The sequence below is a fragment of the Mesoplodon bidens genome, assembly GCF_964165515.1.
Source record: "Mesoplodon bidens genome assembly, chromosome: 2".
NCBI classification, from domain to species: Eukaryota; Metazoa; Chordata; class Mammalia; order Artiodactyla; family Ziphiidae; genus Mesoplodon; species Mesoplodon bidens.
Window position 1 is genome coordinate 81,151,113 of NC_138177.1, and position 72,089 is coordinate 81,223,201.

Consider the following 72,089-nt stretch of genomic DNA (forward strand, 5'->3'; position numbering starts at 1 on the left):
GCAGAGTTTCTGCTGAAAGATCACCTGTTAACCTTATGGGGATTCCCTTGTATCTCATTTGTTGTTTTTCCCTTGCTGCTTTTAATATTTTTTCTTTGTATTTAATTTTTTTTTTTCTGTGACGTGGACCTCTCACTGTTGTGGCCTTTCCTGTTGTGGAGTCCAGGCTCCAGACACGCAGCATCATGGGCCCAGCCGCTCTGCGGCATGTGGGATCTTCCCCGACCGGGGCATGAACCCGTGTCCCCTGCATCAGCAGGTGGACTCTCAACCACTGTGCCACCAGGGAAGCCCCGTATTTAATTTTTGATGATTTGATTAATATGTGTCTTGGCATGTTTCTCCTTGGATTTATCCTGTATGGGACTCTCTATTCTTCCTGGAGTTGATTAACTATTTCCTTTCCCATATTAGGGAAGTTTTCAACTATAATCTCTTCAAATATTTTCTCATTCCCTTTCTTTTTATCTTCTTCTTCTGGGACCCCTATAATTCGAATGTTGGTGCATTTAATATTGTCACAGAGGTCTCTGAGACTGTCCTCATTTCTTTTCATTCTTTTTTGTTTATTCTGCTCTGCAGTAATTATTTCCAGTATTTTATCTTCCAGGTCACTTATGCGTTCTTCTGCCTCAGTTATTCTGCTATTGGTCCCTTCTAGAGAATTTTTAATTTCATTTATTGTGGTGTTCATGATTGTTTGTTTGCTCTTTAGTTCTTCTAGGTCCTTGTTAAAAGTTTCTTGTTTCTCCATTGTATTTCCAAGATTTTGGATCATCTTTAATATCATTATTCTGAATTCTTTTTCATGTAGACTGCCTTTTTCCTCTTTATTTTTTCTGGTGGGTTTTCACCTTGCTCCTTCATCTGCTGTGTGTTTCTTTGTCTTCTCATTTTGCTTAACTTACTGTGTTTGGGGTCTCCTTTTCACAGGCTGCAGTTTTGTAGTTCCTGTTGTTTTTGGTGTCTGCCCCCAGTGGCTAAGGTTTGTTCAGTGCATTGTGCAGGCTTCCTTGTGGAGGGGACTGGTGCCTGTGTTCTGGTTGATGAAGCTGGATGTTGTCTTTCTGGTCAGCAGGACCACGTCTGCTGGTGTGTTTTGGGGTGTCTGTGACCTTATTATGATTTTAGGCAGCTTCTCTGCTAATGGGTGGGTTTGTGTTCCTGTCTTGTTAGTTGTTTGGCATAGGGTGTCCAGCACTATAGCTTGCTGGTCGTTGAGTGGAGCTGGGTCTTGGCATTGAGAGGGTGATCTCTGGGAGATTTTCACCATTTGATACTGCATGGAGCTGAGAGGTCTCTTGTGGACCAGTGTCCTGAAGTTAGTTCTCCCACCTCTGAGACACAGCCCTGATGTGTGGCTGGAGCACCAAGAACCTGTCTTCTACATGGCTCAGAATAAAAGGGAGAAAAAAAAAGAAAGAAAGGAGGAAAGAAAAAGATATTTTTAAAAAGTTATTAAAATAAAAAACAAAAAGTAATTATTAAATTTTTTTAAGTAATTAAAAAAAAACAGAAAGAAAGAAAGAACAACAAACCAAAAAAGAAATTCAGCAATTATAACAAGCACTGAAAACTATAGTAAAAAACAAAGAAACAAAAAAACACGGACAGACAGAACCCTGGGACAAATGGTAAAAGCAAAGCTATACAGGCAAAATCACACATAGAAGCATATGCATACATGCTCACAAAAGGAGAAAAAGGGGGAAATATATATATATATATGTATATATCGTTGCTCCCAAAGTCCACCTCCTCAATTTGGGATGATTCATTGTCTATTGAGGTATTCCAGAGATGCAGGTTACATCAAGTTGACTGTGGAGATTTAATCCACTGCTTCTGAGGCTTCTGGGAGAGATTTCCCTTTCTTTTCTTCGTTTGCACAGCTCCCGGGGTTCAGCTTTGGATTTGGCCCTGCCTCTGCATATAGGTCGCCTGAGGGCGTCTGTTCTTCGTTAAGACAGGATGGGGTTAAAGGAGCCGCTGATTCGGGGGCTCTGTCTCACTCAGGCCGCGGGGAGGGAGGGGTACGGATGAGGGGCAAGCCTGTGGCAGCAGTGGCCGGCGTGACGTTGCACCAGCCTGAGGTGCACCGTGTGTTCTCCTGGGGAAGTTGTCCCTGGATCATGGGACCCTGGCAGTGGCGGGCTGCACCGGCTCCCAGGAGGGGAGGTGTGGATAGTGACCTGTGCTTGCACACAGGCTTCTTGGTGGCTGCAGCAGCATCCTTAGCGTCTCACGCCCGTCTCTGGGGTCTGAGCTGATAGCTGCAGCTCGCGCCCATCTTTGGAGCTCGTTTAAGCAACACCCTTAATCCCCTCTCCTCGTGCACCAGGAAACAAAGAGGCAAGAAAAAGTCTCTTGCCTCTTTGGCAGCTCCAGACTTTTTTCCCGGACTCCCTCCCGGCTAGCCGTGGTGCGCTAACCCCTTCAGGCTGTGTTCACGCAGCCAAACCCAGTCCTCTCCCTGGGATCCGACTGAAGCCAGTGCCTCAGCTCCCAGCCCCCGCCCGCCCCGGCAGGTGAGCAGACAAGCCTCTCGGGCTGGTGAGTGCCGGTCGGCAACGATCCTCTGTGCAGGAATCTCTCTGCTTTGCCCTCCACACCCTTGTTGCTGTGCTCTCCTCCGCTACTCCAAAGCTTCCCCCTCTGCCACCTGCAGTCTCCGCCCACGAAGGGGCTTCTAGAGTGTGGAAACCTTTCCTCCTTCACAGCTCCCTCCCACTGGTGCAGGTACCGTCCCATCCCTATTCTTTTGTCTCTGTTTTTTCTTTTTTCTTTTGCCCTACCCAGGTACGTGGGGAGTTTCTTGCCTTTTGGGAGGTCTGAGGTCTTCTGCCAGCGTTCAGTAGGTGTTCTGTAGAGGTTGTTCCACATGTAGATGTATTTCTGATGTATTTGTGGGGAGGAAGGTGAGCTCCATGTCTTATTCTTCCGCCATCTTGAAGCTCCTCCTTTTTCTGTTTATTCTTCCTGCAAAGCCTAGTGTACATGCCACATGACCTTTTCAGGCCACCCCATTTCATACTGCTCTCACCCTTCTCTGAATCACTGGGGCAGTTTTCAGTTTCACTCATTTTGCTCTTAACCATGCCCTGACAAGCATTGTTTCTTGGTTCTTGCATGGATCGGCCTTCTGTCCCCAACTGGAATACAAGGTCTTGATGATCAGGAATAGAATCTGCAGCCCCTTTTCCTTGCTTCTCCCTCACTTCTAAATAACCACTCCTAAAACGTGTGCTTCTTTGCTATTAAAAGCATAGTTATCCTGCTACTGATCTAGGGTTGAAGTGGTTTGTATTTGTGGATGGGCTATGAAGACTGAATGTGATACAAAGTGAATGTGAATGCGAATGTTCTTTGGAAAGTATTACATGTTATTTACATACAAAAGATCATATTGCTATTGTAACTAGGAAGAAAAACAACCATCCTTATTTTTTTGCTTTCCAGGAAATATGCTGCAGAGAATTATAGAAAAAAGGGAGATCTCAATTTCCTTTCTAGTTAAATTCAAATCTGCTTCTATAAAAAAGGGACACGTTTCATTATTGTCAGGGGATTTACATATCTCATTTAGCCCCCACAGTAGTTTTTCAGGGATTATTTTCATTTTATAGCCAAAAAAATAAAATTATTTAAGACCCTATTTGTAAACGGTATAATTTGAACTCAGGTTAGTCCTCCTCTAAAACCCATACCACTGTTTTCATACTCACATGTGTCTTAGAGTACATAAAAGTTATAACTCTGTGGCTAGGGTTTCTTATAACAATTTGTATAAAATCGATGTGATATAAAACAGTAAGTTTTCATGGAATAGTCTGAAAGGGATTCCCTGCAAAGTAAATGTGACTGGAACTAAAAGATGGACTGGTTCTTGGTGAGGAATTATTTTCTGAAACAGGTTCACCATCCCTGTACAAATTGGTTCCGGGGCTTGCTCCATCTGCTTTCTCCCACACTTTGTGTGTTACTTGTTGCATCAGGTATTGAATACCAGATCTTCAGAGGGGATAAGCAAAGCATAGAAAAAGATAACTCTGGTCTGTTGTTATGATACATCCATTTGCTTTAAGTCTAGAGATTCTGGCCAGTCTTTGAACAAGAAGTATGATACAGAGACTTAAGGGACTCCAAGATGGCCTCCTTATCCAAAACTATTTCTCCAAGAACCTTAGACTTTGAAAACTAGAGACATATTTACAGTTCTTGAAATATTTTGAGGGATCCAAAGAGTGCCTAATATAAATAAAATACATGGCTTTAAAAGGGCTGGCAACTCAAGCCGATGGTGATAGGAACCAGGATTAGGGGCAGAAAAAGCAGAAAACGAAATCTTAAGAGTGGAGGAAGAAAATGACTGGGACAAAGGACCCACTACTCCTCCATCCTCACCCCCATCAACCTTGTTGCATCCTCCAGTAAGGCTCGCTGAGGGCCTCCTGAAATGAACAGCTCACTCCAGACATACCTTGCACAAGCCGCTCTTGAACAACCAACACTCCCTCTGAGGCCAGACTCAAACAATCCTTCTCAGCCCCGACTCCTGAGACAATCCTTCCCAGCAGGGTAATGAATGGAGGCTTCTGGCAAGCACCTGAAGGCCAACTCCTGTCTTTCAGGCTTAGATTTCAGGAAACAGTTTGGGAGGATGCTCTCCAGGCACCGCAATGCCTGGGACTTGTCTTGGGATCTGTGGGAGAGGGGAGGCTAAGAGGGATTAAAGCTGCCCTGAAACCTTGTAGCCTGAGGGGGATTTGAGAGTGGAAGAGGAGGGGGGTGGATCAGCTCAGCTGCTACACCTTCCCAGATAATCCATCACTGCCACTGTAGCGGCAGGAAAGCAGTCCCGTAAACTGTCTGCCTGGAAGGATAACCTGCCGCTGGCTTTTATTTTCAGTTGAATTATAACACTTACCTTCTCATCTGGCCTTTCATCAAGAGGCTTAAGTGTTTTTCTTTCTGTGGGCCTTACTGGCCACGTTTCCCCATTCATTATCAGCATAGGAGCCTGCCATGCTGAACCCATGTGCGTCCCCACACCCCCAACTCCCCATCCTCTGGGGGCTCCTTAGCAGCAACAATTTTATAATTCAGAACAGACTCTCCTCTGAGCAATTGATCTTACAAATACATTACAACTGGTTTTAACAGGAGTTACCAAAGGCAGGGATTTCAGAAACAAGATGTGAACTCCCCAAAAGATGGGGCACCATAAATACCTCTAACATCTTTGACTTTACCTGTAGTGCTTGACTATGCATTTTGGAAATTTTCTGTATGTCTGGGGCTAAGAGGTATGGTGGGCTGAGAGCTTGGGGTCATTTAAAGATTATCATTAATAGGCTTGTTACCTTTAGGAGAGAATTATGGGTTGTTTAGGGCCAGTAGGGTAAAAGCTCTGAAGTCAGAGTGCCTGTATTCTAATCCTGGCTTGTATAACCATGAGCAAGTGATTTAAACTCTCTGAACCTCACGTTCTATCTGAAAAATGGATATAACAGTAATACCAACGTCATAAGATTGCTGTAAGGGTTAAATGTCCTGATCCATGTAAAAGTTCTTAGCACAGAGACTGACACTGTATGTGCTCAGTGTTAGGCATCATCATTTATTCATTTATTCATTCATTCTTTCATTTATTCACAACATGGTTACAATCATCTATATGCTGTTGCCTCTGCCTCCAAAATATACCTCAAATGCAACCACTCTTCTCCATCTCTACTGTCAGTATCCTTCAGCACATCACAATCATTCTCTAGCTAAACTTTTCCAGTAGCTACTTACACTTCTACTCTTCCCCTCCCAAATTCATTCTTCCCACAGCAGAGAGATCTTTTAAAAAGGTAAAATTGATGATGTAACTTTCGTGCTTAAAACTTCTCAGTGGATTTCCATTGCTCTTTGATTAAGATTAGAACTTCTCAAAGTCCTAAAAAGCCTTGCCTGATTTTGCTTTTGATTAAATCTCAGTATCAAATTATTCTATTTGTTTTCCTCCTTCCCTCCCTCTCCCTCCCTCTCCTTTTCCTTCTTCTCCTCCTCCTTCTTCTCCTCTCCTGCCCCCTCACCAATTAACCTCTAGCCACAGTGTCTTCCTGTGTTAGAAAATGGCTAGTTCCTGAGCAAACCATTACTCTGAACTCTCAATTAGAATGAGAGCCAAAGATGATGTTTCTTATCACTATTTGCTTTTAGGTGTGGCCATTGACTGAGTCCTGACAGTGAAATGGGAGCAGAGTTAAAAGGTTACCACTTTAAGCCTGGACCATAAAGGACCCCCAGACACAGTCTTTTCTTTCTTTCTTCATCTGTTAGCTGGATGTTGCTGTGAATGAAAACCTCAGCCATCAAATGGAAAATAGCTGTTTACTACATTAAGCCACTGAGATTTTGGAGTTATTATAACAGCTAGCATTACCTTAACTAATACACTCTTTCTCTGTTTCTCAGTCATTTCACTTGCTATTCTCTCTGCCTGAAATATTTATTCCCCAGGTCTAATTCCAGCTATATATATGGCTGGGTCATGGCTTCTTCACATCTCAGCTCAAATATTAACTTCTCAGGCAAGGTTCCCATAATGCCCCTGCCTAAAAGTTTCACATTATCTACCTGTTTAGTATGGAAACCTCAGGGACTGGAATATTGCCTGAAAACAAATAAATGAATTGAATGAACAAGTGAAAAAATAAAATATTTAATAGACACTGAGTACCTTGGGGCTGAAGGAAGTTTTGATGTATTTGGTGATAAGAAAATTAAATTCTTTATGACAAGTGTATTAGGGTTCTTCAGAGAAACAGAACCAATATTCAGTGCAATTCATATATATATGATATAATATATAGAACCAATAAGATATTGAATGTATCATATATATGTATATATGTGTATATAAATTGATTATGGAATCTGAGAAGTTTCACACTCTGTTGTCTTCAAGCTGGAAACCCAGGAAAACCAGTGGTCTAATTCTAGTCCAAGTCTAAAGACTTGAGGACTAGGGAAGCCAATGGTGTAAATCCAAGTCAGAGCAGGAAAAGACCAATGTCTCAGCTAAACAGGCAGGCTGAAAGGAGACAAATCCTCCCTTTCTATGCATTTTAGTCTATTCAGGCCCTCATGGATTGGATGATAACTGCTCATATTGGGGAGGGCAATCTACTTCACTGAGTCCACTGATTCAAATGCTAATCTCATTCAGAAACACCCTCACAGACATACTGAGAAATGACATGTAATCTGGGCACCCCTTGGCCCAGTCAGGTTGGCACATAAAATTAACCATCACAGATTCCTAAGAGTGTACACATTTATAGAAGAATTTATAAGAAATGTGGAATAAAATGAGATGGTATACATTTAAAAGAAGAGTTGAAAGAATAAAGAAAACCTCTCAAGAATCTGTAAGGTAGTCAATTATTATTACCTCCATTTTACAGATGAGGAAATAGGGCTTAGAGAGTTTTCCTTACTTTGCCAAAAATTACACATCTAGTAAATGTTTGAGTTAGGGCTACAAGCCAGTCCTTTGACTCCAAATTCTATGTTCCTAGTACCAAGGAACAACTTTATTTTCTACTCAAATCCTGCCCATCACTCAATATCCAGTTTAAATATTATTTCTTCCCATTAGATTTTCTTTGGTATATAATACATACTTCCATTAATGAAGTACTGAATGTACTGCTGCCTTGTGCAGTAATGGTACATTTAAATCTACCCTCACTAGACTTGTTCCCCATTTGTTTTTCATTTATTTATTCATTCTTTCTTATATTCACTTATTCATTCATCAAATGCTGCTTAGAACCAATATATGCTAGGTGCCGCGGCTAAAAATGGAAATAAGAAACTATCCTTTCCCTTGAGAAAATTACAAACTAATAAGGGTAATACATAAGCAAGCCTCTTTGATCATGGAGAGAGAAGACATGAGCTAAAGATACAGGAGCTCAGGCCTCAAGTGAAACCATGCTTATGAGCTTGAACTTCCCATTTCTAGACATTTTACAGAAAAGAGAAATTAACTTGTATATTATTTAAGCCACTTTATATTAGTCTGTTTTTCTAGTAACAAAATACCATTTCTAATTGATGCTTGGACCTAATATAAAATAACAGCAAGAAAATTGTACTCATTTAATCACAGTTTTTTTTCAATCTGTCTGCAGACATATGTAAATGGAATAATTATAGAATTAGAGAGGGGAACTGACTACATATGTGTTTCAACCCAACTGAATTGCATAAACTGAATAGCTACTGTTCCTATCAAGAATATCGAGTTCCTATGTCTTATTCTTTAATGGTAGGTCGTGTTCCAATAGTGTGCGAAATTGCGTGAGAGATTTTTACATCAGCATATCCCTTTCACTTGGGACACCCTAGAGGGCTCCAGAGATAGAACTAATATGACTGGGTGCCCACCCTGTGAAGTTGTAACATAAATGAGATACACTCTCCAGTTCATCCAGTTCAGCTCTGCTCTGGGGAAGGGGCAGATTTCTTGCTAGTTCATTTGTATCTTAATTGAAATTGGCATTGATTAGGGGAAAAGGCAGAATCTTGGATGTCCCTTGATACAGAACATATCCCCTATTTTAAAAGATGAAGACTTATAAGGTCTGGAGTATGAAAGGGGAGAGTGAGTGCAATGCCATTTTCCCTTTCAATTAGGATACAGTTGGTAGGGAAAATAGAGTTGGGTAAGATGACGCCTGTTTGTGCTAGATAGTTGTATATCAGTCTTTTGTGGAGACTTTTGGCTTTGTTCCCCTCTAAGTATACTCAGCAAAAAGTTCTTCTCCTACCCTCACTTCTTAATTTCTAAGCCCTTGTTTACTTTAAAGTACTTGGGGGACATAGGAAGGTAGAACATTTATATTTAATGTATAATTTATGTGTTAAATATGTTATAAGAACTATTGGAATATTATTTGTAGCCTTATTTTCTCAGATACAGGGAATCCCATTTTGTCTGTAGTGAATAAGATACCCCGACATCCAGTTGGCTTTGAACCCATAGCACACTTGAACAGTTACTTGGAAATTGGGTATTGTAACTGGACCCAGTTTGGAACTGGGTCCTCAGAAATAGGTTTTGATTCAGGCTTCTAGATTCAGTAGGTGTTTCTCATTTGTTTGAAGAAAAAAAATAGTATCTTGATTCCCAAGTTTGCTTTTATGGGAAACTTCAAATGAGGCCAGTGACCAAGCTAAATCACTGATTTGAAAACATGGTAGTTTGAACTTCTTGGAACTAAGGATGTTGTTGGAAAGTTAGAGCTCCCTTAAAAGTTTGTATGAACCACAAAAAGTTTTAGAATCTTAATTTACCAGTCTGGCTCAGAAATCTATGAAAAAAATTGAAATAATTTTTAAAAAGACAATGCAGTTTAAACCCCCATTTGGAATAAATATTCCTTTTGCTTTATTAAATTCAGGAAAGACTCTTCTTCAGCTGAAATGCTCTTCTTTACTTATGGAAGTGTTAACATCAGAAGGGACCTAGCTTGGGGTGTAATCTGGGCTGGTAGCCGTATCATGACACTCTCCTTTTGCCTGGGCAACACCCTTTCTGATGAAGAGAAAGAGCATGGAGTTGGGGAGGGCCTGGTGGGGCAGAGGCAGTAATTCTTCCTCCAAGCCTAGAGCAGAGAAGCTATTCCAGGATCGGAAAAGGAAAGTGAATGCCTCATCCCTAGGAAGTGAATGCATCATCCTTTCCTAAAATCCATTTGATTCCTAAAGGCAAGGAACTGAATGACTGGCAATGAAAATCTAAGGGAGTAATTGTTTCCATGTTTGATATGTAGTAGCTCTGAAGTAGTATCCTCCGATGTCTGGACACAGAGGAACTTTTCCATATGGATCCTGTGGCAGATTGTGTTTTCTAATTATGGAGATATATATGTGTGTGTGTGTGTGTGTGTGTATTCCCCCCCCCCGCATTTCACATGGTCTTCCCATAATGAGACATTGACCACTGACACTTCTCCACTGAGAAGTAAGGTCTGTGTTCCCTCCCCTTAAACCAGAGTGGACCTTTGTAACTGACTTGTTCAACAGTATGTGGCAGCAATGTCATTGCATGACTTCTGATGCTCAGTCACAATGGGCAATATTGCATCTGTCTGGCTTTCTCTTTCTTTGGATGCTCAACTTTCAAACAAGCCAATGTGCTCTGAAGAAGTCCAAACTAGCTCATACCAAGAGATCACATGGAGAAGCCCATGTGGAAAGGAACTGAGGCTCCTAGCCAACAGTCAGAATCAACCACCAGACTTGTGAGTGAGTGAGCCATGATGTGCTTCCAGCCTCCACCCTAAGGGCCTGTGCAGCTGACACCAAGTGGAGCAAAGGTTAACTGTCTCTACTGAGCCCTGCCCAAATTGCAGATTTTAGAGCCAAATAAATGAGGTAATTATTTTAAGCCAACAAGTTTGGGGTGGTTACACAGCCATAAGATAGCAGGAAAAGGGATTGTTAAATGTAAATCTACAGAGTACTTCTAATATGCTCAAATATTTCTACCAACTGGTTTTCTTTCCATAGGTCTTCAATTTAAGCTCAAGAAAATCTAGTCTTAACATTATACATTTTCAGTGACCTCAAATGGTGTGTGTGTGTGTTTGCCTGAATGTGAGTCTCATTTATTCTCATGTCCATAAAAGGCAGGGAGAAAGCAAATGTAATTATCCTTGGTGTGAGTTGTAAAAGGACCTGCTTGAAATGGGCCACCAGGTACAGTAAGAGAAAATAAAGAACCCTTTGGTAACTGTGTTTACACTTCCAGTAGCTACGAAAAAGCTGTTAGAGTAGCTGCTCTAATATTTCAGTCATAGCCCAAATTTATCTTTGCAGCAAAACAACCTGGCCCGTTTTTGCCTAAAGCCAAGTCAATAAAATTAAAAAAGAAAGAGAGAAAGAAAAAAAACCTTCCCCTCACCCCCACTAACTCCAACTTTACCACATGCTTTTTACACAGTGAAAAAATTTTACTACTAAATTAATAAAATCTACAGGTTACCAAAGAAATCCAGTTACTAAAACTAACCCCATAAAGAAAATCTGAAAAACAATACTTAAAAACTAATTAACATGTGGGGTATGGTGATAATATGAATGAGAGAAATGCACAAGAGAGTAGGTAAGAAAAATCATAGGACAGTGGCTTGGACATGGCATAAGATCAATGAGTGAGCATCTGTGGTGAGGGTGAACCATGATGATGGTGAAGATGATACCCAGATAATTTTTAAATTCTTGTATTTTTCTGACATTATTTCTATTAAGCTTCACCATGCACTTAGAGCCACGAGCTTTATATATCTGTTCCTTTAAAAGATCCAGCCAGGGTCCATTCCCTCCTTACTCTCCTGAACCAGCTACCATGTTTCCAGCAGAAACAAGCGTTTGCCACTTCGTTCTCCTTCGTGGATTATGTATATATCTTGAGCTGATATTTCATTTTTGCAACCTGCTTTCCACCCTCTCCCCGATCTTCTCAGTTCCTAACAACTACGTACATTTTCTTACACAGTTCATTCTAAGACTTTAGACTTGGGAACTAGTACTTCTCCTTTTGCTGTGATTCATGGCTTCCCTCTAGAGCTATACTTTGACCTCACAGACTTTATAATAGTGTTTTCAGTGCTCTGGGTTCGGTCCAGGGCTGTCCCTACTGTCCTACTCTTGGCATAGCTCCATGTGCCAGCATTCCTGGCTCTGCAAATGGGACCTAGTCAGGGACTAATTTAAGAATCATCTAGCAGACTCTTATTTCACAAATACAAACCCAGGCCCCCAAAGTTGAGAGCCCTTGTTACGGAGTAACATACCCAGTATTGAAAGGATCAGGGCTATCCCCCTTTTCTCTTGAATCCACTCATTTTCTAGTTTTCTCTTAGCATATCACTGTTTCCTTCCTTACGCTTGAAAATTAGTGTGTCTGACTGCAGTCAATGATCAATTCTTTGCAGGAAAATCCAACGACAGTCGATATAAGATCCCTAGACTTATACCTTTAAATACTTTCTCATAGGTAAGTTCATGGTTAGACTTGATGAGCTGTCTGCATGGCCTGTAGGTTACTCCAGAGTTTGATATGACTTTAGCACTAAATTTCCCCAAAGCCAAGCTGATCTTCTTGGCTTTTCTTTCTCGGTTTTCCATATGTTAAAACAGTTAAAGAACAAAACCCCATTGTTTACTGCAACCAAGCAGAACATTTGATTCTAACAGAAAGTTAGCATAGACGATAACTTCACCATGGTGGAAGGTCACACCCACCAAAATTAAGGACTGTCTGTAATTGTTCTGACCACTGTATTTCAGTCCAGAGAGACTGAGAGGAAGAGCTAGACCTGCAGGACCCTTCCCAAAGGCATACTGGTAATGCATGTTTTCCTGGAGCTCTAGGATTTAACAGATTTGTTTGGCTGCAAGATGGAGATTATATACTTAAAGCCTATCAGTTGAACATGACAAAGCCTGAAAATGCATTCCAATTGGTATAAAATACCTTGATACAAGGAAATAACTATTCCAAAGAGAGACAAGCAGAAGAGGATCATCAAGTGACATAAAAGCCAGGTGAGATGTAAGGGGTTTAGAGGTCTTCACTCCATCCTAACAACAAATAAAAAGCTAGAACAAACTGAAAAATCAACAACTCTTCCTAGATCCATCAGGGAAGTGAGGTCACAGGGCAAACTGCTATCCCCCAGATTGGAGAGACAGACAGTCAGGTAGAGACTCACAGCTTACTAGAGCAGAAACCCATGATCAGAAGCCTCTGTGGGAACCAGTGCCAGGTCTGGAATTGCTGGAAGCTCAGTGTGGGCAAGTATGAGAGTTAAAACCTCTAGAATGAGTCATGAAGGGCCTACACTTTGTGAGGTCTACCTTCAGGAGCTCTACCAGGTCCACACATGAATACTGAAAAATCTCATGCTCTGGCAGGGGGAGAGGAAAAGGAACCATTTTGAAATACATCAGAGAGCACTGTTCTTCTTAACCAGGCCTTCCCTCAGGGGAATCTATTCTACCAGATCCTAACTTACAAGGAGGAAGGGAAATAACCAACTCCAGCCCCCTCTAGCTATCCTGTTCCACCTAAGAGGGTGTGTGTGTGTGGAGTAGCACTGGTAAAGTTCTCAATCCAGGGGCACAGGCTCACCAAAATACTGAGACCTAATCATAGGACTATAGAACGCTTCCCCACCCCTACACCTTATGACTATACTACTAAAGGTTTGTTTCCACAGCTCCTTTTACCCAGTCCACCAATCAACAAAAATTACAAGGCATACTAAAAGGCAAAAAACAAACAGACACACCAACATAGTTTGGACAGACTGAACAAGCACCAGAACCAGAGTCAGATATGGCAGGAATATTGAAATTATTAAACTAGAAATTTTCTAGAGCTAAGATTAATAAGCTAAGGGCTTAATGGAAAAATAGGCAACATGCAAGAATAGACAGACAGTGTAAGCAGAGAGATGAAATTTCTAAGCAAGAATCAAAAAGAAATGCTAAAGATGAAAAACACTGTAACAGAAATGAAGAATGCCTTTGATGGGCTTATTAGTAGACTGGACATTGTTGAGGAAAGAACCTCTGAGCTTGAGCATATAACAGTAGAAACTTACAAAACTGAAAAGCAAAGAGAAAAAAGACTGAATAAAACAAAATGGAATATCCAAGAACTTTGGGACAATTACAGAAGGTGTAATATATGCATAATGGAGATATCAGAAGAAGAAAGAGAGAAAGAAATAGAAGCAATATTTGAAACAATAAAGACTAACAATCTCCCCCAAATTAATGTCAGATACCAAACCACAGATCCAAGAAGTTCAGAGAACACCAATCAGGATGCATGTAAAAATAACCACTATACCTGCGCATATCATATTCAAACTTCAGAAAATCAATGGTAAAGCAAAAATCTTCAAAGAAGCCAGAGGAAAATATTTGTAAAAGACATATCTGATAAAAGACTGTTATCCAAAATATACAAAGAACTCTTACAACACAATAATAAGAAATCAAATAACCCAATTAAAAAATGGGCAAAAAACTTAACAGACAACTCACCAAAGAAATTATCCTGATGGTAAGTAAGCATATGAAAACATACTCCACATCATACATATGCTATCAGGAAAATGCAAATTGAAACAACAATGAGATACCATTAAACACATATTAGAATGGCCAAAATCCAGAACACTGACAACACCAAATGATGATGGGGATGTGGAGCAAGCGGAACTCTCGTTCACTGCCAGTGGAAATGCAAGATGGTACAGCCACTTTGGAAGATAGTTTGGCAGGTTTTTTTTTTTTTTAATAAAATACTAAACATACTCTTACCATATGATCCAGCAGTCATGTTCCTTGGTATTTATCTAAATGAAGTGAAAACTTAGGTCCATACAAAAACCTGAACACAGATGTTTACAGAGGCTTTATTCATAATTGCCAAAATTTGGAAGCAACCAGTCCTTCAGTAGGTGAATGGATAAATAAACTGTGGTTCATCCAGACAATGGAATATTGTTCAGTGCTAAAAAGAAATGAGTTATCAAGCCATGAAGACACAAAGGAAACTTAAAATTCATATTACTAAGTGAAAGAAGCCAACCTGAAAAGGCTACTTACTGTATGATTCCAAGTATATGACATTCTGGAAAAGACAAATTTATGGAGGCATTAAAAAGTTTAGTGGTTGCCAGGAGTTAGGGGTGAAGAGATGGAACACACGGGATTTTTAGGGCATGAAACTAACCTATTTTATATAATACTATGGTGGTAGATACATGTCATTATACATTTGTCAAAACCCATAGAATTTATAATACCAAAACTGAACCTAATGTAAACTATGGATTTTAGTGAAAATGATATGTCAATATAGGTTCATCAGTTGGAACAAATGTACCACTGAAGTGGGGGATGTTGATGGGGAGGGTGAGTGTGTGTGTGGAATAGGGGGTAAATGGGAATTCTCTCTCTGCCTTCTTCTCAGTTTTGTTGTGAACCTAAAACTACTCTAAAAACTAAAGTGCATTAGTTTAAAAAAAAAGCCAGGTGACAAAAAGAAAAAGCCCAGACAGAACCACGGCTGTCATTTCCGTCTGCTATTCTTGGCTGAAGGGTTCTTCCATGCCCAAGTGAGGTGGGCTATTCATGGCAAATACTCACAGTAAACTACTTATTAATGTTTTCAATTACAATAGATAAATACATCATCTGGCCTGGTATTGTCTCCAGTCCCTGCATGTGTATATATATCATCAATATCAATACTGATATCTGTATGTATGTGATTTATATATTGCAGTGCATGGGTGTGTGTATTTCCATAAGCATACTTTTTTAGTGAAATGTATATACAGTCATCCCTCAATATCTATGGGTATTAGTTCCAGGACCCCTCTCAGATACCAAAATTCTCAGATGCTCAAGTCCCTGTATAAAAAGGCATATATTTGCATATAACTCAAGCACATCCTCCTGTATACTTTAAATCATCTCTAGATTACTTATAATACCTAATACAATGTAAATACAATGTAAATGCTGGCAAATTCAAGTTTTGCTTTTTGGAACTTTCTGAAATTAATTTTACAAATATTTTTGATCCGAGGTTGGTTGAAACTGCCTTTGCAGGACCCATGGATACGGAAGGCCAACTATAGTTTTTGTTCAAATGTGAATTTATTCATTTGCAATCAGCAATTTTCCTTTGTGTGTACCTTCATGATATTTCCTCTCTCACAGATGTCTGGCTTGCCCCTTCTGCAGTACCTATTACAAACTGATGGTAGTTCCTAAAATACTTACTACAGTCCCTATTTCTGCCCCTTTCCACATCCTGTTCTCTGTCTGAATTTCCCTACCCTCTTTATTTTAAATTTCATTAATTTGAATTCCATGAGGTAAAAGGTCCTTTCCAGAAGATTTTACTGACTTTGTATACAACAAAATGCAGAGACTCTGAGCAATTCAACAAGTTTTGGCAAATGTGTACACGCAGCATATACAGAAATGTAAATCACCACCTCAGTAAAGATGTGGAATACCTTCCTCATCGCAGGAAGTTTTATCATGCCATTTTGCAGTCAGTACACCCCATTCTTATGGTAGGTACTGATCTAGTCTTCATCATCACGGTTTAGTTTTCCCTATTCTAGAACTTCATATAAATTCATTTGTACACTATGAACTCTTTGGTGTTTGGCCTCTTGTGTTCAGCCTAGTATTTCCTAGGTTGATTCGTGTTGTAGCTTGTATCAGTAGTTTATTTCTTATTGCTGCATCATATTACATGTTTATTCATTCATCAGTTGATGGACATTTGGGTTGTTTCTAGTTTTGGGCTATTATGATAAAACTGTTATGAGTATACTTTATATGACCTATTATGGACTTAGTTTCTCATTTCTCTTGGAAGAAGCTATCTAGTCGGAGTTTCTGGACTACACAGTAGGGGTATATTTACCTTTTAAAGAAATTGTCTATTTTCTGAATTGATTGTGCTGTTATACATTCTCAAAAAAACTGTATGAGAGTTCTAGTTACTCCACATTCTCATTAATGCTTGGTATTGTCTATCTTTTTAATTTTATTCACTGTGATTTTAATTTGTGTTTCCCTGGTGACCTATAATGTTGACCATCTTTACCTGTGCTTACTAATCATTTATATGTCTTTTTGGATAAGTGTTGGTTCATGAGTTTTACTCATTTTTATTGAGCTTTCTGTCATTTTAGTGATGTTTTATAGGAGTTTTCCATTTATTCTAGGTGAAAGTCTTTTATCAGCTACATGCATTGCAGATATTTTCTCTCACTATATGGCTTTTCTTTTCATTTCTTCAATGTCAGTTTTCAAATGAAGTTTTTATTTTGATGAACTCTAATTTATAATTTTTTTATGGTAGTGTATTCTATCTAAGAAGTCTTTGCCTATTCCATAATGACAAAAACTCTTTTATATTTCTTTAAAATTTTTAGCATTAAAATTCACATCTGTAACCCATCTACAGTTAATTTTTGTGCATGAAGTGAGATAAAGATTATAGTTTCTTTTATGGATGTCCATTTATTTCAGTGACAATTTTTGAAAACAGTGTCATTTCCCCCATTGAATTAGCTTGGTTCCCCGTTACAAATCAGTTGTCTGATATATACATTACCAACTGTAAACTAGATAGCTAGTGGGAAGCAGCCACATAGCACAGGGAGATCAGCTCAGTGCTTTGTGACCACCTAGAGGGGTGGGATAGGGAGGGTGGGAGTGAGATGCAAGAGGGAGTAGATTTGGGGATATATGTATATGTATAGCTGATTCACTTTGTTATAAAGCAGAAACTAACACACCATTGTAAAGTAATTATACTCCAATAAAGATGTTAAAAAATGCATTATCCCTAATCATATATTTTTAAAGAATATACAGACATATGAAAAAAAATGATGGATATAATGCTAGGCCGAATTCCTGAGCAACCAGGCACCCAGGGTGTAAAACAGAATACTGACCTTAGGTGTGATGCTAGGCACAATCTCTTGCCATCTGTTTGCTTTTAAAAAGATGCTTCAAGGCTTATTTCCAAGTTTACTCGTTTATAAAATGGGGATTTTACCCTCTTCACAGGGTTTCAAGGTTCTAATGAAATGACATCTGTGGAAGTACTTTGTAAACCATAAAGTGCTAACCAAATGTAAAATCATTATACTATTATGAACTACTGTATAATAAAACATAATACTTAAAAAAATCAGTTATCCGTGTGTGTGTGTGTGTGTGCATGTGTGTGTAACTGAACTCCATTCTACTCTATTGATCTGTATGTCTATCCTTTGCCCAGTGCCCCACTGTGTTGATTAGTGTAGCTATATAGAAAGCTGAAATCAGGTAGTTCCCAAGGTTTGTTCTCTACAAATTTAGAATCAGCTTTAATTTGAGGAGAATTTTATCTTAAAAGTAATGAGTCTTTTACTTCGTAAACTGGCAAATACTTTAGATAATATTTACTTTCTCTCAGCAATGTTTTGAAGTTTTCTGTGTATAGGATTTCCATATCTTTTGTTATGTTATTCCTATTTCATGTTTTTGGATGCTATCATGGTAATAGTTATTTATTTTTGGCTGTGTTGGGTCTTCGTTGCTGCGCACAGACTTTCTCTAGTTGTGGTGAGTGGGGGCTTCTCTTCATTGTGGTGCATTGCGGTGGCTTCTCTTGTTGTAGAGCACGGGCTCTAGGCGTGCAGGCTTCAGTAGTTGCAGCACGTGGGCTCAGTAGTTGTGGCTCACGGACTCTAGAGCACAGGCTCAGTAGTTGTGGCGCACGGGCTTAGTTGCTCCGTGGCATGTGGGATTTTCCTGGATGAAGACTCGAACCCGTGTCCCCTGCATTGGCAGGCGGATTCTCAACCACTCTGCCACCTGGGAAACCCCCATAGTAATATTAAAATTCCTCTTACGAATTGTTTGCTTCTAGCTATATAAGAATATAGTTGAAGTTTTGTGTATTAACCATTCATCCTGCAAGCTTGCTTAATTCACTTAATTCTCATAGTTGCTTTGTAGAGTCAATAATTTCTGTGAAAAAAAAATGACAGTTTAAATTTTTCCTCTCCAAAGCCTATGTCTTTTATTTTTCTTTCTTGTCTTATTGCCCTGGCTAGGAATTCCTGCATAAAATTAATGAAATAGTAAAGGTGCGTCTTTTACCTTATCCCTGATCTTTAGGAGAAAGCATATATAACTTTCCCCATGAATTATAAGTCATGGTTTCTGAAATCCCCTTACATTCTCAGTTTTTTGAGGGTTTTTGTCATGAATGTACACTGAATTTTGTCAAATAGCTTTTTATAAACTACTGAGATATGAGATACATTGAGATATCATATGCTTTTTTATTTTTAGTTTGCTAATATGATGACTACATAGACGGGCTTTTGAATGATAGGTTAACCTTGCATTCTGAAATAAATCCCACATGGCATGATATATTATCTTTTTAATAGGTTGCTGAATTTGATTTGGTAATTTAAAAATTTTTTGTTGAAGTATAGTTGACTTACAATACTATATTGGTTTCAGATGGACAGTATAGTGATTCGATATTTTTATAGATTATACTCCACATGAAGTTATTTTAAAATATTGGCTATATTACACATACTGTACACTATATCTTTATATCTTATTTATTTTATGCCTAGTAGTTTGTAACTCTTAGTCCTCTTGTCCCTCCCCTCACACTTCTTCCCACGGTAACAACTAGTTTGTTGTCTGTATCTGTGAGTCTCTTTCTGTTTTGTTATATTCATTTGTTTTATTTTTCAGATTCCACATATAAGTGAAATGTACAGTATTTGTCTTTCTCTGATTTATTTCACTACGCATAATACCCTCCAGGTCACACCATGTTGTTGCAACTGGCAAAATTTTATTCTTTTTTACGGCAAGTACCACATTTTCTTTATCTATTCATCTGTTGATGGACACTTAGGTTGCTTCCATACCTTGGGTATTGTAAATAATGCTGCTGTGAACATTGGGGTACATGTATCTTTTCAAATTAGTGTTTTTGTTTTCTTCAGATAGATACCCAGGAGTGGAATTGCTGGATCATATGGTAGTCCTATTTTTAATTTTTAGAGGAGCCTTCATAATGTTTTCCATATTGGTGACTGTACCAATATACATTATCACCAACAGTGTACTAGGGTTCCTTTTTCTCCACATCCTTGCCAATATTTGTCATTTCTTGTCTTTTTGATAATAGCCATTTGACAGGTATGGGGTATTTCATTGTGGTTTTGATTTACATATCCTTGATGATTAGTGATGTTGAGCATCTTTTTATGTGCCTGTTGGCAATCTGTATGTCTTCTTTGGAAAATGCCTATTCACATCCTCTGCCCTTTTTTTTTTTTTTCAGTATGCAGGCGTCTCACTGTTGTGGACTCTCCCGTTGTGGAGCACAGGCTCCAGACACGCAGGCTCAGCGGCCATGGCTCACGGGCCCAGCCGCTCCGCGACATGTGGGATCTTCCCGGACCGGGGCACGAACCCGTGTCCCCTGCATCGGCAGGCAGACTCTTAACCACTGTGCCATCAGGGAATCCCTGCCCATTTTTTAATTGGGTTGTTTGCTTTTTTTTTTTTTTGGCTGCGCTGGGTCTTTGTTGCAGTCTGTGAGCTTCTCTAATTGTGGAACAGAGGCTCCAGAGTGTGTGGGTTCAGTAGTTGTGGTGCGGGTGCTGTAGTTGTGGTGCGTGGGCTCCAGAGTGCATGGGCTCAATAGGTGCAGCATGAGGGCTCTCTAGTTATGGCAGGTGGGCTCTAGAGCATGCAGGATTAGTTGCCCCATGGCATGGTTCCCCGACCAGGTATTGAACCCATATTTCCTGCATCGGAAGGCAGATTCTTAACCACTGGACCACCAGGGAAGTCCCAGCTTGTTTGCTTTTTTGGTATTGAGTTGTATAAGTTCTTTATATATTTTGGATATTATCCCCTTATCAGACATATCATCTGCAAATATCTTCTTCCACTTGGTAGACTGCCTTTTCATTTTGTAGATGGTTTCCTTGGCTGTGAAAAAGCTTTTAAGGTTAATTAGGTCCCATTTGTTTATTTTTCTTTTGTTTCTGTGGCATGAGGAGACAGATCCTCAAAAAATATTGCTGAGATCTATGTCAAAGAGTGTACTGCCTATGTTTTCCTTTAGGAGTTTTATGGTTTCTGGTCTTATGCTTAGGTCTTTAATCTATTTTGAGTTCGTTCTTGTATATGGTGTGAAAAAAATGTTCTAATTTTATTCTCTTACATGTAGCTGTCCAGTTTTCCTAACACCACTTATTGAAGAGCCTATCTTATTCTCATTGTATATTCTTGCCTCCTTTGTTGTAGATTAATTGACCATATATATGTGTGTGAATATTTCTGGGTACTCTGTTCGGATCCATTGATCTATGTGTCCATTTTTGTGCCAGTACCATACTGTTTTGATTATGGTAGCTTTGCAGTGTAGTATGAAGTCAGGGAGCAGGATTACCTCCAGTTTGGTTGTTTCTTCTCAAGATTGCTTTGGCTATTCAGGGTCTTTTGTGGTTCCATACAAATTTTAGGATTATTTGCTCTAGTTCTATGAGAAGAGTCATGGGTATTTTGATAGGGATTGCATTAAATCTGTAGATTGCTTTGGAGAAAATGGACATTTTAATAATATTAATTCTTCTAATCCTTGAACACTATATATTTATAACATTTTCAGCTTTGTTCATCCATTTCTCCTAGTTTTCAGAGTCTGGGTCTTTCACTGCCTTGATTAAGTTTATTCCTGGCTATTTTATTCTTTTTGATTCGATTGTGAATGGGATCCATATATATACATATATATGTATATATATTTGCTTTCTCTTTCTAATATTTCATCATTAGTGTATAGAGAAGCAGCAAATTTCTATATATTAATCCTGCAACTTTACTGAATTCATTTATTAGTTCTAATAGTTTTTTGGTGGAATTATTAGGGTTTTCCAAATATAGTTTCATGTCATCTGCAAATAGTGACAGTTTTACTTCATCCCTTCCAATTTGGATGCCTTTTATTTCTTTTTCTTTTCTGATTGCCATGGCTAAAACTTCCAATACTGTGTTAAATAAAAATGGTGACAGTGGGAATCCATGTCTTTTTCCTGATCTACGAAAAATAGCTTTCACCTTTTCACCATTGAGTTAGCTGTGGGCTTGTCATATACGGCCTTTGTTATGTCGAGATATGTTTCCTCTATACCAACTTTGATGAGAGTTTTTATCATGAATGGTTGCTGAATTTTTTCAGTTGCTTTTCCTGCAACTAATGAGATGGTCATGTGATTTTTATCCTTTGTTTTTATTACTGTGGTATATCACATTGATAGATTTGTGGATATTAAACCATTTTTGCCTCCTTGGAATAAATCTCACTTGATCATTGTATATGAGCCTTTTTATGTATTGTTGAATTCAGTTTGCTAATATTTTATTGAGTATTTTTGCATCTCTGGTCATCAGAGATATTGGCCTGTAAGTTTCTTTTTTTGTAGTGTCTTTGGTTTTGGTATTAGGCTAATTGTGGCTTCTTAGAATGAATTTGGGAGTGTTCCCTCCTCTTCAATGTTTTGGAATAATTTGAGAAGGATAGGTACTAACTTTTCTCCAAATGTTTGGTACAGTTCCCCTGTGAAGCCAATCTAATCATGGACTTTCATTTGTCAGGAGTTTTTGATTTACTGATTCAGTGTCAATACTAGTAATTGGTCTCTTTGGATTATCTATTTCTTCTTGATTCAGTCTTTGATGAATGTATGTTTCTAGGGATTTATCCACTTCTTCTAGGTTGGCCAATTTGTTAGCATATAACTGTTCATAGTATTCTCTTATGGTTATTCATATTTCTGTGATATCGGTTGTAAATTTTTCTCTTTCATTTTCAATTTTATTTGGGTATTTTTTCTTCTTAATGGGTCAGGATAAAGGTTATCATTTTGTTTATCTTTCAATCTTGGTTTCATGTATCATTTTTCTTTAGGTCTCTATTTTACTTCTGCTTTGATATTTATTATTTTCTTCCTTTTGCTGACTTTGGGCTTTGTTTGTTCTTCTTTTTCTAATTCCTTTAGGTGGTATGTTAGGCTGTTTATTTGAGACATTTGTTTGTTTCTTGAGATAGGCTTGTATCACTATTAACTTCCCTCTTAAAACTGCTTTTGCTACATCCCATAGATTTTGAAAGTTGTGTTTTTATATTCATTAGTCTCAAGGTAATTTTAAGTTTCCTCTTTGATTTCTTCATTGACACACTGTATTTTTTAGTAGCATGATGTTTAGTCTCTATGTGTTTATTTTTTTCCATTTTTCTTTCTGTAATTGATTTTTACTTTCATACCATTGTAGTCAGAAAAGAGGTTTGATATAATTTCTGATGTCTTATATTATTGAAACTTATTTTGTACCCTAGAATGTGATGTAGCCCAGAGAACATTTCATGTGCACTTGAAAAGAATATGTATTCTTCTATTTTTGGATGGAATGTCCTGTAGATTTTTACTAAGTCCATCTGGTCTAATGTGTCATTAAAGGCCACTGTTTCCTTATTGATTTTCTGTCTGGATGATCTATCCATTGATGTAAGTGTAGTGTTAGAGACCGCTACTATTATTGTATTACTGTCAATTTCTTCCCTTATGTCTGTTAATATTTGCTTTATATATTTAGGTGCTCCTATATTAGGTGCATATATGTTTATGAATATTCTATCCTCTTCTTGTATTGACTCTCTCATTGTTATACAATATAATGCCCTTTATTGTCATTTACAATAGAATTTTTTTTTTAAGTCTCCTTTGTCTGAGTATTGCTACCCCAGCTTTCTTTACATTTTTATTTACAGGGAATATCTTTTTCCATTTTCTCACTTTCAGTCTGTGTGTGTCATTAGTTTTGAAGTGAATCTCTTGTAGGTGGCATGTAGATGGATCTTGGGTTTTTTGTTTCTTTGTTTTTTAATCCAACCAGCCACCCTATGTCTTTTTTAAAAAATAAATAAATATTTATTTATTTTTGGCTGTGTTGGGTCTTTGTTGCTGTGCATGGGCTTTCTCTAGTTGTGGCGAGTGGGGGATACTCTTCCTTGCGGTGCATGGGCTTCTCAGTGCAGTGGCTTCTCTTGTTGTGGAGCATGGGCTCTAGGTGTGTGGGCTTCAGTAGTTGCAGCACGTGGGCTCAGTAGTTGTGGCACACGGGCCCTAGAGTGCATGGGCTTCAGTAGTTGTGGTGCACGGGCTCTAGGGCCCATGGGCTTCAGTAGTTGTGGCTCATGGGTTCAGTAGTTGTGGCTCACAGGCTCTAGAGCGCAGGCTCAGTAACTGTGGCAAACAGGCTTAGTTGCTCCATGGCATGTGGGATCTTCCCAGACCAGGGCTCAAACCCATGTCCCCTGCATTGGCAGGCAGATTCTTAACCACTGTGCCACCAGGGAAGTCTCACCATATGTCTTTTGATTGGAGCATTTAGTCCATTGACATTTAAAGTGATTATTGATAGGTATGTACTTATTGCCATTTTGTTATTTGTTTTCTGGTTGTTTTTGTAGTTTTTCTTTGTTCTTTTTCTCTTATTTTAGTCTCTTCCTTGTGGTTTGATGATTTTCTTTTGTGTTACACTTGGGTTTCTTCATTTTTAGTTTTTGTGTGTCTATTGTAGGATTTTGATTTGTGGTTACTATGGAGTTCATATATATCAACCTAAACCATACTTGCTTTAAACTAATAGTTATTTAAGTTCAAACACTTTCTAAAAGATCAGCATTTTTAGCCTCCCATCATTTTGTTTTTGATGTTACATTTTACATCTTCACGCCTATACCTTAACAGTTTATTGTAGTTATAGCTGATTTTACAATTTGTCTTTTAATCTCTGTAATAGTTTATTTAAGTGGTTGATCCACTGCCTTTACTATATATTTGCCTTTACCAGTGGGATTTTTCTTTTCCTGTAAATTCTTACTTCTTGTTGTAGCCTTTTCTTTTTCACTTAAAAAGACCCTTTAACACTTCTATTAGGGTCAGTTTAGTAGTGATGAACTCTTTTAGCTTTTGCTTGTATGAAAAGCTCTTTACTCTCTTCAATACTGAATGATAACCTTGCTGGGTAGAGCATCCTTAGGTTGTAGATTTTTTCCTTTCAGCACTTTAGATATATCATTCCATTCCCTTTCTGGACTTCAAAGCTTCTGCTGAAAAATCAGCTGGTAGCCTTGTGGGGCCTCTCGTATGTGACTCTTTGTTTTTCTCTACCACCTTTAAATTCTTTAACTTTTGCCATTTTACTTATGATATCTTTGGTGTGGGTCTCTTTGGGTGTATATTGTTTGGAACTCTCTATGGTTCCTGTTCCTGGATATCTGTTTCCTTCTTCAGGTTCAGGAAGTTTTCAGCCATAATTTCATCAGATATATTTTTGACCTTTTTCTCTCCTCCTTCTGGGACCACTATAATGGGAATGTTAGTGCAGCTGACGTTGTTTCAGAGATCCTGTAAATTGTCTGCATTTTAAAAATTTGTTTTCCTTTTTGCTGTTCTGATTGGGTGATTTCCATTATTCTATCTCCAAATCACTTATGCATTCTTCCTTATCACCTGGTCTGCTTTTCATTCCTTCTAGTATTTTTCATTTCAGTTATTGTGTTCTTCAGCTCTGATTGGTTCTTTTATTTTCTAGCTCCTAATTAAAATTCTCACTGCATTTGTCTATTCTTTTTCAAGTTCAGATAGCATTTTTTTAAAGCTTCATTAAAAAATAATAAATTTATTTATTTTGGCTTCTCTGGGTCTTAGTTGTGGCACGTGGGATCTTCATTGTGGCATGTAGGATCTTTAGTTGTGGCACACGAGCTCTTTTAGTTGCTGCATGTGAACTCCTTAGTTGTGGCATGCGAACTCTTAGTTGTGGCATGCGAACTCTTAGTTGTGGCATGCATGTGAGATCTAGTTCCCCAACCAGGGATCAAACCCCAGCCCCCTGCATTGGGAGCACAGAGTCTTACCCACTGGATCACTAGGGAACTCCCTCAGTATTCTTATTACTAATGTTTTACACTCTTTATCTGATAAATTGTTTGTTTCATTAGTGGTTTTCTTCAGGGTGTTTTTCTTGTTCTTTTGTTTGAAACAAATTCCTCTGTCTTTTCATGTTGTTTAACTTTCTCTGTCTCTATGAAATTAGGTTAAACAGTTACCTATCCTGGTCTTGAAGTCATGTCCTTGTGTGGGAGCATCACTATGCAGTCTGTGTGTGTCCAGTGGCTCTGGTAGGAGAGCTGGATCTGAAGTGAACATGGGTCACATCTCCCAGTGTGTGCTGACAGCTATCACCTTGGTGGGAGGTGAGGCTGGAGGTGGAGGGGCTAGAGCCAGAACCAGGCATGAGTGAAGGCTTCTCCTATGCTTGGTGGTTGTCACTGCCCTATCAGGGGCAGGGTTGGGTCCCAATGTGCTAGAGTAGAAGCTGTGAGGGTTGGGTCTGAGGTGGTTCCATTCTCTCTAAGTGTGTGCTCTCTCCCCTCCCAGTAATGACACCTTTGCTTCAGAGGGGAACAGTGCTTGAAAAGGGCTGGAGCGGGCACCCAGTGTGGGCTGGGGCACTTGCTGGGACAATTCCACCATGCCATTCAGGGCCAAGATAGGTCCCAATCCACTGACTCTATGAGTACCAGTGATGACCATCCTCACCCTATTCAGATGCAGTGCATTGTCCAAGCTTGCCCCGTTTCCCCAAGTGTGCACTTTCCTCAGCAACAGCAACCTTCACCTTAGTGGGGATCTGTTCTGGAGTTGGGGCTGTGGTGGGTATTTGGCAGGGGCCAGGGAGCATGCTGGGAAGTTCCAGGAAACTGGCCAGAGCCCCAGGTAGTTTCAATCTGTTTCCTGTGTTTTTTTTGCTGGGAGTAAGCAAGCATGTGTGTGCTCATCACTAGTAGAGTCTAAGTTTCTTACAGCCTTCCTCTAAGCCCCAATGGTTTTCTTCCTGGTATTAGGCCTTGGGTGCCCAATATGTGGTTAGAACCACTCACACCCCAGGGAGGATCTCCAAACTTGTGATACCCCTCTCCTCTTCTGTGTCCCCTCTTACAGGCATGGGTCCTGACCTGATAGTTTTTTCTCCCTTCCTACCTGACTCTATATGGATCTTTCTTTACAGACTTGGTTGTAGGAGAGTCTTTCTGCCAGTCTTTAGTTTCAGTGAGAATTGCTCCACATGTAGACATATTTTTGATGTGTTCATGGGAGGAGGTGAGCTCAGTGTCCTACTCTGCCATCTTGATCTCCTGAACTTGTCTTATATGTTTTCTTAATGTAGTGGCAAGATCTCTTAATTAGGAGACCCAACCCCTGGGTTCTATTCTACTTCTGACATTAACCTGCTATAGAGTCTGGCAAGTTTCTCTATCATCTATCTTCTGGGCCAGGTCTTCTTGGAGATGAAGTGAAGCAGTTGGCTTAGATATTTAAGTTTAGAGTCTAAACTTAAGACTCAAAAGAGTTTTCAGTTCTAAAACCTTGTGTGCTTATATTAGCAAGATATAAAACTTACCCCAACTCCTACCTCCAAACATTTGCTTATGTAAGGTTCAATGGTGAGGGAATAAAATCTAGGAGTTTTTCTCATCTGATTACAAAATATTTTGCAGTCATTCTTGATCATTTCTTTCTTGTCCTTTTCTATACCACCCCTATTTTTTAAGCTAAAATATCAAAGTTTATTTGAGTCATCCTTAATCTAAGTAGGGAATGGTTTTCCTTGTAAGCCATATTTTCTCATTATATAAGCCATTATACTCAAGCCGACTTGAGTAACTTAGGCTCTTTGGAACTTACTTCCAGTTCGGTGGGAAATAGTTAGAAAATTACAAGAAATCCAACTGTGTGTTCCTAAAAGCATCTACACACTATGTTTCAGCAGAATCTGTTTGTTTGTAATGCATACTGAATTAGGACTCATTCCCAGCCCACTTCCTCCCATTCATGGCCTACTTTTCTGTCTGCTTTGTTTGAGGTAGAGAAGAATGTAGAGTGGTAGTTTCCTGGGAAAGGCAGGCCATACAAGCAGGAACTACTTTGGAGTCAATCAAACCTGGGCTTGAATGCTGGCTGTACTTGCTGCCTGACCTTGGACACATTATTTACCTTCTCTAAGCTTCTGCTTTCTCTTCTGTAAAGTGGGATTATTGACTTTTATCTCAAACAATAGCAATAAGGAAAATGTATCCAATGTCTATTATGACATGTGAGACATATAAAACAACCAATAAATTTTGGTTTCTTTCTTTTCTTTCTCCTGATTCTTTCTGTTATGGTCTTTAATAATGTGGCTCCAATGCAGAATGCCATTCTTTTGACATTTATTGAATATCTATTATGTAATAAACATTGCTTCAGATTCTGAGGTTACAGAAATAAGTAAGGCAGGAACACTGTTCACAAACAAAGTCTAGTAGGGGAGTCAATATATAAACAAGATCTGTGTCCCAGTGTGGTAAGTTCATGGTGCCAAGATATAGAGGCTGTATAAAGGAGAGAGGATTAACTCAACTTCCTTTATCTTTTGCTCTTTTCCCCTCTTCCCACCTAAACCCTTACTTTCCTTCAGCCCTTCTTTTCCCTGCAGCCCAAAGTGACAGTTGGGCAGGGCCATTAGGAGTAGGAAAGTCTTTCAGTTCCTTTTTTCCCCATCTCAAGCCCAGTGTATAGGAACATTACACAGGGAGCTATAAAAAAGTTCTTTCTTATAGCACGTTTCAGGGTTTTTTTCCAGTGACATCATGGGCCATCTGGATTTGAAGACAGCAGCTTCATCCAGAACACACACAAACACTCTCCCCTGCCAGGCCCCGCAGGCCTGCCCTCTAGGATCAGGAACGCTATAAACGTCCTGTAAAGCTGTCTTTTTAATAGCCTCCTCAGAAGCAGTCTAAGGAAGACAGCCTTTTTTTCCCTACACTTCCACGTATGGGAGAAAAAGTGGATTCTCAGCACAGAGGCCTTGGGAGGAGAAGGTGAAAAGTGAGGTTCTGAGGTTTCTACAGAAATATCACACTGCCTCCTGCTGAGAAGAAGAAAGCCATTTTCCAACAGGAAACTTGAATTTAACCCCTACAACAGAAAAGATTCAGGTTAGATATAAGCACACACATTTAACACTGGAGTGTTTTAGGAATTGTATCTGGAATGATTTCAGAGGATTTTACAGAGAGGGCAAACAACTATGTCCAACAGTCACAGAGCTGGAGCTTGACCCCCACCTTTGCCCAAGTAGAGAAGATAATTCAGAAATGGAAGAGATGAGGCTTGTTTTTGCTCTGTCCCCGAACAATCTCAGATCCTATGCATGACTGGAAAAATCATGTTCATTGAAATGGTCCTCTTTTGTGAACTAGAAACATGAATCCCTCTTCTCAGGTGTCCCCAATCCATAGAATTGGTGGCTCCATCTCCAAAGTATCATTTGACTCACCCACTGTTCTCCATCTCTGGGGCCACTTTCCTGATCCAGCTCCTCTCATTTTCCACTTGAACAATGGACGTATCTTCCTAACTTGTGTCCAGTTTTCCACTTTTGCTCCCTTCATTCAATTCATCTTCCATGCAGAAACAAGAAGCATCTTTTTTTTAAAAAAAAATTTATATTGGACTATATTATTTTCATGCCTAAACACCTATATTACCGTTCATTGCACTTAATGTAAGGTTCAAAGCCACAAGTAGTCTACAAAGGCCTGTATGACCCTTGCCCCCATGCATAGCTTCAGCTCCTCTTACCCTTATTAACTCACCTTTGATATCCTTCTTGCTCCTACTTCTGCTATTCTAATCCCATGTTTACTGTCCTTCAGTATTTATGCTATCACTTCTACCTGACAGGCCTTTTTACTGTTACCTTCACCTCTCAGCTTAAACAGCACTTCCTCTATGGCCTTTTCTCAAAATCTTCATTTATTATCCTCACAGTAATACCATTTGTATATTCAGGTGTGTATTTATTTGTTGATCATCTAGGTTTCTCACTAGACTTCACAAAGGCAAGAACCATGTCTGTTTTATTGGCCATTGTGTACCCAGTGCCCTGTACAGTGTAGGTATACAGTAAGTGAAATGAATGTGGGAATTGGGTAGAAGTAGAGTCAAGGAAGGCATCAGGCTTGGAGCTCACTTTGTCTGTGTCCAAGGACACTTTGAAATGTGTTTTGGATGGGTCTCACCCACACTACACATCCTCCTCTTTGCAAGGAATGCATGGTGCCAGGATAGGTATCTATAGAATTGTAGTTTTTTTTTTTTTTTTAAATTTATTTATTTGTGTGTGTGTGTGTGTGGTACGCGGGCTTCTCACTGCTGTGGCCTCTCCCGTTGCGGAGCACAGGCTCCGGACGTGCAGGCTCAGTGGCCATGGCGCACGGACCCAGCCGCTCTGCAGCATGTGGGATCCTCCCAAACCGGGGCACGAACCCGTGTCCCCTGCATCGGCAGGCGGACTCTCAACCACTGCGCCACCAGGGAAGCCCTAGAATTGTAGTTTTAACTTGCTTTTCCCTGATGACTAATGAGATTGAAAACTTTCTTGTGTATTTATTGGCATTGCATCATTTTTTGGTAAGGTGCCTGTTCAAATGTTTTGCCCATTTTTTTTAGTTGTTTCTTGTATTTCTTATTAAAATATTTTCTCTCATTCTGTGGGCTGCCTTTCATTATACTAATAGTCTCTAAATGAGTAGAAGTTCTAATAGTAATTTAGCCTAAATTATTTTTTTTTCTTTTATGGCTAAGTGCATTTTGTAACATGTTTAAGAAATCTTTGCCTACTCTAAATTATGAAGATATTCTATTGTTTTAAAGCTTTATTGTTTTGTATTTCCCACTCAGACCTGCAATCCATTTGGAACTGATTTGGGAACATGATCTGAGATAGGGGTTAAGATTCTTTTTTTTTTTTCCCTCAATATGTATATCCAGTAGACCAATGCAAGTTACTGAAAAGATATGCTTTTTCCTTTCTCTATGGTGTGATGAGGGACTGGGATTAAGGCACTGGGGTTGTAGTTTTGTTTTTTTTTTACATCTTTATTGGAGTATAATTGCTTTACAATGGTGTGTTAGCTTCTGCTTTATAACAAAGTGAATCAGTTATACATATACATATGTTCCCATATCTCTTCCTTCTTGTGTCTCCCTCCCTCCCACCCTCCCTATCCCACCCCTCTAGGTGGTCACAAAGCACCGAGCTGATCTCCCTGTGCTATGTGGCTGCTTCCCACTAGCTATCTATTTTACGTTTGGTAGTGTATATATGTCCATGCCACTCTCTCACTTTGTCACAGCTTACCCTTCCCCCTCCCCATATCCTCAAGTCCATTCTCTAGTAGGTCTGTGTCTTTATTCCTGTCTTACCCCTAGGTTCTTCATGGCCCTCAGAATGGGAGAAAATATTTGCAAATGAAGCAACTGACAAAGGATTAATCTCCAAAATTTACAAGCAGCTCATGCAGCTCAATAACAAAAAAACAAACAACCCAATCCAAAAATGGGCAGAAGACCTAAATAGACATTTCTCCAAAGAAGATATACAGACTGCCAACAAACACATGAAAGGATGCTCAACATCTTTACTCATTAGAGAAATGCAAATCAAAACTACAATGAGATATCATCTCACACCAGTCAGAATGGCCATCATCAAAAAATCTAGAAACAATAAATGCTGGAGAGGGTGTGGAGAAAAGGGAACACTCTTGCACTGCTGGTGGGAATGTGAATTGGTACAGCCACTATGAGAACAGTATGGAGGTTCCTTAAAAAACTACAAATAGAACTACCATATGACCCAGCAATCCCACTACTGGGCATGTACCCTGAGAAAACCATAATTCAAAAAGAGTCATGTACCAAAATGTTCATTGCAGCTCTATTTACAATAACCAGGAGATGGAAACAACCTAAGTGTCCATCATCGGATGAATGGATAAAGAAGATGTGGCACATATATACAATGGAATATTACTCAGCCATAAAAAGAAACGAAATTGAGCTATTTGTAATGAGGTGGATGGACCTAGAGTCTGTCATACAGAGTGAAGTAAGTCAGAAAGAGAAAGACAAATACCATATGCTAACACATATATATGGAATTTAAGAAAAAAAATGCCATGAAGAACCATCAAACTCTTAGAGGAAAACATAGGCAGAACACTCGATGACATAAATCACAGCAAGATCCTTTTTGACCCACCTCCTAGAGAAATGGAAATAAAAACAAAAATAAACAAATGGGACCTAATGAAACTTCAAAGCTTTTGCACAGCAAAGGAAACCATAAACAAGACCAAAAGACAACCCTCAGAATGGTGTTGTAGCTTTTATGACTTAAAAACTGGAACTTGATCACTCCCTCAACATTCTGTCAGAATTAACTACCTTAAGCATTTGACTGTATGGAAATGGTTTCCACTGAATTTTTCAGGGAGCCAGGCTGTGGGGGAATAAGTCTCAGATAAGTTAACTTTAACTCTGTGAATAAATCTTCACGTTCACCCATTCACCCTGTGTAGGGGATTCAATTATTACCTTCAGGAGGAAATAGAGTCTCAGGGAAATTAAGTAGCTTGTTCATGGTCCCACAGTAGTGGAGAAAGAATTCAACCCAAGAACATTCTGACTCCAGAGCACTAGTTTTAAGTCTCTTCAGGGGTTCCAATTTCTCCACATCCTCAGCAAGAGTTGTTGTCCTTTTTTTTTTTTTTCATAATAGCCATTGAAACAGGTGTGAGATGATGATGATATCTTCATTGTGGTTTTAGCTTTCATTTCCCTAATGATTATTGATGTCTAGCATCTTTTCATAAGTCTGTTATCCATGTGTGTGTCTTCTTTGATGAAACATCTATTCAAGTCCTTAGGCTAATTTTTAACTGGGTAGATTTTTTTTAAATTATTAAACTGTAGGAGTTCCTTATATATTTTGGAAATTAACCCCTTATCAGATATATGGTTTGCAATCATTTTTTCCCATTCCACAGCCTGCTTTTTACTCTATTGATGGTTTCCTTTGCTTTGCAGAAGGTTTTGCAACTGAGGTAGTCCCACTTGTCATTTTTGCTTTTGTTGACTGTACTTTGATGTCATACAAATCATTGCTAAGACCAATGTCATGAAGTTTTTCTCTTGTATTTTCTTCTAGGAGTTTTATAATTTGAGGATATGTCTAAGTCTTCAAACCATTTTGAGCTCAATTTTTTGATATGGTGTAAATTTCCAATTTAATTTTTCACATGTGGATATACAGTTTTCCTAACACCATTTGTTGAAGAGACTGTCCTTTCCTTACTCTATATTCTTGGCACCCTTGTGGAGGCCCAGTTGACCATATATGTGTGGATTTATTTCCAGGCTTTTATTCTGTTCCATTTGGTCTATATGCCTCTGTTTATGGCAGTACCACACACAAAAAGTTAAGTGTTGCTGAGTTTACGGAGAAATTGGAACACTTGTACACTGTTAGCTGGAATGCAAAATAGTGCAGCCACTATGGAAAACAGTATAGAGGTTCTTTAAAAAAATTAAAAATAGAGCAACCATATGATCCAGCAATACTGCCTCTGGGTAGAGGAGATCCAAAAGAATTGAAATCAGGATCTCAAAGAGATATTAGCACTCCCATGTTCATTGCAGCATTATTCACAATAACCAAGATATGGACACAACCTAAATGTCCTAACTGGATTAAAATTTTTGGTATAAACATACAATAGAATATTATTCAGCCTTATGAAAGAAGAAAATACTGAGATATGCAGCTACATAGATGAAATTTGAGGACATTTGCTAAGTGAAATAAGCCAGTCACAGGAGAACAATTACTGCATGATTCCACTTATATGAGGTATCTAAATAGTCAAACTCATAGAAGCAAATAATAAAATGGTGGTTGCCAGGGGCTGAGGGCAAGGGGGAATAGGGAGGTACTCATCAATGGGTTTAAAATTTCAGTTATGCAAGATGAATAATTTCTAGAGATGCTATACAGCACTGTGACTATAGGTAATAATACTATATTGTACAGTTAAACATCTGTAAGAGGGTAGATAATGTCATGTGTTCTTACCACAATAAAAGAAAAAGAAAAAAAAGTCTCTATGCACAGTCTCTCATAGAGCCAAAGCGGATCAGAGTTAGACCCTAGAGATTAACTACCTTTGTGATTTTCACACTTATGTTGAGAAATTAAATGGAGTTCAACCTCCTTTTCTATAGAATTACATAGGAAATCTGAAATGTCAAATAGATAAATAAAGTGATGAATCAATGAACCAATAAGTGAAATCTTTGTTGTTTGGTGGAAAACACCTTTTCTTTTGCTGAAATTCTAAAGCATCTCTGTAGAAGGTGATTTATAGTTTGAGAAGTATCACTTGGCAACCAGCACTGTATTTCAAGAGCACCATCTTACAAATGAGAAAGGAGCCGTAGAGTCAAGTAGTGAGCTGTCTCAGTCTACACGGGTAGCTGGTTGCATAGTCTCAGTTTGACTTCTGATTTCTAGTCTTTATTTCACACTATATGAGGTCTCTCTAGAGCCACTGCACTCCAGGCAGCACTTTTCCTTATTTTCAGAATTGTTGTGTTACAAATTTGTCACTCTGAATACAATGACTAGCTGGAACATAGGTGTCTTCTCAAACTCATTGTCAAGCCTGTCCCTTGACCTGGATATTATGAAGTCATGGCCCTGCATAACTGAAGTAATGCCACTAGGGGTCATTAGGGCAAAAGGAGGATGCCTTTTCAGCACCGTAATAACTGCATATCCAGGAGAGTGGGCTGCATACATTAGCTATCATGAGTTGCTCATCTGAACATCCCTTTGAAAAAAAACTTTCCAGCACATGTCCATGTCAAATGAGTTATTGTATCCCTAACTATTCTCAATTCCTAAAGTGGACACACCCCAAAGTGATACCCAGTGAGTTATGCTCCTGTAGGTGGAACCCTTGAATGTAGGTGGAACCTATGATTTGCTTTTACCCAATAGAATATGGCAAAGATGATGGGAAAGTCATTCCCCTGATTACACACATTATATAAGACTCCACCTTAGCAGACTAAAGAGCGATTGAGAGATTCTTCTGCTGACCTTGAATAAGTAAGATGCCATGTTCTCTGAGAGTCTGTGGCAGGGCCACATGGCAAGGAACTGAAGGTGACCTCAAGGAGCTGAAAACAACCCCTGGCTGACAGCCAGTAAGAAAACAGAGACCTCAGTCCTACAACCCTAGCAACTGTATTCTGCCAACAACCTCATGAATTTGAAAGAGGACTCTAAGGTACAGAAAGGAGGTGACACTTTATTGCAGGCTATGAAACCCTGATGGGAGGACCTGGATAACCAATGCCTGGACTCCTGACCCCAAAACTGTGAGATAATAAATGTATGTTGTTTCAAGCTGCTACATCTGCAGTAATTTATGTAACAGAAGAAAACAAATGCACTTCTCTCTGGGCTCTGTGTAATCCCTTCACTAGTTCTTTTCACTCCCTCTTCTCCTGTTCTATCTAGAACCTTGTTTCATTTATTATCCTGTCATTTTCCTTTACATTCTATCTTTCTTTCTAAATTGGTGCAATTCTCCCTCAACATAAATATTCTCACCTCTCACCAATTGAATAAATCTTTTCTACTTAGGTATGTAATTAAAAAACAAACAAAAAGCTTTCCTTGAACTCCTTATTTCCATCTCTTGAGAAGAAGCTGTCACAGTATTTCTCCTCTTCCTTGAAAGTCACACTATTTGAAAGAGGAGTCTCCCTATCTTCAACTTTTCCACCTCTCATCATTCCTCGATCCACTGAAATCTAGCTTCTGCTCTCACTGCCCTTCTTGGGGAAATGAACTGCAGACCCACGTATCGCACTGCCTACTGCCTAACTCTTAGATGGTCGTTATGTGCCTCAAACTAAAATCTCAAAGTGAACTCATTATCTTCATACTCTGTATTAGCTATTTATTGCATAATATTTTCAAACATATTAATTACCCCAAGATGTAGTGGCTTAAAACAACAAACATTTCTTATCTCACAGTTTCCGTGGGTCAGGAATATGGGCAAAGTTTAACTAGGTGACTCAGAGTTTCTCACAAGGTTGAAATCAAGGTGTCGGCCAGGATCCACTTGCAAGCTCATTACCTTGGTAGGCCGCAGAAGATCTACTTCAAATCTCACTCGTGTGAATTGAGAGCCTTAGGTCCTCACTGGTTGTTGTCTAGAGACATCAGTTTCTTGCCATGTGGGCCTCTGCAATGGGCTACTCCCAACATGTAGCTGGCTTTGCTCAAAGTGAGGGAGTTGAAAGAAAGAGAGAGAGAGAGCGTGAGAGACAGAGAGCAAGTAAAAAAGGAGAAGCAAGACAGGAGTCACAATATTTTCTGTAACCTAATCTCGGAAGTGACATCCCAACACTTTTGCCATTGAAAGATCTGGCCCTTACTCCCTCAGTCATGGGAGGGGATGAATACCAGGAGGCGAGGAGATCTGAGAGCCATTATAGAGGCTGCCTACCACATACCCATACTGTCTCTCCTTCCACAGCCCTTATCTCTGTGTATGGAACCACCTTTCTCTTGACCCATCCAGAACCTAGAGAATAATCTTTTTGTCCTTCCCCTTCCCTCCCCTCAATACTATTTGATCTCCTAGCCCAAATAAATTCTATCTTCATACCCTCTCTTTAAATTATTTGTTCCTCTCAATTCACATGTCTCTGTTAATAATCATATCAGCTATATTTGTGTGTGTGTTTGTGCAAATTTACTATATGCTACTAGGGTGTAGGTATCATGAGGTCAGAGGCTTAAGTGTCCTATTTACTGATCTGTCCCCAGTTCCTAGCGCAGTGTCTGAGACATAGTGGACATTTTATAAATATCATTAAATAAATGAGGAATTGAGTTCCAGACACACTTTTGGACTGTTTACATACATTACTGTTCAGCTCTCACAGACTTATGAAGTAGGCGTTACCACCATTTTATGGATGAGGAACTGAGGTACGGAAGTGAAATAATTTGCATGAGTTTATGCAGTAAGAACCATATGTAACAATATACTTTAAAGGGCATTATAACTGTAAAACACTTTGCAAATGTGAATTGCTATCATTATCATCTTTTGCTCTTGTTTTGAGCCTCTTCGCCTTCCCAACCTTCTCCCAATTCACTCATGCTTCATATGGAGACAGGAGGAAGCACAATTCTAAGAAGAGGAGGGAAAGTAATAATATTAAATGACTGCCAAGGGATCTGAGCAATGGATTCAACAGGCCGTATCAGTCCAACTCACCAGGGTGGCCATTCCCTGACTGGGATCCTGGGCCCACCACATGCTACTTTACAGCATGAGAGAAGCGATGACACAATTTAGTGTTGGTGTTCTGCCTCATTGAAGACATGGCATTGTCATTATTCACTTTGGAGAACAGCCTGTAGTGCAGAAAGAAATCATGTCAGACAGAAAAGGAGAGTCTTTCAACATAGCATTCCATCCTGAGGGACAGAGACAGACAGAGAGAGAAAAGAACCAGAACAAGTGGGCAATACTGACTTCTGACTACATCACTCAACGGCATCACACAGGCTGATCATGAGCTGTCATCCTCTACCCTGTGAAGAAGCAGTGGGAAAGTGATACTTCACATTGTTTCAATGATTTTCAATTTATGAAGCTTTTTATATACATCTCATCTCATAATCCCCATGATTAATCATGATGACGGCAGGGTAGCTATAATTATTTTCATTTTACAGTTTAGGATTCTGAGGCTTTTCAAGTTTGAGATTTATTCAGAGGCTTAGTTAATATGAAGTCAAATGTATTGAGTGCCTTTTCCCAGATACTTTCACATATATTATTTTATGAGCTGCTCACAATAAAACTGTCAGGCATTATTGTTATCCCCATTTTACAGATGTGGGAGTTACAGCCTAAAGAAATAAAGTGTCTTGCCTAAGGTGATGCTGCTGGTATAAGGTAGAGTGGGATTTGGAACTCAAGTCTTTTAATTCTCTATGTGCAACATTCTTTCCAATAAGCAATGATATACTGAGACAGTAAGCCCGGAGTTATAAGTCTGGTGACCTAAAAGAAAGATGAGAAGAAAGTAGAAAATGAGGAACTCAGGAAGGATTAGAGAGAAGGAAATAGTGTGGGGAAGGAAGAGGTGAAAGTATCATTTAAGAATGCACTGGAATCTCCAAAAGGTGTTCTGTGTTTTGGATTTAAGCTCTCAAGAGGGGATAGGATTATACCCTCAGACAAAGCATGGAAGAAGTCAACTGTGTTCTCTTGCTCAGGCCCTGAGTGGTGAATCTCAGAAGACTATCAGTCTCAAAAGGATCTCCATGGAACATAAGGCCATCAGAACAATTTGCCAAGGAATCACAGAAATACACAAGATGAAATGTACCTTGGGTTGACTGTCCTTATGGTCAAAGAAAGGCTGGACAATTACACAGTTTATAGTGCTTGTGTTTACCAAATAATTTAGGGTCTAACTCTCCCTTGCTTCATCCCCCCAGCTTTTTTCTTTAAAACCAGCCCAAGAAAAGCCTCCAAGCAGAGACTTTATTTTGTTTTCAGACTTTTTAAACCCCAGAGAAGACAGAGAGAACTTGTTGAGACTCCTAAGGCCCTAAACTATAAGCGAGAAAATAAAACAGCGGGTCTAAATATAAACCTGTGTTCGAAGCTAAGAAAAGGCCAAAGTGAAAAGCTTTTAAAGTCAAATCTCTCAGTGGACTACAGTGCAAAAACATCCCAGTGGGTAATTCTAAATTCTCCAAAAATACTTGCTTGCAGGCTTGAAATCATGTCTGAAAATTTGTTGCTTGAACATGTAATGATCGAAGAATGTTTAAGCTACCTGGCCTGTGTGGTCGAATCTTCTACTAGCTCAGCTTCTCCACTAAGGGACCCCAAAGACTCTGCCTTTTCCTTAATTCACTGTCACAGCCCCTGGGAATGAAAGATGATATCCTGCCCCCATTTGCCAAAGAGGAAATTGAGATGTGGGGCCATTAAACTGCCCAAGGCCGCACACAGGAGAGCCGAGGCCAGACCTCCCTTCCCAGCTCACACTTCCAGCCACACTCTCAGACCAAAGCTCAGCTTTATTCACCCCAGAAGGAGGAATTTAAACTCAGCCTTCACTTGAACATCTCTCCCAGGCCACCGTTTTATTTATTACTCTTGCTTTCCTGGACAAATTTATCTGACCAGTAAAGGTTTTATCCATTTTCTGACGATCAGCAACATGCTAGGTGCTGGTTCAGGACTTGGAGGGTGTTATGGGCTGAGTTTTTCCTCCTTTCCCCACAATTCACATGTAGAAGTTCTAACTCCTAGTACCTCAGAATGTGACTATTTGGAGAAAGAGTTTTTAAAGAGGTGACTAAATTAAAATGAGGTCATTAGCGTTGATCCTAATCTAATATGACTGGTGTCCTTATAAAAAGAGATAAAGACATATAGAGAGGCACGACCCTGTAAAGACACAGGGAGAAGACAGCAATCTGTAAGCCAAGGAGAGAGGCCTCAGAAGACACCAACCCTGCTGATATCTTTTTATTTTAATATCTTTATTGGAGTATAATTGCTTTATATTTTTGTGTTAGTTTCTGCTGTATAACAAAGTGAATCAGCTATACGTATACATATATCCCTATATCTCCTCCCTCTTGCGTTTCCCTCCCACCCTCCCTATCCTACCTCTCTAGGTGGTCACAAAGCACCAAGCTGATCTCCCTGTGCTATGCAACTGCTTCCCACTAGCTATCGATATTACATTTGGTAGTGTATGTATGTTAATGCTACTCTCTCACTTCGTCCCAGCTTACCCTTCTCCCTCCCCCGTCCTCAAGTCCATTCTCTACATCTGTGTCTTTATTCCTGCCCTGCCCCTAGGTTCTTCAGAAACATTCTTTTTTTTTTACATTCCATATATATGCATTAGAATACAATATTTACTTCACTCTGTATGACAGACTCTAGGTCCATCCACCTCATTACAAATAACTCAATTTCATTTCTTTTTATGGCTGAGTAATAGTCCATTGTATATATGTGCCACATCTTCTTTATCCATTCATCTGTTGATGGACACTTAGCTTGCTTCCATGTACTTGCTATTGTAAATAGTGCTGCAATGTACATTGTGGTACATGACTCTTTTTGAACTATGGTTTTCTCAGGGTATATGCCCAGTAGTGGGATTGCTGGGTCATATGATAGTTGTATTTATAGATTTTTTTTTTTTTTTGGTACGCGGGCCTCTCACCGTTGTGGCCTCTCCCGTTTTGGAGCACAGGCTCCGGACGCGCAGGCCCAGCGGCCATGGCTCATGGGCCCAGCGCTCCGCGGCATGTGGGATCCTCCCTAACTGGGGCAGGAACCCGTGTCCCCTGCATCAGCAGGCGGACTCTCAACCACTGCGCCACCAGGGAAGCCCGTATTTATAGATTTTTAAGGAAGCTCCATACTGTTCTCCGTAGTGGCTGTATCAATTTACATTCCTACCAACAGTGTATGAGGGTTCCCTTTTCTCCACACTCTCTCCAGCATTTACTGTTTGTAGAGTTTTTGATGATGGCCATTCTGACTGGTGTGAGGTGATACCTCATTGTAGTTTTGATTTGCATTTCTCTAATGATTAGTGATGTTGAACATCCTTTTATGTGTTTGTTGGCAATCTGTATATCTTCCTTGGAGAAATGTCTATTTAGGTCTTCTGCCCATTTTTGGATTGACTTTTTTTGATATTGAGCTGCATGAGCTGCTTGTATATTTTGGAGATTAATCCTTTGTCAGTTGCTTCATTTGCAAATATTTTCTCCCGTTCTGAGGGTTGTCTTTTTGTCTTGTTCATGGTTTTCTTTGCTGTGCAATAGCTTTTAAGTTTCATTAGGCCATTTGTTTATTTTTGGTTTTATTTCCATTACTCTAGGAGGTGGGTCAAAAGGATCTTGTGTCAAAGAGTGTTCTGCCTATGTTTTCCTCTAAGAGTTTTATAGTGTCTGGCTTTACATTTAGGTCTTAAATCCATTTTGAGTTTATTTTTGTGTATGGTGTTAGGAAGTGTTCTAATTTCATTGTTTTACATGTAGCTGTCCAGTTTTCCCAGCACCACTTATTGAAGAGGCTGTCTTTTCTCCATTGTATATTCTTGCGTCCTTTATCAAAGATAAGGTGACCATATGTGCGTGGGTTTATCTCTGGGCTTTCTATCCTGTTCCATTGATCTGTATTTCTGTTTTTGTTTTTTTGTGTATATGTTCTAATGGTCAGCCAACAATAACTTAACAGAAAAATTCATGTGTGAGTCTCTAACTGCAAATTTTTTTCTAGGAAACTTTTCTTTCAAAAGATTAGTTATGATACTAAAAACATTCTAATTCAATGCTCAAGGCACATGCTTAATTCTGAGTATGGAAATCCAGCACCTGCCTTTCCTTAGACAGTTGGCTCCTCTGTAGAGCCAACCATCTCTTCATATCAGCTGAGCCTGCAACTTTTCTCATTGTGGTCCATGCACCAATGGGAGAGACCTGTGTGGTGATGGGATGGTTCTGTATCTTGACTTTCAGCTTGAAGCTTAGTGGTTTTTATTATTAAATCTTGAGTCTGTTCCCTTGCTGCCTGTAGGTGACATGTCATATCTTGACAACAGCTGCTCATTGCCTGAACATCTTCATGTATGTTTCAAAGGAGTGTTCTAATTTCATTCTTTTACATGTACTGCCAAGTTTTCCCAGCACCACTTATTGAAGAGGCTATCTTTTCTCCATTGTATATTCTTGCCTCCTTTATCAAAAATAAGGTGACCGTATGTGTGTGGGTTTATCTCTGGGCTTTCTATCCTGTTCCATTGATCTATATTTCTGGTTTTGTGCCAGTACCATACTGTGTTGATTACTGTAGCTTTGTAGTATAGTCTGAAGTCCAGGAGCCCAATTCCTCCAGCTCTGTTTTTCTTTCTCAAGATTGCTTTGGCTATTCGGGGTCTTTTGGCTTTCCATACAAATTGTGAAAATTTTTGTTCTAGTTCTGTGAAAAATGCCATTGATAGTTTGATAGGGATTGCATTGAATCTGTAGATTGCTTTGGGTAGTACAGTCATTTTCACAATGTTGATTCTTCCAATCCAAGAACGTGGCATATCTCTCCATCTGTTTGTATCATCTTTAATTTCTTTCATCAGTTTCTTATAGTTTTCTGTACACAGGTCTTTTGTCTCCTTAGGTAGGTTTATTCCTAGGTATTTTATTCTTCTTGTTGAAATGGTAAATGGGAGTGTTTCCTTAATTTCTCTTTCAGACTTTTTATCATCAGTGTATAGGAATGCAAGAGATTTTTGTGCATTAATTTTGTGTCCTGCTACTTTACCAAATTCATTGATTAGCTTTAGTAGTTTTCTGGTAGCATCTTTAGGATTCTCTATGTGTAGTATCATCTCATCTGCAAACAGTGACAGTTTTACTTCTTTTCTGATTTGGATTCCTTTTATTTCTTTTTTTTCTCTGATTGCTGTGGCTAAAACTTCCAGAACTATGTTGAATAATAGTGGTGAGAGTGGGTAACTTTGTCTTTTTCCTGATTGTAGTGGAAATGGTTTCAGTTTTTCACCATTGTGAATGATGGTGGCTGTGGGTTTGTCATATATGGCCTTTATTATGTTGAGGTAAGTTCCCTCTATGCCTACTTTCTGGAGAGTGTTTATCATACATGGGTGTTGAATTTTGTCAAAAGCTTTTTCTGTATCTATTGAGATTATCATATGGTTTTTATCCTTCAATTTGTTAATATGGTGTATCACATTGATTGATTTCCTGCTGACACCTTTATTTCAGACTTCTGGACTCTCAAACTGGGAAAATAAACTTCTGTCATTTAAGTGACTCAGTCGCTTTTTTGTGTGGTAGTACTAGCAGACTAATATTGAGGGTGAGGTATTACAATCTCAGTAGGAAATGTACATGGAAAGGAAGCATTGTCCAGATAACCCAGATCAAATGGAAATGCAATTTTTCACTGTTTTTGGGGCCCAAAGTCAGTCTTAGGGTAGTGAAAGCTTAGGCCAAATGTGTGAAGAACTTTCCCCTTAACCTACATTTTAATCTTAGCATAATAAGGTTAGAAAGAACCTTTGATACTGATTTGAAGAAAAAAGAAGTCACGAAGGTGAAACTGGTATGCATGGAAGTGGTTTCTCGGATTTGACCAAGAAAACAATCCCAGTCCTCTGGCCTTTCCTCCCTCCCTCCCTCTCTGCCTTCCTCCCGTCCTTCCTTTTAATAAATCATTTGAGTCAAAAATATCATCCTTGATTCTAATTTCCTTACCTCTCTCATTCAATAAGTCATAAGATCCAGTAGATTCTATCTCTAATATAGATATTGAATATGCCATGGTCACTTCAACTAGTGATGTTGGCACTGAATTTTTCAGCCCCTAAAACTCATATTTAATTATAACTCTCCACCTTAAAATATTCAATGAACTCTCAACACTTAGCAGATAAAATATGAACTCTTCATATTCTCCGAAGTTCAAAATCTGGTTCTCGGTTGACCTTTCCAGTGCCAAGCAGCTAATACAAAGGGCTCCATATTCCTGAACCCACCAAGTACTTTTGTGTCCCCATGTTTTTCCCAAGTTATCCCTAGCACTTGGAATGCCCTTTTCATCTTGTTATCTTCCTCCATTTTCTCAAAGTATGAAATGGCCACTCAAAATGGTGATGAAACAAACAAAAAAACAAAAGTGCACAATCCTGAATTTATTGCTTACTTGCTTTTCAGTTGCAGTTTCTCTAAGGAGGGAAGGCTGTTGATCATACATAAGGATTTTAAGAAGCATGGAGTTCAGAGATTGGTGGAAGTTCATGGTTATAAATAAGTTCGTGTCAACTGTAGAAGTGTGGTTATTTGGGGGAGACTGTTGTTGATTGTACGGCGCTCAGAAGCAAGTTGTTGGAATGATCCCATTCCTGATTGGCCTTCAGGAGCAAGGGGTTTTTATTAATTGGTTGGCTTACAGAAGTGTGTTCACTAAAACAAGTTGACTTTGATTTGATTAAGTGTTTAAAACCAATTCTGATGGTTCCATGGCTATAGAACTCTTATTCATTGATTAAGCAGGTTTAAAACTTATTCTGGTGGCTACCTGTCATCCTTGCTATAGAAAATTGGTCTTTTAGGAGTAAGGAAAGGTTACCTTTTTTTCAGTCACCCTTTGGGTCCTCTCCTAGCTAAGCTTCAAGAAAGACTTCAAGCATTACTCATATTTTCACCATAGTTGATTCTCCTTGAAGATGAGGTTTTGTTTGCAGATATAGAAAATTCAGTTGCCAGTTGATCAGCATGGTTTTATCCTCTTTGTTTTTTGTTATTTTGGTCAATCACCTGTTGGGACAGTGGCTGCATGGAAATATTTAAGACTCTGGAAAATATATACTGAACAATTGTGTGCCAAAGAATATAACTAAAATATTATTAGAAGGAATCAATAGGCCCTTTCAAATAGTAATCCAAGACTTCTCAGATTTGACCAAGAAAACAATCCCACTCCTTGGGCTTTTGCTCCTTGGGTCTTCCTTAGATATCCAAGTTGCCTTTTATTTTAACCCATTTTGTTAGTCCAGGTACAACAGGAAGTACTAGAAATGGTGCATATTTCCCCTGATTTGCCAAACTAAAGTCTAAGGCTACATTATTTTCCATAATTACTTGGGCAAAGGAATTTTAAAAGGTCAGCTGTGCACCCAGGGCAAGAGCTGCATTATTTACTAGGGCAGCCAAAGTAAGAAATTCATTTTTGATGACCATCTCAAGTTTTCCAGCTTCTATGAGTAGAATCATTACCTGTAGGAACCTTTCACCAATTATTATTCACTTTCTTGGAAAGGGTTTTATCCATGCACACTTCTTGTAAGAAATAGTCCATTGGGGGTGTTGGAGAGTCATACACTAGGGATGATCTACTAGCACCACAGAATGATTAGTCTTGGTTCTGAGTTGGCATTAAAGATGCTGATTTCACCATAGGAAAAAGAACTCAGGTACTTTATAAGAGATACAGGTTGCTTAATGGAACTTAAATGTATTATCTGTAGGTATTATCATGACAACAGTCATAGTTGAATCCCACTAATATCTGTATCATTTTCTATTGCAAGGACATTTTATTACATTTATGTATTATCTATAAGTTGTGTTACTATTGGCAGAGTCAGTGTAACATATCTTTACACTATTTTTCAAATTGGCTGCACAAACAATGCCTGGATGAGCTAAATTACATTTAGAGTGATGATTATCTCTAATAAAGCCTACACGTAAGCAAGTTTTATTAGTAAGAAAGTCATGATAGGCTAAGTTAGAAGCTAGTAAAAAGGAACACTGACACCAAAAGGAAAATGAACAGAAGAATTCACATGGCAGTTTGGAAATCAGAGCTTTCAAGTATCTAGACCAGGGCTTGGCCAATTAGGACCTGTGGGCCAAATCTGGCTCACTACCTGTGTTTATAAATAAAGTTTTACTGGCATGTAGCCATGCTCATTCTGTTTATATATAGCCTATCACTGCTTTTTCACTACAGTAGCAGAGTTGAGTAGTTTTGGTAGAGATTTTATGGACTCAAAAGCCTGAAATACTTACATTTTGGTCCTTTACAGGAAAATTTTGCTGAACCCATGTTTAGATTAATTGTTCCAATGATCCTGGGTGGAAGCTATCTACTTAATGAAGTCATCAACTTGTTCTAGATACACTGTGTTAGTGGTCGACTTACATGTGCTATCTGATTCTGGAATTTCCCCACAGAATCACAGTTTAAGTTCTCTAGTTCTTTCAACACAGAAGTGTTTGTTCCTCAGGGATACAGCAGTGCCTGCTACATTAGAAGCATGTGATAGATGGTTGTTAATGTGGCTTTAAGTGCCTGCTATGCACTAGGCATTGCTCTCAGTGCTGTAAGAATACAGGGACAGTGCAGAGAGCCTTTATTCAGTAATTGTACGGGACACAAATTAAAAAATAAAAACAGCTCTAATACAAGATAAAGTTTTAAGTGTCATAAGAGAGTGACAGATCAAATGCTATGAGGATTCAGGGAACAGGAAGCATTTGAGATGGGCCTTGAAGAAATGAGGAAAAAGGGCATCCCTGGAAAATAGACCATCAAGATGAAAAGGCATAGAGGTGAGATAGCACAGAGCATGTTTGGGGAGTAGTGAGTAATCTTTGTGTACTAGTATATGGGGTATCTGGTGGACAGCATTAGAAGATCTGGGGGAAAATGATTTAATTTTTTCTGGGGTCAGACTTACACAGTGGTATGCTAGAGCTGGTTCACACCAGCTCATGATAACTGATTATTAAATATTCAGGCTTTTTTTAAAACTGGTTGTTAAATCTTTGGTAACTTGAAATTGGCCATCATGACAGTATTTACACTACTGAAATCTGCAAATGCTACAAATCAGGGCTTTTTTTCCCCTTTCCCTTCCTCTTCCTCTTATTTTGTTTCATTTCCCTTCCCTTCCTTTCCCTTCCCTTCTCTTCTCTCTTTTTTTCTCTTCTCTTTCCTCCCTTCCCTTCTCTCTTATCTCTTCTCTCTCCCCTCCTCTCCTCTTCTCTCATCTTTTCCCCCAGAAAACCAGTTTATCAGCGTATCAGTGGATTTATGTAACACCAGACATTAAATTATTATAGACCACATAAGAGCAGTTGAATTAATCGTTACACTTTTCATTTAGATGTGAGATGTTGCTTGTGAGTGCCATGCTTGAACTGGGGCTACTCCCTAGTCTGGCATCTGCAGGTGACAGGAGCCCTGCAAACCACAGAGGGAAAGATCTCCTGAGTTTCTGGGATCTCCAGGATCATGTACAAGTTGATGATCCCTCTTGAGGATGAAGGTGACAGAAATTCTGCCCAAGGCCTCAAGAATAAATCTTTAGGGCTGTGGGTGGGAGTTGTGCAGCCCTATCAGTGGTCACAGAGCAGTTATGACAGAGAAAGGAGACTTGTAAGTATTTCATCAAGAGAAAGAAGAGTCAGAATGAGCAAGGGAGGGAGGGAGAGAGGAAGGAGGAGGCGGGGGAGAAGACAGGAAGGAGAAAATAGTAATGACAACAGTGGAATAAGGATGGATCAGAAGTCCAAGGGGGAGCTCAGAAGATGAGCTTAAACTTGTAGATGAAATATCATGTTTTTGAAAAGTGAAAAGGGTCTATTTTGAACAGTCTTTAATAGGGAGTTCTCATGGCACTGATTTATGGCACAGGTCTAGGCAGGAATTATGTAATAGCTCAAACCCCAGATGAATAGCTCAGTTCTTAATTATTGAGAAAGTGTGATTGGGAAGATCCAGCAAATATAAGAAACTAATCAACTGTAACCTCTTGTCTGTGGGAGTTAGAGTTGAATTAATTGAGATTTTATGTCTCTACCTTCTATACTGATATGCTGATCACATGTTTATTTTCCAATAAAGGTACATAATAATATCACACACAGCTACTGTGAAAATTAAATGGAATAATGTTTCCCAAACTTTCCTAATGATAATAATCATCTGGAATGTTCTACTTCACAAAAGGAGGGAAAAAAAATCACTCAGTCAAACACACAAATTCCTGGGTCCCATTGCAGACCAATGAATGAGAATGTCCACGACAGGGGTCAGGGAAGTTATTTGTTTAACAAGAGCCTCAGGTGATTCTTATTGAGAAAGTTTGGAAAAAAATGAGTTAATAGATGTGAAAATGCCTTACAATTCAGTGACAAGGACATAATTGGAAAAAAATAGTTGAATGAATGAACCATCTAAGGACCAGGCAATATTCAGCAAACTATTACAAGTTCCTTGGCTCAATCTTCTTCTTATGTATTCAGGGGAATAGTATTAATACCTATTACCACCCAGACCTTGGGGGAGGATTAGAGTCTGTTACTAGAAATTGCTCTGAGCTCCCTGAAAGGTAAGTGCTATGTAAACAGCAGCTGTTAGGTTTATTGGTTCATTGGAAGTAGCCAGGAAAGGTTGAGAATATTTGTCTCATAGAGCAACTCTCTTAGAATTGTGTGCATAGGCTGTAGCTCTAAGAGACCAGGCACTGCTGGGGATATGGGCAGTAGGGAAGAGCAGAGACTGAAATTATGCCCAGCAGCTGAATCTCAAAGCTCCAGGGGCCAGGCAATGAAGGGGGCAGATCCATCCCCACTCTGGAGAGCAATAGGTCCTGTCCCATTGACAAATGCCTGCAGGAAGAAAGAATGCTTGGGTTTTCCAGGTGAAATAATCTAGTCCCCAGGAAGAGGATCATTTTTTTATGGCCCGGAACGTCCCACTGACAGCTCTCCCTGAGGAGTCATGAAGAGGGATGAGGCTCAAAGACAGGCATTCCAGCACCTTCACCCTTCGCCATCAGCAGCATGTGATGGAGTCAGGAAAGTTGAACCCCTGCCTGGGACAGGCCACCCCAGGTTCTGTAAGGGTAGCTCTTTACCTCAAAGAAGGTCTGAAAACATCTGCCAGTGGGGAGGAAGTCTGCTCTGAGCAAGTGCTGATCACCATTGCCTAAGACAGACATCTGTCTCTGTTGCTCTCCCTTCCCTCTGCCAACTTCACCCTTCTCCACCAGCTTCCAAAATCAAACTAAGAACCTCTACCTCTGAATACCTTCCCCGATTCTTCCTGCCTCAGTTTCCCTCTGCTTCCTAGATTCTGTTCAGTTCTTGGAACATAGCTAAATTTAGTGGCCACAGAACAGTTTAAAAAACATTGATCTAAAAAGGCCAACCTTCTTGGTTCCACAGCCTTTTTATGTTTTGAGAATTTCAGCCAAAAACACATTATTATGTTTTTTTAATACAAGATTATGTGCATGTGTTTCACTTTTGATTACTAGCAAATCGTATAAACAGGAACAGTGTATTTCACTTTCCTATTGCCCTCTTCTAATGTGATAGGTTAATACAGTTTATTCTTAATTATATAGAAAGGGGCATGATATGGGTAACCCCTAAATACCAGATAATTAAAAAGTGAAATGCTTTAGAACTTGTTGTTTAGTTCAGTCTGGTATTACATTGCATGTTTCCATAAGCTTCTGTACTAGCTAGGAGATGGAGAATTACTACCAGAAACATGCTACAGAGTAGACAGAATCTGTGACTAAAATGTAATTTGAAGTGTATTTTGGCCTTGGGAAAGTCACAAGATGGAAAATTCACTTGGATATCAATAATTAATAGTAACAGGACATGGTTTCCTCTGGGAAACTTATAATAATAAATAATTTGAAAATATAGGAAGGAATTCCTATTCACTAGAAGAAACATTTTACATATTACCTGTATTTTTTCCCAGAGGGTAGAAAAGTAATACAATAAAATTTCCATTACTCAGAATTTGTGATTATTTGCCTAGGGAATGGTCTAACATTTACCTTTTCTTTGCTATCATTAAAGAACAATTTGAATACACATGCTATGTGATAGATAATATCACCTGGAAATATTTAAATTATCTGAGAAAATATTTTGAAGAAATGTTTACATTTAAAAGTTCATTATAAATCATCTTTATCTCCATTATATAAATATTCTTAAGAACATAGATAATTGGAATAATTTTGTAAGCCTTATTATTACAATTGTGTTCTTTTAAAAGCTTCTACAATTTAACCTTCTCACTCTCAAGTTAGCTTTCTCCAAATTAGCTTGTCCTTAATGTATTTTCCAGCCTTTCCCACACTTAAATCAGTATCATAGCAAATTTGAAGTTGACAGAAATCAAGTAATGATAGTAATGGTGATGATGCAAATAACATGGAGAAGTGCTGTACCTAACCTAATAAAGCTTGAAAATTATACTAAACTTCTTATTTGCTGATAATCTAATTTCTTTGGGACCACTATGACTTTCTAGGATGGCTGATTTATAGGATTAACACAGTAACTCCAGGACTATGTATAGACTGAAGTCCCTGTTATTTATAAAGAATTAGTGAGTTCTGTGAGACCCCATGGGAGAGCTGGTCTGACTCATGTCAAACTTGATGGGAGGCTTGTGATAAAGAGGGTGAAGAAGGAAGGGATGTAGATTTCATCATTGCCCAGAATTAGCTTGAGGAGGGATAACTTACAGCATGCAGCTAACCAGAGGCACCAAGATCAAAGGCTGACTGCCATGTATCCCGGAAGCATAGGACTGTGCAGGGAAGAAAGAGGAAAACAGATGTTAAAATCAAAGAAATCTGAAAATGTTTCGGTAAATGGCTCTAAATGGGCCACAAGGGACATCTTCATAGGAAAAACTGAGAGGAATCCTGACAGGTCCAGGAGATTAGTTGATTTCTTTTTTTCTTGTCTCTTCCTTTGCTCCTCATTCTTCATCCACTCCCCTCTCCCCAAAGGACCAACAATTAATTGACTAAACCACAAGAGGTCCCTGGGTAGATTGACTTTCATCACTTCACCTCCTTCTCTATCAGTTGGGTTAAAGACAATGGCTGCACTGAAAAACAGGTCATGCCCTAGAGCAGAGAAAGGAAAGTAAAACTATTTCTCCAAGGGAGAGAGAAAAACATGAAGCTAGCATTTACAATCTAACAATAGATACAGATACCTTTCCTAACCATCTGTAGATCTCTTGTCACCTCTGGCCATCTCTGTTGCAAGCCCTCTCAGAGGATAACCAGGAGTCCCAGCATGGAAGGGAATACTCTTCCCTTAGTGTCAGCTGCTCCATTCCTCCCTTCTTGCCCTGCTCCTGAAGATGAGGGCAATGCAAAATAAAGAAGCCTGGTTTTGCAGCCATGTACACCTGAGTTTAACCCCCAGCTGTAATATTTGCTAGCTATGTGAACCTGGAGCATGTTATTTAAAATTTCATTCTCAGTTTTGACACATCTATCTTGCAACACTGCTGTGAGGAGAGAAGCAATGTATAAAATACTGGGGCAATGCTGGGAACATGTAGGTAAACAGACCTTGGGAAGATGACAACTGCTCTAAGCTTTAATTTTTCTTCTGTCAAATGGAGATAACAAGAGTACTTACATTATAGGATTTCTGGGTGGATTAAGAGAAAGATAGCATGACACTGTGGTTAAGGGTATAGGCTCTGGGATCGGACTGCAGGTTCAAATCCTGGCTCCATCCTCAGTGGCTGTGACTTTGCTCAAGGTATTTAATCTTTTCTTGCATAGGCTTTCCAATCTGTAGCATGAGGATAATAATAGCACTTAATTTATGGGATTGTTACATGGATTAAATTAAGTTTTATCCTTAAAGCACCAGAACAGTGCCTAGTATATAGCAAGTGCTATATAAACGTTTGTTAAATTAAAAAAATGAGATATATAAAATACTTTAACACTGTATCTAGGACATAATTAGAACTTTAATATTAATATAATTAGCTACTGAATTATCATATCATGGTTTTAGTTTAATGTTAAGTAACGTCGCAAATGAATTTTGAAAAACTCTACAACAAATCACAGAATTATAAATCCCAGGGTGGTGGAACATACCCTGAAAGATCACCTTGTGAGGTGGTTGTAAAAAATGACCATAAACTTCTTCAGCTCTCATCCCATCAAGAGGTATGGCTTATATTCCCTTTCACTGAATCTGGGCTCTGTAACTACTTACATTGTATACTGATAAGAGCATGGAAGTGATGCTTCAACTTCCCGTTTCTTAGGATGCTTGCTCTTGGAACTCTGCCACCATGCCCGTATGAAGAGGAACCGATGGCTCTAGCTCTCTGAGCTCCCAGCTGACATGTGAGTGAGCCATCTTGCAAGTGCATCCTTTTTCTCTTAGTCAAGCCACCAAGGCTGACCCTGCATAGAGACTAGTTGTTCCTGCTGAGCCCTACCCGAATTACAGATTTGTGAGCAAAACTTTTGTTGTTGTTTTCAGCCATTAGTTTTGGAGGGGTTTGTTATGCAACAATCAATAGCTGACACTTCTAGTTTGTTCTCCCACTGATGTTTGTATCTCCTATACACATCACCTATCTAACCTTTGCTTAACTATTCATTCAACAAATATATAAATATTTATTTATTTATTATGTTTATTGAAGTATAGTTGATTTACAGTGTTGTGTTAGTTTCTGGTGTATAGCAAAGTGATTCAGTTATATATATATTACATTATATATATGTGTGTGTGTGTGTGTGTGTATATATATATATATATATATATATATATATATATTCTTTTCAAATTCTTTTCCATTATAGCTTATTATAGGTCCTGTGCTATACAGTAGGACCTTGTTGTTTATCTATTTTATATATAGTATTGTGCGTATCTGTTAATCCCAAACTCCTAATTTATCCTCCCCCACCCCCTTTCCCCTTTGGTAATCATAAATTTGTTTTCTATGTCTGTGAGTCTGTTTCTGCTTTGTAAACAAGTTCATTTGCATAATTTTTTTTTAGATTCCACATATAAGTGATATCCTATGATATTTATCTTTCCCTTTCTGACTTACTTCACTTAGTATGATAATCTCCAGGGCCTGTCCATGTTGCTGCAAATGGCATTGTTTCATTCTTTTTTTTATGGCTGAAAAATATTCCATTGTATATATATACCACATCTTCTTTATCCATTCCTCTGTTGATGAACACTTAGGTTGCTTCCATGTCTTGGCTATTGTAAATAGTGCTGCTATGAACACTGGGATGCATGCATCATTTTGGATTAGAATTTTCATCTTTTCTGGATATATGCCCAGGATCTTCAACAAAGGAGGCTACAATATACAATGGAGAAAAGACAGTCTCTTCAGCAAATGGTGTTGGGAAAGCTGGACAGCCGCATGAAAATCAGTGAAGTTGGAACACTCCCTCACACCATACACAAAACTAAAATCAAAGTGGCTTAAAGACTTAAATGTAAGACATGACACCATAAAATTCCTAGAAAAGAACATAGGGCCCGTCACTTAGAGTAATGGACATAAAAACAAAAATTAAAAAATGGGACGTAATTAAACTTAAAAGCTTTTGCACTGCAAAGGAAACCATAAACAAGATGAAAAGACAACCGACAGAATGGGAGAAAATAATTGCAAATGATGCAACCAACAAGGGATTAATCTCCAAAATATACAAACAGCTCATTCAGCTCTATGTCAAAAAGAGAAACTACCCAATCAAAAAATGGTCAGAAGATCTAAATAGACATTTCTCCAAAGACAACATACAGATGGCCAACAGGCATATGAAAGATGCTCAACATTGCTAATTATTAGAGAAATGCAAATCAAAACTACCTCACACCAGTCAGAATGGCCATCATCAAAAAGTCTACAAATAATAAATGCTGGAGAGGGTTTGGAAAAAAGAGAACCCTCCTACACTGTTAGTGGGAATGTAAACTGGTACAGCCACTATGGAGAATAGTATGGAGTTTCCTTAAAAAAACTAAAAATAGAGCTACCATACAATCCAACAAATATTTATTGAATATTACATAATAGATATTTTTCTAAGTACTAGGGAATGCATTAGTGAATAACAAAAAGGTCTTAGCTACAGAACTCTTCGTTCTATGGAGGAAAGACAAAAAAGGAATAAATATATACTACAATGTATGGGTTTGATATGTGCTTTGAAGAAAAGGGAAATGTATAAAGAATGATGAGATGAGTGTGTGTGTGTGTGTGTGTGTGTGTGTTGGGAACAGGTGCTGCTATTTCAGAAAGGGTTTTTAGGGAGCACTGTCTAATGAAGTGGCATTTGAGCAAAGATTTAAATAAAGAGAGGGAACTGGTTTTATAGATCTACAGAGGAAGAGGGTTCCTAGCAGTAGGAAGGGCAGTGTAAGGTCTGAGGCAGGAGCAGCACGCCCACATGTTCAAGGAATAATAAGGAGGCCTTTGAGGCTGGAAAGGAGTGTGCAAGGGGCAAATAGATCATAAGTCAGCTCTGACAGAAAGTGAAGGCCTTAGAGGCTGTGGAAAAGAAGTTGAATTTAATTCTAAGTGAGATGAGGGTTTTGATCACTGAATTTTTTTAATTGGAGTAAAATTTACATGAAACAAAACAAATTTTATGTGCAAAATTTGATAAGTTGTGACGAATGTATACTGTGTACATTACCCATCATCACAAAGAGTTATCTTCTGTTCCCTACCCATCAATCCCCACCCCGTCTAATAGGCAACTGCCACTCTGATTTCCATAACTGTAGATTACTTTTACATATTCGTGAACTTAATGTAAATGGAATTGTATAGTGCATACTATTTTGTGTCTGGTTTCCTTCACTTAAAAAATGTTTCTGAGGGGCTTCCCTGATGGTCCAGTGGTTGGGACTCTGCCCTCCCAGTGCAGGGGGCCTGGGTTCAATCCCTGATCAGGGAACTAGATCCCACATGCTGCAACTAAGAGTCCGCATGCCACAGCAAAGATCCTGTGTGCTGCAACTAAGACCTGGGGCAGCCAAATAAATAAATAAATATTTTTAAAAAATGTTTCTGAGATTCATCCATGCAGCTGCATGCATCAGTGGTCCATTCTTTTTCATTGCTGAGTAGTACTAGGTTATATGAATATATCACAATTAGTTTATCCATTGACCTATTGATGGACATTTCGGTTGTTTCCTGTTTTTATCCACTATGAGTAAAACTTCTATAAACATTCTTACACAAGTCTTTTTGTGAGCATATGTTTTCATCTCTCACAGGTAAATACGTGGTGGGTCATTGTTTAAATGCATGCTTAACTTGATAATAACGCAGAGTTTTCCGAGTTGTCCCATGTTACACTCCCACCAGTTTTTCAGCTTACTAGCCAACATTAGAGTTGTCAGTTCTCTCTTCTGCCTAGCTTTTTACTTTCACAGCCGTCAGAAGATCCTTGCTTTCCATGATTCACCACAGTGCCAAGACAGAGAAATAAGGTTTTGAGAAAAGACAGTAAGTTCTTGGAGAGAATTTCAGTATTTTTATAGTTGTTTCTGTGTTAAAAATACTGTTGAACTGAAAAAAGTTCTCAAATTTTTTTTTTGTAATGCAGTTGAGTATCTGACAAACCTTCTTGCCAGACAAAATTCTCTTTATCTAATTCCATATGTATCTCTTCTATTCCACTGTCAGAAAATATGGGATATTGTCTTCAGTAGTATAACTTTTGTATATTTCAAAACAGTAAGTTATCACTCATACTTTGCTCTTTTCCATGTCATATAATCCCAGTTTCCTTAACATTTTTATGTAAATGTGATTTTTTGGTCCCTTTAATCATATGTGTGACTATTCTCAGAAGTGCTTCTGAATGGACTAAATCTAGTTATTCAGTTGAAACAATAGTTTCAGGTTTCAAAGCAGTGATTTCAGCTGTAAATTTACTTAAAGCATCTCCCTGCATTTATGCGTGTATGAGCTAGTGTGAATTGGTTATCATGGGTTGTACAATTTTTCTACTTATACTATTTCCAAGCATGAAGCGATGAATGATCTCTAGCCAGAGGTTTATATGTGGAATATTATAGAGTTGAATAAACACAGCTGCACTTATTAAATTGTATGACCACACAAACATACATACATACATACATGTGCACACATGCACAGACCCTTGCACACACGAAGCATTCAGATAAATCCAGTCAGGGTATTTATTTGAAGGGGTTATAGTGTGGTCACTCAAGTATGTCCTTTTGCTTGGTTTATTAGGTTCTTCTGTTGTTTGGTGACATAAACACCCTGGCCTAGATTTGTAAGGGTCTTTTCTATAGCACAGTTCTTTCCCATTTTCATCCTTTACATTCCTTCTCTTCTGTTCCAGGAAATGAAAACAAACCACATCACCCATACAAGTCCTGTGTGAACGGGATGGGACAATAGCCAATAATTGGAAAGCAAGAAAACCATCTTTCAAATGTGAGACTACTATATGTAAAACCATTTAACAATTTAGGTTCTCTTTTTAAACATATTTTATACAAATTGAGGGAGAAAAGAATATGTTTTGATGTGTTTCCTAAAGCTCTGATAGTTTTCAGATGGGTTAAACACCCATGAAGAAAAGCGATTAAGCTCCTATTATCTACATTTCATTCCAACAAGAAGATAATTGTTTATTATATTGGCTTATAATTCTTCATTTTACATGTCTGTCTTTCCTACCTGGTGATAAATAAGAACTAATGCTTCATTAATTGATGGTATCTCTAGTGAGAAGTATAGTCTCTGGCACATAGTAATTGCTCAATTAATAAAAACGCCATTCTGAATGAACGAATTCCACTAGAATCTCAAAGCCAGTTCATGATGTAGTCAGAGGGCAGAGAGCTGTACAAAAAGTTTTTGTCTCCATCAGCCTAATGAAAACTGCTCCTATCAAGGTCACTAATAAGCTCCTTTGCGTTAAATCCAAAGGCAAATTATTAGCCCTCTTTTTTCAATGACACTAACTATTCTCCCTGTTTCCACTCTTACCCCCCAACCCTCACCCCGTGCCCCACACTTTAGTCTACACATAATAGTCAGGGTTTTTTCTTCTAAAACGCAAATCAGATTGTGTCAGTCTTCTACTCAAAACATTTCAAAGGCCTCCCATCTCATGTAGAATTCAAGCCAGAGTTCTTACCGTGGTTTTCAAGGCTCTAAATGTTTTACCACTGACTGTCTTTCTGACCTCATCTGCTACTTTTTTGCTGCATGCCCTGCTCCAAACACACTGCCTCCTTGCTGTTCCTTGAGCTTGCCAAGCATGCACAGACCTCAGGGCTTGGCACATGTTGTTTTCCTGTAAGTTTCTCCTCTCATAATCTACATGACTTACTCCCTCACTTTGCCCAATGTGAAACTGCCCTTCTGTGATAACTCTATCTAAAATAACCTGTCTCATTCTCCAGCCCATTGCTTTACTTTCAAAATACCTTTCACTGACTGCCATTAAATATCTTGATGTTTGTTTTCTGTTCATATTTTCACTAGAATGTAAACTCCGTGGTTGCAAGAACTTGGTCAGATTTATTCACTGCTGCTTCCTGGGAGTTTAGAACAGTGCCTGGCAGATTGGAGGCACTCATAAAGGCCTGTTGTACAAATGAATGAAATCTAAGTCTATTAATTTTCCTGGAATATGGTTTCAATTGTCCTTTAAAGTCTCATGCAATAGCTTCTCCCAATATTTCTTGGTACACAACACAATGCTGAGTCTTGGGGAGGGAAGTGGGTAAACATACATGGAATCAAAAATCTTTCTGGAGGGAAAAGAGAAGAGACTCCTTTGAGGTTCAGTGTTACTACTAGGAATAATCTGATTAAGAGTCACTGGAAGAAGAGTATGTCAAGGACCCTAAAGGTACATTCCTAAGGAGAGAAGGAAGATTCTGATTTTGGCTGGGGTTTTTGGAGGAGAAGTAATAATGGTCCAGCTTGTGTCTAAAGCTAGAACCTTCCCTAGGCCCAAACACCCTCACACAACTGACATGCTTTGGGAAGAATGACTAAGCTCAGGTCTGTAAACTAAACACAGCCATAACTTTATGACTCTCAAGCATGTTACACTGCCTAACCAATGAAGGAGACAGCCATGAATAAAAACTCATCAGACCATGAGTCTGCAGCAGCAGAAGCAATGGCAACTGAACATGGTAGACATCCAGTTCTTTCTCTGTCTGGCATTTGCAGTCAGGATTGACTCTTTTGAAATAAATAAGTGCCCAGGTTTCTTGGGTAATTTGGGTGAGAGATCTTAAAAGCCTATGTATACATTTCTGTCTTTGTTTTTATTCTCCCAAAAAACTTAGAGCCAGAGATAATGCCCAAATATTGGAATTGGTTAAAACATCAATGCATTAAAGGTCTTTTAAAAATTATTATAGTATCTGTTTTCTTTTTATGTCCTGTTCTTCTGGCATTTCAATCTGTTAAGTCAAATCCTTTTGGAAGTTAACAGGATAAAAAGTTCAAATACATATACTTGATAATTTATATGACCTTCTCACCTTATAATTTTATGATTTTTCTCTAAGTCAAATGGGAAATCAGTGGCAGAGATAAAAATCAGATTTTATGTCTCTTAATGGAGTGTATATTTCATGTATTTCCTTAGACTTTCACATGGAATTCCAAATCTGAATAACATTCAGCAACTTCTGTTGACCACAATGCATTTCCTTATACCATAACAAAAAGCTATATATATATATATATATATATATATATATATATACACACATACATATATGGCATCTCTGTTAATGTATCATAACCCCAGTTGCAAAAGAAACCTTGTATATTATTAGCAATAAATCTTACAGCCTTGATTTTTGCATTTCTAACAGGCTCCAAGGTGATGCCAATCTTATTAGTCCATGAATCTCACCTTTATTTAAAAAAAAAAAGTCCTCAAACAACCATATAGAATGCTACTAAAAGTCATCGCTCCTGCAATATAGTCACATTTCTGTCATCATAGTGGTGTGATCTTGGGAAACTTACTCTCTTTGAATCTTAATTTCCTCATCTTTTAAGTAGGGAAAATGATACACTTTCTTAACTGATTGTTATGTGAAACAAATGAGATAATGCGTATGAAAGTTTTTTATCACTTGAAAGTGTGCTGCATACATAATCCCATATTATTTTTAATTAGCATTGTTATTATTAGTCCATAACTTTAGGAACTTTATTTGCAAGCTAATTCAAATGAACATTCTGAGATGTGAAGCCTTAATGAAGTGCTGAATAGGACATACAGGCATACACATGTGTAGCATGTTCCTTAACTACAGGATAAAGCAGTTAAAATATGTGACTCAATTTTGTATGTTTTACAACAGGATACAGGATACTCTTTCATTGTAGCATATTAATTATTATTTACAAGGTCATTTTCAAAATGAGATGTCCTTGTATAACAAAGGCCCACAGCCAATATTTTATGGATAGCACATAAAGAGGTTGAAAATTGATGATTTATAGATCAGGAAATAACAGTTAATCAACTTTCCTGACTTCCCAAGCCATGTTGGGCAGTTTTGCATAACCTTTTGGTTGTCAGTGATGTTTGTATTAATGGTGATACCTTTGTGACTGAAACAGGATATGCACACTCTTGGAGGTGCTGTCTGGAAACTCTCCCAGCATGACCGGGAGGCTAGAAGCAAACTGTTGCTGCCTATTCATCAGAAGCATCATGTGTTCTGACCTCAAACGAACACAGCCTATAGCATTCACTGTCACAGGACAAAGGGTTTGACCCCATTCCTACATACCAGTGCTCACCAAAACTACCTGATATTGCATTAACTTGAGATACAATTATACATTAATTTTTGCATTTACAATAGGCCAGGTATTAGACTTCATGGGATTTGAAAAGTTTGGAAAGTGATTGCAAAAAAGAGCTGCAAATATTAAAAATTTGTGAAATATATGAGAATTGTGAAAGAGAGACGGGAAACCCAAGGGCCCCTTGACACATCTTCTTACTTAAAACATTTGGAATTAGCCCCCCACACCCTGCAATTAGCTCTAATTATTCTTTTGTTTACATTTTTCTAAGAATTTGCTTCTGTTCATCTTATAACATGTATTTAATTCTACCATATGTGTAGTTATTTATTACTTATTTCATCTGGCAGGTTGTTTAGATACATATACATGCCTTACTCATCCTGGTTATCTCCCAGAGTGCCCAAAACAGTGATCCCTTTTAATAAATGCTTGTTGTATAAATAAATGGTGAATAAATGAACCACCAATGCTTATATATAATTAATATAGGTTTAGGAATTCTGAAGTGACAAGGACATAGAAACTGTTGGAGGAGACTAGGACTAAGTGCCTTAACTATGGATACTTCTCAGGGGGTTGTTGTCCCTTTTTCTCTCTTTCTAAAGCTACATGCTCCTTTGAGTGCCTACATCTTCTCTCACAGTTTTAAGTATAATTTATCTTGCCTTCATATGTAATGTGAAGCTTCATAAGTAATACTTTCCAGGTTTAGTCAATATTGCATTTTCAATTTCTAAAATGCAGCTGGTACATGCATGAAGAAAATTCAATTGAACATTCAATGTCAAAATCTGAAAAATAAAAAAAATACAAGCATGCATGATTTTGTGTTTGGAAACCACGCATCCATCTTTCAGCCAAGGTTAGAAATCCGTACAGACTTGCTTGATGATGTGCCCAACCCCCTCCCTTAACCTGTTCTTTCCTTTACCCTCCCTGAGCTGCTCTCTGAACTTTGCCTAGACTCCACTGTTGGGAAACTTGACAAACACTTCTTTTTGGCCAAGGGAAGTTGTCATCAAGATTCACAGAAATTTTTCACTATTCAGAAAGAGTTTATGCTTTACCAAAAGAATTCACCTTGGGGCCCTTTCGAATAACCAACTCTCCAAGGAAATTTAATATCTGATTCAACTATTCAAAATCAGATTTACTCACATTTGGAAAATATGTCTATAGTTCTGTCTCACTTTATGTAACTGGTGTGTCCCTGAAATATGTACAGATCATATAGTTGTAAGCTGAATAATAGTTCAAACTACTAATCAATTTGCTAAGGAAAACAGAAATACTTTTATAAAGTAAATAAAAACATCTAATGTATCTCTTGTGTAAATTTGGACTTTAGTAAGTGTACTTATTTTTGGAGACATACTTATACATACTAATGTACAAGAGAGGGAGAAGGAGAGATTAACACTTGTTCAGGAACTGCCAGGTGTCAGGCATCATGCCAGGAACTGTGGCCTGCCATTGTTGGAGAGCTTACGTTTTTGTTTTGTTTTGTTTTGTGTGTGATAGAATATATGTCAGAAAAGCAGTATTTGTTCCACAGTCAAAAACGTTTTTGCTCCTCTAAATCCAAATGCCTTTGAGTTTGCTTTTTCCCTACTGCTTTTACCTAGTGAATTTACACCAGACAAAGTCCTGGGTATTTCTTTCCACTCAGTCTCTTCCCACCCCTCTCCTTTCCTAAGATACCTCAAAGGGATAAATCTCATGGCCAAGCTTATTTGCTATTAGGTGAGTTACTGTTATAAAAAATCTATTAAATAGATATTATATATATACACGTGTAATACATACTATATATAATGCAGTATATGTGTATATGTATATATATAGAGAGGAGACAGAGAGAGAGAAGGAATTTTGTTTTTCTGCCTTGGCTAATGATTTAACCTAGTTTAATAACCATTTGAGTAACCGTTTACTAACCATTTGATAGTAACCATTTGACACCCCTGGAATCTGATTCCTTCCATGTCTGTCCCTGCATGCAAGCTTTTTTGCTCTCATGTGGTTGCTGGGACAACCTCTTAATTCTACTTGACACAAAGATGGCGGTCTGTGGGCCACAGCTTCCACTCTTTGACAAGAGTTTCGTAACTAGGAGCATAATGAAGTGGGAAAGACACTGGAGAGCACTTAACTGCATTAACACTTAGAGAAGAACTGAGGCCCCACTCTCCACTCCTGATCACCTTCCAACCATATCCAGTCACCCTCCCTACACCAGCCACTCTGTGGGCCTGCAGATATGAACAGCAGCACTTGTGTTAACAGCTTGGCGGCTGCAGGAAGCCATACCCCAGGAAGCAACAAGATATTTCCCTCAGGGAGGCCCTGGCTTGGGGCTTCCCTTCCTTTCCTGTGTCAACAAAGCCTTCATTTCCTAACTTAGGCCATAGAATAAGCCAAATTCATGTTTTTTCACCTTCCCCTCTGGATGGAAAGGACCCTATTAGACAGAATTTATATAGCTACATTGTGTTGATTTTACTCTCATTAATGGCTCTAACTCATAAAAAAAGCATTGGGGGTTTTGAAAAATGTATCTGAAAAATAAACAAATACACGAACTCTCATTCTTATTCCAGAACACAGAGCAAACAAAATTCTCTGAGTAGGAGTGCCTAATTGTGTTTCATATAGCATAACGAGTTAATAAATCACACAGCAGCTACATAAATATGTCTGTACTTTATGTGGAGAACAGTTACTAACCCAACAGCTAATGTAAATGGATGTTTAAATGGGAACCCAGCAATAACATAAAATAGGCTGCCCAAAATGTAAAGTAATGCAAAACATAAAAATCCTCATTACTTTTTAGTTGTTTTGTAAAAAAGAGCAGAGTGGAAGGATGAAGTAATAAGCAAAGAGCAGCTATTCCACATTGTGTTTCATTTGACATGCCCATACACAACTGAACACACAGGCATAAATAGACACATACATACATGGTCAGTTCCTGCATATTCCAGTTTGCCTGTTTGAAGCACAGGAAACCTTTTTTCTCATGCAGAGCTTCAACTTGACATTGAGGCCTTATCTGCCACTGTAATCTTACCCAAATCCATCACTCGAACCATGTCTCCCAAACACCTTGTACATTTCGTATTTGCCACTTAGTCATACCACTGTCTTCAACTTCTCCCACTTAAACACATTCTTCAGAAGCTGGCCAAAACCCACTTTCCATTATGAAGACTTAGCTTCAAGTGTCCAGTGATTCTTTTTTTTCTCATTTGAACTCTCAGTCCCTAATTATCTTTAACACTCCTTTTTCACACCATTTTCTGGTGCTGTTATTTCTCTTGATATGTATGAAGCTCTTACCTCCAAAAACTGGACTATAAAATCTGGAAGACATTATTCATACCTTACTCTTCCAAAAAACCTTTCATCTCCCAGCACATTGCCTCGTATGGAGTAGGTACTGAGTAGGCTGATGCCAGAAATGAGACAGAACCAGAGAGAGGAGGGAGACTTTCAAGATGGCAGAGGAGTAAGACGCAGAGATCACCTTTCTCCCCACTAATACATCAGAAATACATCTACATGTAGAACAACTCCAACAGAACACCTACTGAATGCTGGCAGAAGACCTCAGACTTCCCAAAAGGCAAGAAACTCCCCATGTACCTGGGTAGGGCAAAAGAAAAAAGGAAAAACAGAGACAAAAGAATAGGGATGGGACCTTCACCAGTGGGAGGGAGCTGTGAAGGAGGAAAGGTTTCCACAAACTAGGAAGCCCCTTCGCAGGCAGAGACTGCGGGTGGTGGCGGGAGGAAGCTTCAGAGCCACGGAGGAGAGTGCAGCAACAGGGGTGCGGAGGGCAAAGCGGAGAGATTCCCCACAGAGGATTGGTGCCAACCAGCACTCACCAGCCCAAGAGGCTTGTCTGCTCACCCGCCGGGGTGGGCAGGGGCTGGGAGCTGAGGCTCGGGCATCGGTCAGAGCGCAGGGAGAGGACTGGGGTTGGCTGCGTGAACACAGCCAGAAGGGTGCTAGTGCAACACAGCTAGCCGGGAGGGAGTCCGGGAAAAAGTCTGCAACTGCGTAAGAGGCAAGAGACCATTGTTTTGGGGTGCGTGAGGAGAGGGGATTCAGAGCACCACCTAAATAAGCTCCAGAGATGGGCGGGAGCTGCTGCTATCAGTGTGGACACCAGAGATGGGCATGAAATGCTAAGGCTTCTGCTGCAGCCACCAAGAATCCTGTGTGCAAGCACAGGTCACTAGCCACACCTCCTCTCCTGGGGGCCTGTGCAGCCCGCCACTGCCAGGGTCCCGTGATCCATGGACAACTTCCCTGGCAGAACACACGTTGCGCCTCAGGCTGTTGCAATGTCACACTTGCCTCAGCAGCTGCAGGCTCACCCCACATTCCATATCCCTCCCTCCCCCTCACCTGAGTGAGCTGGAGCCCCCTAATGAGCTGCTCCTTTAACCCCGTCCTGTTTGAGCAAAGAGCATATGCCCTCAGGGAACCTACATGCAGAGGCGGGCCCAAATCCAAAGCTGAACCCCAGGATCTGTGTAAACAAAGAAGAGAAAGGGAAATTTCTCCCAGCAGCCTCAGGAGCAGCGGATTAAATCCCCAAAATCAACTTGATGTACCAGCATCTCTGGAATACCTGAATAAACAACGAATCATCCCAAAATTGAGGTGGTGGACTTTGTGTGATTTTGTCTATAGCTTTGCTTTTACCATTTGTCCTAGGGATCTGTCTGTCTGTTCTTTTGTTTTTTGCTTTTATTTTTTTTTAGTATAGCTTTTTAGCACTTGTTATCATTGGTGGAGTTGTTTTTTTGCTTTGGTTGCTCTATTCTTTCTCTTTGTTTTTAAATTACTGTTTAATTTTTTTAATTTTAAATTTTTTATTTTAATAACTTTATTTTCTTTCTTTCCCTCTCTTTCTTTTCTTTCTTTCTTTCTTTTCTTCTTTCTTTTCTCCCTTCTTTCTTTCTCCCTTTTCTTCTGGGCCATGTGGCTGACAGGGTCTTGGTGCTGTGGCCAGGTGTCAGGCCTGTGCCTCTGAGGTGGGAGGGCCGAGTTCAGGACATTGGTCCACCAGAGACCTCCTGGTTCCACGTAATACCAAATGGCGAACACTATCCCAGAGATCTCCATCTCAACACTAAGATGCTGCTCCACTGAACAACCAGCATGCGACAGTGCTGGACACCCTACGCCAAACAACTGGCAAGACAGAAACACAACCCCACCCATTAGCAGAGAGGCTGCCTAAAATCATAATAAGGTCACAGACACCACAAAACACACCACCTGATGCAGTCCTGCCCACTAGAAAGACAAGATCCAGCCTCATCCATCAGAACATAGCCACCAGGCCCCTCCGCCAGGAAGCCTACACAACCCACTGAACCAACCTTAGCCACTGGGGGCAGACACCGAAAACAATGGGAACTACAAACATGCAGCCTACAAAAAGGAGACTGCAAACACAGTAAGTTAAGCAAAATGAGAAGACAGAGAAACACACAGCAGATGAAGGAGCAAGGTAAAAACCCACCAGATCAAACAAATGAAATAGGCAGACTACCTGAAAAAATTCAGAGTAATGATAGTAAAGATGATCCAAAATCCTGGAAATAGAATGGAGAAAATACAAGAAACGTTTAACAAGGACCTAGAAGAACTAAAGATCAAACAAACAATGATGAACAACAAAATAAATGAAATGAAAAATTCTCTAGAAGGCTTGAATAGCAGAATAACTGAGGCAGAAGAACGGATAAGTGACTTGGAAGATAAAATAGTGGAAATAACTACTGCAGAGGAGAATAAAGGAAAAAATGAAAAGAACTGAGGAGTCTCAGAGACCTCTGGGACAACATTAAACACAGACCAAAAGAAGAAGAGAGAAAGAAAGGGACCGAGAAAATATTTGAAGAGATTATAGTTGAAAACTTCCCTAATATGGGAAAGGAAATAGTAAATCACATCCAGGAAGCACAGAGAGTCCCATACAGGATAAATCCAAAGAGAAGCAAGCCAAGACACATATATAATCAAACTATCAAAAATTAAATACAAAGAAAAAATATTAAAAGCAGCAAGGGAAAAACAACAAATAACATACAAGGGAATCCCCATAAGGGGAACAGGTGATCTTTCAGCAGAAACTCTGCAAGCCAGAAGGGAGTGGCAGGACATATTTAAAGTGATGAAAGGGAAAAACCTACAACCAAAATTACCCAGCAACGATCTCATTAAGATTTGACGGAGAAATCTAAACCTTTACAGAGAAGCAAAAGCTAAGAGAATTCCACACCACCAAAACAGCTTTACAACAAATGCTAAAGGAACTTCTCTAGGCAGGAAACAAAAGGAAGGAAAAGACCTACAATAAGAAACCTAAAACAATTTTAAAAATGGTAATAGGAACATATGTATCGATAACTACCTTAAATGTAAATGGATTAAATGCTCCAAAAGACATAGGTTGGCTGAATGTATACAAAAGCAAGACCCATATATATGCTGTCTACAAGAGACCCACTTCAGACCTAGGGACACATACAACCTGAAAGTGAGGAGATGGAAAAAGATATTGCATGCAAATAGAAATCAAAAGAAAGCTGGAGTACCAATTCTCATATCAGACAAAATAGGTTTTAAAATAAAGACTCTTACAAGAGACAAAGAAGGACACTACATAATGATCAACGGATCAATCCAAGAAGATATAACAGTTTTAAATATTTATGCACCCAACATAGGAGCAGCTCAGTACATAAGGCAAATGCTAACAGCCATAAAAGGAGAAATCAACAGTAACAGAATCATAGTAGGAGACTTTAACATCCCACTTTGACCAATGGACAGATCATCCAAAATGAAAATAAATAAGGAAACACAAGCTTTAAATGACACATTAAACAAGATGGACTTAATATGATATCTATAGGACTTTCCATCCAAAAACAACAGTACACTTTCTTTTCCAGTGCTCACAGAACATTTTCCAGGATAGATCATATCTTGGGTCACAAATTAAGCCTTGGTAAAGTTAAGAAAATTGAAATTGTATTAGATATCTTTTCTGACCAAAATACTATGAGAATAGATACGAATTACAAGAAAAAATATGTAAAAAATACAAACACATGGAGCCTAAACAATACACTACTAAATAACCAAGAGATCACTGAAGAAATAAAAGAGGAAATCAAAAAATACCTAGAAAAAATGATAATGAAAACATGATGACCCAAAACCTATGGCACATAGCAAAAGCAGTTCTAAGAGGGAGGTTTATAGCAATACACTCCTACTTCAAGAAACAAGAAACATCTCAAATAAACAACCTAACTTTATACCTAAAGCAATTAGAGAAAGAAGAACAAAAAACCCCAAAGTTAGCAGGAGGAAAGAAATCATAAAGAATAGAAACAAATGAAAAATAATTAAGGAAACAATAGGAAAGATCAATAAAACTAAAAGCTGGCTTTTTGAGAAGATAAGAAAATTGATAAACCATTAGCCAGACTCATCAGGAAAGAAAAGGGAGAAGACTCAAATGAATAGAATTAGAAATGAAAAGGGAGAAGTAACAACTGACACTGCACAAATACAAAGGATCTTGAGAGATTACAAGAAGCAACTGTATGCCAATAAAATGGACACCCTGGAAGAAATGGACAAGTTCTTAGAAAAGCACAACCTTCCAAGTATGAACCGGTAAGAAATAGAATATATAAACAGACCAGTCACAAGCACTGAAATTGAGACTGTGATTAAAAATCTTCCAACAAACAAAAGCCCAGAACCAGATGGCTTCACAGGCGAATTCTATCAAACATTTAGAGAAGAGTTAACACCTATCCTTCTCAAACTCTTCCAAAATATAGCAAAGGGAGGAACACTCCCAAACTCATTCTGCAAGGCCACCATCACCCTGATACCAAAACTAGATAAAGATGTCACAAAGAAAGAAAACTACAGGCCAATATCACTGATGAACATAGATACAAAACTCCTCAACAAAATACTAGCAAGCAGAATCCAACAGCACATTCAAAGGATCATACACCATGATCAAGTAGGATTTATTCCAGGAATGCCAGGATTCTTCAATATACACAAATCAATCAATGTGATAAACAATACTAACAAATTGAAGGAGAAAAACCATATGATCATCTCATTAGATGCAGAAAAAAGCTTTCGACAAAATTCAAGACCAATTTATGATAAAAACCCTGCAGAAAGTAGGCATAGTGGGAACTTACCCAAACATAATAAAGGCCATATATGACAAACCCACAGCCAACATCATTCTCAATGGTGAAAAACTGAAACCATTTCCTCTAAACTCAGGAACAAGACAAGGTTGCCCACTTTCATCACTGTTAATCAACATAATTTTTGGAAGTTGTAGCCACAGCAATTAGAGAAGAAAAATAAATAAAAGGAATCTAAATCAGAAAAGAAGAAGTAAAGCTGTCACTGTTAGCAGATGAGATGATACTACATATAGAGAATCCTAAAGGTGCTACCAGAAAACTACGAGAGCTAATCAATGAACATGGTAAAGTTGCAGGATATAAAATTAATGCACAGAAATCTGTTGCATTCCTATACATTAATGATGAAAAATCTCAAAGAGAAATTAAGGAAATACTCCCATTTACCATTTCCACAAAAAGAATAAAATATCTAGGAATACACCTACCTAAGGTGACAAAAGACCTATATGCTGAAAACTACAAGACACTGATGAAAGAAATTAAGGATGATACAAACAGATGGAGAGATACACCATGTTCTTGGATTGGAAGATTCAACATTGTGAAAATGACTATAGTACTCAAAGCAATCTACAGATTCAGTGCAATCCCTATCAAACTATCACTGGCATTTTTCACAGAACTAGAACAAAAAATTTCACAATTTCTCTGGAAACACAAAAGACCCCAAATAGCCAAAGCAATCTTGAGAAAGAAAAGCAGAGCTGGAGGAATGAGGCTCCTGGACTTCAGACTATACTACAAAGCTACAGTAATCAAGACAATTTGGACTGGCAGAAAAACAGAAATATAGATCTGTGGAACAGGGCAGAAAGCCCAGAGGTAAACCCACGCACATATGGTCACCTTATCTTTGAAAAAGGAGGCAAGAATATACAATGGAGAAAAGACAGCCTCTTCAACAAGTGGTGCTGGGAAAACCAGACAGCTATATGTAAAAGAATGAAACTAGGACACTCCCTAGCACAATACAAAAAAAAATAAAATCAAAATGGATTAAAGACCTAAATGTAAGGACTGACAGTCTAAAACTCTTAGAGGAAAACATAGGCAGAACCCTCTATGACATAAATCACAGCAAGATCCTTTTTGACCCACCACATAGAGAAATGGAAATAAAAACAAAAATAACCAAATGGGACCTAATGAAATTTCAAAGCTTTTGCACAGCAAAGGAAACTATAAACAAGACAAAAAGACAACCCTCAGAATGGGAGAAAATATTTGAAAATGAAGCAACTGACAAAGAATTAATCTCTAAAATTTACAAGCAGCTCAGGCAGCTCAATATCAAAAATACAAACAACCTAATCCAAAAATGGGCAGAAGACCTAAATAGACATTTCTCCATAGAAGATATACAGATTGCCAAGAAACACATGAAAGGATGCTCAACATCACTAATCATTAGAGAAATGCAAATCAAAACTACAATGAGGCATCACCTCACACCAGTCAGAATGACCATCATCAAAAAATCTACAAACAATAAATGCTGGAGAGGGTGTTGAGAAAAGGGAACCCTCTTGCACTGTTGGTGGGAATGTAAATTGATACAGCCACTATGGAGAACAGTTTAGTTAAAAAACTAAAAGTAGAACTACCATACGACCCAGCAATCCCACTACTGGGCATATACCTTGAGAAAACCATAATTCAAAAAGAGTCATGTACCAAAATGTTCATTGCAGCACTATTTACAATAGCCAGGGCATGGAGGCAACCTAAGTGTCCATTGACTAATGAATGGATAAAGAAGATGTGGCACATATATACAATGGAATATTACTCAGCCATAAAAAGAAACGAAATTGAGTTACTTGTAGTGAGGTGGATGGACTTAGAGTCTGTCATACAGAGTGAAGTAAGTCAGAAAGAGAAAAATAAATACCATATGCTAACACATATATATGGAATCTAAAGGAAAAAAATGGTTCTGAAGAACCTAGGGGCAGGACAGGAATAAAGACACAGATGTAGAGAACAGACTTGAGTACACAGGGAGGGGAAATGGTAAGCTGGAATGAAGTGAGAGAGTGGCATGGATGTATACACACTACCAAAGGTAAAACTGATAGCAACTGGGAAGCAGCTGCATAGTACAGGGAGAGCAGCTCAGTGCTTTGTGACCACATAGAAAGGTAGGATAGGGAGGGTGGGAGGGAGATAGATGAGAGAGGAGTTACGGGGTATATGTATATGTATAGCTGATTCACTTGGTTATAAATCAGAAACTAACATACCATTGTAAAGCAATTATACTCCAATAAGGATGTTAAAAAAAAAACAGAACCAGAGAGAGTTTTGTATTGAGGTTAAATTACTACCATTGAAACGATAGCAAAGATCAATAAAACTAAAAGCTTGTTCTTTGACAAGATAAACAAAATTGATAAACCATTAGCCAGACTCATCAAGAAAAAAAGGGAGAAGACTCAAATCAATAGAATTAGAAATGAAAAAGGAGAAGTAACAATTGACACTGCAGAAATACAAAAGATCCTGAGAGATTACTACAAGCAACTCTATGCCAATAAAATGGACAACCTGGAAGAAATGGACAAATTCTTAGAAATGCACAACCTGCCAAGACTGAATCAGGAAGAAATAGAAAATATGAATAGACCAATCACAAGCACTGAAATTGAAACTGTGATTAAAAATCTTCCAACAAAAAAAAAGCCCAGGACCAGATGGCTCACAGGCGAATTCTATCAAACATTTAGAGAAGAGCTAATACCTATCCTTCTCAAACTCTTCGAAAACATAGCAGAAGGAGGAACACTCCCAAACTCATTCTACGAGGCCACCATCACCTTGATACCAAAACCAGGCAAGGATGTCACAAAGAAAGAAAACTACAGGCCAATATCACTGATGAACATAGATGCAAAAATCCACACAAAATACTAGCAAACAGAATCCAAAAGCACATTAAAAGGATCATACACCATGATCAAGTGGGGTTTATTCCAGGAATGCAAGGATTCTTCAATATACGCAAATCAATCAATGTGATACACCATATTAACAAATTGAAGGAGAAAAACCATATGATCATCTCAATAGATGCAGAGAAAGCTTTCGACAAAATTCAACACCGATTTATGATAAAAACCCTGCAGAAAGTAGGCATAGAGGGAACTTTCCTCAACATAATAAAGGCCATATATGACAAACCCACAGCCAACATCGTCCTCAATGGTAAAAAACTGAAACCATTTCCACTAAGATCAGGAACAAGACAAGGCTGCTCACTCTCACCACTCTTATTCAAAATAGTTTTGGAAGTTTTAGCCACAGCAATCAGAGAAGAAAAGATAATAAAAGGAATCCAAATTGGAAAAGAAGAAGTAAAGCTGTCACTGTTTGCAGATGACATGATTCTATACATAGAGAATCCTAAAGATGCTACCAGAAAACTACTAGAGCTAATCAATGAATTTGGTAAAGTAGCAGGATACAAAATTAATGCACAGAAATCTCTGGCATTCCTGTACACTAATGATGAAAAATCTGAAAGTGAAATCAAGAAAACACTCCCATTGACCATTACAACAAAAAGAATAAAATATCTAGGAATAAACCTACCTAAGGAGACAAAAGACCTGTATGCAGAAAATTATAAGACACTGATGAAAGAAATTAAAGATGATACAAATAGATGGAGAGATATACCATGCTCCTGGATTGGAAGAATCAATATTGTGAAAATGACTCTACTACCCAAAGCAATGTACAGATTCAATGCAATCCCTATCAAACTACCACTGGCATTTTTCACAGAACTAGAACAAAAAATTTCAAAATTTGTTTGGAAAAACAAAAGACCCCGAATAGCCAAAGCAATCTTGAGAACGAGAAATGGAGCTGGAGGAATCAGGCTCCCTGACTTCAGACTATACTACAAAGCTACAGTAATCAAGACAGTGTGGTACTGGCACAAAAACAGAAAGATAGATCAACGGAACAGGATAGAAAGCCCAGAGATAAATCCACGCACATACGGTCAACTTATCTTTGATAAAGGAGGCAGGAATGTACAGTGGAGAAAGGACAGCCTGTTCAATAAGTGGTGCTGGGAAAACTGGACAGGGACATGTAAAAGTATGAGATTAGATCATTCCCTAACACCATACACAAAAATAAGCTCAAAATGGATTAAAGACCTAAATGAAAGGCCAGAAACTATCAAAGTCTTAGAGGAAAACACAGGCAGAACATTCTATGACATAAATCACAGCCAGATCCTTTTTGACCCACCTCCTAGAGAAATGGAAAAGAAACAAAAATAAACAAATGGGACCAAATGAAACTTCAAAGCTTTGCACAGCAAAGGAAACCATAAAGAAGACCAAAAGACAACCCTCAGAATGGGAGCAAATATTTGCAAATGAAGCAACTGACGAAGGATTAATCTCCAAAATTTATAAGCAGCTCATGCAGCTCAATATCAAAAAAAGAAACAACCCAATCCAAAAATGGGCAGAAGACCTAAATAGACATTTCTCCACAAAAGATATACAAACTGCAAACAAACACATGAAAGAATGCTCAACATCATTAATCGTTAGAGAAATGCAAATCAAAATTACAATGAGGTATCATCTCACACCAGTCAGAATGGCCATCATCAAAAAATCTAGAAACAATAAATGCTGGAGAGGGTGTGGAGAAAAGGGAACACTCTTGCACTGCTGGTGGGAATGTGAATTGGTACAGCCTCTATGGAGAACAGTATGGAGGTTCCTTAAAAAACTACAAATAGAACTACCATATGACCCAGCAATCCCACTACTAGGCATATACCCTGAAAAAAACATAAT